Here is a 72089-nt window from a genome sequence, read left to right as displayed (position 1 = left end):
TATTTGTATCCATACAATATCCAATCCATATTTATATTCATACAATATCAACAATATGTGATTCATATCCGTTCCAAAAAGATAAAAGCATATGTGGATATGGTTTTACCACAATCTGATCCGTTTGCACCGCTAATTTTGCATGGGTCATGTTAGTAGGACACTGATTAATTTTTGTAAATATTCTAACAGAGCAGTTTTGGCTTCATGCAGCGCACAAGTCATATTAAACGCTTTTTTTATTTTATAATTTGTGTGCTGCATGAAGCCAAAACCTCTCTCTTAAAATCTTTGTTCATTAATTTGGTGAGATTTGTTTCGAAACATTAAAGAAATTTTAATTATTGTTTCCCAGAATAATTTAGGTGTGGGTTGCTGGTGTTGTTTGATTCACAAAATTAAAAAAAAATGAAAATAAAAACAGAACGCACTTGTATTCATTAATTTATTTGTTTGTTTGTTTGATATGGTCAACTAGGATTTGTACTTGAAACTTCTAAACTACTGATTTGTTACCTAAAAGCTTTAACTTCATTTAATTAATTATTCTTTTCAATTACAGAAAAAGGGGCAAATGATAAAATCACACGAAACCCTCCGATTTTTTTAAAAATACCCATTAAAAAAATTAATTTAATAAAAATAACCAGATATGAACTGAAATTTTAAAACTACCCAAATCGCGGATTTTTTCCGCGACCCCGAATTTTTATTCCGGGCCGCGGAAAATATACGCGCCCTGAATTTTTTATTCCGGGGCGCGGATTTTTTCCGTGGCCCGGATTTTTTTTTTTTTAGAGTTTGGAGAAAGAAAATATTGTTTTTTTGGCCCAACTTTGCACCTCTGGTTAACATATCAAAACACCTTAAAAAAAATAAATAAATTCGGGGTGCGGATATTTTCCGCGGCTCGGAATAAAAATTATGGGTCTCGGAAAAAATCCGTGATTTGGGTAGTTTTAAAATTTCAGTTCAGATCTGGTTATTTTTATTAAATTAATTTTTTTAATGGGTACTTTTAAAAAAATCGGCGAAACCCTAGTTGACTCAAATATGTATTATTTAAGTAGAATATCATCTAATTATCAATCTTATTTAATTTTATTCATTTTAGTTTCTAATATCTTTTGCAATATGGTAATAATCCACAATATATAAGTGTTAAGTATTAATTAGTAAAGAAAAATAAAGATTTTATTTAGTTTTACCACTGTTCCAATTATTGAGAAGTTTGTAAGTGCACAGAGGCGAAACAGTCCTTGAAAATTTTAATTTTTACAAAAAAAAAAAATACTATTGGCCTTCCTCACAAAAATATATTATACCTGTAGCTCATTTATTGAATAGTTTTAACCTCTACTTGTAAGTGAAAACATACATTGAATTGAATAGTTTTTGTTAGAATATTAAATAATTCTGATATTGCCGAAAAATTGGGCCCATTTATTGGATTAGATCTGGATGGTTACAAGGCCCAAAATCTGAATAACAGAAATAAGTTGGGCCGAAGATCTATAAATTTATTATACCTCTAGCCCATTTATTGAATTGGATTGGATGGTTACAAGGCCCAACATCCGAATAACAGAAATAAGTTGGGCCGAAGATCTATAAATTTATTATACCTCTAGCCCATTTATTGAATTGGATTGGTTACAAGGCCCAACATCCGAATAACAGAAATAAGTTGGGCCGAAGATCTATAAATTTACATATAGAAAACAATTTATCTACACCAAAATGTATCTCATGCATTAAGAATCATGCTATCTTGTAGAAGATATAGATCAATCGTTATGTGATAAAATCTAAGAGAAAACAAACAAATCTTTGTGTGAAGATGCATTCTCTCTGCAGCAACTGTACCAACAATTCATTCAAGTCGGATAATATGCAAACTGTAGTCAGATAAAGATTATGGTACCAAATAATGGTTTATAAGTAGCAGTACCAGATTATGGTACAATCTCAGATTTGCATGGATCAAATTTATTATGAGATTTGCAAATTTAGTGAATTTAGTCTTTTCCTTCAGATTTGCAAAGAAACACCATAAGAAAGAGTGAGTCTATGGTACTATGCATATCACGGGTTGGCACCGTGCTACGGCTCTATATTTGAGTTTTCAAATTCTAACGGTCGATCCGAACCGATCATCTTGTTCTCCATATTAATATGTGTTTGGAGACCAAATTTTACATTTTTTGAAATTTTTTTACTATTTTTTTACTATTTATTTTTTCAGATCAAGTGATTTTCTAAATATCTAAAAAAATAGTAAACTTTTTAAAAAAAATATAAAATTTGGTCTCCAAATACATATTAATATGAAGAACAAGATGAACGATTCGGATTGACCGTTAGAATTTGAAAACTCGAATATAGAGCCGTAGTACAGTGCCAAATCGTAATATGCATAGTACCATAGACTCACTCTTTGATATATTTATATCATGAATGATGTTCAGTGACGAAGCTAGCTTACTGCATGGTAGGCACTGGCTTACCGTTGAATTTTTATTTATTTTTATTTTTTTGGACCGGACATTTTTATAAACTTGTCTACCCCAGATTATTGGGTCTGCCTACCCCAGAGCCCAGATCAAAAAAGGAAAAATCTCTAACACTCTGCCCGCGCGAAAAGAAAAAAGAAAAAAAAAAAACACTGCGTCGCCTTCGCCTGCGCGAAGAAAAGAGTCGTCGCGCCGCGCCGCCGCCTGTTACCGCTGATCGCCGCACCGTCTGTTACCACCTCCGCCTGTGCTCGCTAATCCTAGCCGCCTCTACTGCTGTTCGGTAAATCCCCTTCTCTGAATTACGAAAGTTCTTGAAACTTTGTGAGATTTGAGATTAAATAATAAAACCAGAAGCTCAAATCTATTAAAATTGAATCATCCTTGACCTTACTGCTGTTCCAGTAGCTGGTTTTTAATTTGGAAAATACGTACTGCAATACCCTTTGAATTTTCAAAGGTGGTTGTTGTTGGTGTTATAATTTGGTTAGCATCTTGATTGGAGAATAAATAAAGGATATCAATCAAATCAAAGGAAAAAATAGCCTGTTAAGAATCTGAGATTAGTACCAAATTAGATTGATCGAGTGAGTTCTACTTTCAAGTTTCAACTGACATGTGCAATTTGGCAGTGCTGTAGTGTTTTTACTGTGTATTTAATATTTTTCATCCTGTATCCATCAAGTGCCTGTATAGTTATCTGCATTTCTACAAGTTGGTGAATATATTCCTTGTTGTATTTTGGAAAAATAATCCAAGTCGAAGGTACTATTTCTTTTCTTACAGGAGCACATGCTGCTGAGCAAACTTGTAGAATAATATTGTAAATTAAACTTGTAAGGTGTGGAGCTGGTAAAACTATTGAGAACACATGGTGTTGGCTTAAACTTTTTGTAATTTTGGATATTCTCTTTAGTAAGATTTAAAGTCCCTTTAGTATGAGATCTTTTTCAATTTGTTAGGTAACTCTAATTTTTTCTGTAAGAACTTTCTTGAAAGAGTATTTTCGACAATGAATTATGTGAAAAAACGAGTAAGGAATTCCATGGGAGATCAATCTTGAATAATTGTTTGGTTATTTACATTGAGAGTGAGTTGTTTGATGAGGTAGACGATGAACGAATTATGCAACGATGGCAAAATACGAGGACCCGTAGATCAATGCTTTCTCCATTGACTTGATTTTGTAGCATTAATATATTTCTTATTTTTTGATATGTAAAATAATATTTGTTATAAACTTTTGACTTAGTTGAAATATTAATGTTCATTTATATTATCTTGACTTCTTATTTATTTTAATTGATGATGCAATTTTATATTATGTTAATTTTTTTTTTTTTTGCAACTATATATATAGTTATGCTTAGGGGTGCACAAAAAATTCGAAAAAAATTTGATTCAAATTTGGTTCGAAATTAATTCAATTCGAATTCAACCCAGGATCGCGAATCTATCCGATATTAATCGGAACCGTCCATTTAATTTACGCCTGTTATTTCTCGCAGGCGCAGCGCTAACCTGACCTAGCCGACTTTCTCTCCTCTCTCCTCCGACTGGCGCTTCTCTCTTCTCCTTTACGCCTCTCTGTTACAAAGTCCTGTTACGCCTCTCTCTTCTCCTCCGACTGGCGCTTAAACCTAACCTAACCAAGCCCTCCGACTCGCGGAGCTCTCTCCTCCTGTTACGCCAGTGAGTTTGTAAATATAAAAACTGCTGGTTAGGTTAGGTTTTTTGTAATTTTTGAGAGGCTAATTTTATAAAATCTCTGAATTTTGTTTTACCTATCATAGATATTCAGTGTTGATTGCTTCCCAACATGAAATCCCTTCAACTCAATATGCTATGAGTATTGCTGGTAATTTCTATTTTATAAGGAATTCTCAATTTAGTATTTATTACCATGTGTATTGCATGCTGATTATTGTGCTGTACGGATATACTAGTATCAGTTTCTGTATGGTTTTCCAAATTGGTCGTCACTAGCCTTAATATAGTCGTCAAGTATATTCGGTGTTGCAAATATTGAGTATATTTGTTGTTGTCTGCACATATTACAAAATGTTTAGTCTAGTGTTTAATAAGTTACAAATTTATTTCCAAGTTGAATTTATTTCATCTCTTCAAGCTACTGTTTTGATAAAACCAGAAATAAGCTTCTAAAAATTTGTTTCAGTTTTTAATCTTAATTGAATTGATTTGAGAATATATTGTTGATCAAGATAATAACATGTGCTTTAGAGATGCTAAAAAACAGTCTAATAGATTTATATCTCTATGTGTTGTACTTCACTACTGGACAGGTGCAGTGAAAGAAAGCTCAAATCTCACATACCAGATTGCCGGATACAGGTTTTTATCTCTTTTTTTCTTACTGGTTTTTCTTGCTTTCATTTGGATTTCTACTGGGTTCGATTCAAATTAATTTCGAATTCGAATTCGAACCTGGGCAGATTCGATTCGGTTCGGTTCGTTTGCAGGCCTAGTTATGCTTGCCTACCCCTAACAAAATTCCTAGCTTCGCCACTGGCCAGTAAGGTCCAGCACTGGGATATACCAACTTAATCAAGCCATTATTGTTTGTGATGCCCCTTTTTTCCTCTTTTGTCATTGATTCAGCCTTTTCTTCCTAATCCATCTAAATATTAAATAACTTTTTTTGTGGCTAATAATTTTTTAATATTTTAGCAGGCGAGGAGCCTATTCCAATTTTAAATAGTTGCCTTCGCAATGTCTATGTAGTAATTTATGGCCATCTTAGGGTAGTATTGATCAAGTTCTATTAACAACTTTTTCTTTTATTAGAGAGATACTTCTTACAGGTACAATCAATAATTATTGATGTCGAATAAAGATGATCAGAAAGCTCAGGCGGCAGCTGATCGGATCAAGGCTGCTGCTCTTTCAGCTGCAAAAGGCCTCAGTCGGGCCCAGGCCGAGCGAGCTGCTGCCAATGCGGCCCGCAATGTCAATGCTTATGGTCAGAAAGAAGAAGGCCCGAGCAGGTGGCAGGAGAGGAAGGAACAAAAGCGCCGCATGTACCTCATGAGCACTGAAAAGGCTGTTCGGCTTGGTGAGAGGAAAGATACCAAAACTACCTCTGTGGCTGCCACCCCAGCTCAATGCCAGAAGTGCTTCCAGCCAGGCCATTGGACTTATGAATGCAAGAATGAGCGGGTCTACATTTCGCGACCATCCCGGTCACAGGTTTTGAATAACCCAAAAGTCAAAATGACTTTCTCAGTGTCATTTGAAGGTAACCCTGATGTGGAGAAAGTGAAGAGTGTGAAGAAGGAGAAAGGTAAGGATAAGAAGAAGAGTAAGAGGAAGCACCGATCTGTTAGCGATTCTGACAGGGATGACAGTGAGGCATCAGTGTTTGATACTGAGAGTGAGTCAGAGGTGACTGCTACTGATGAGTCGTCGGAGAGTAGCTCAAGTTATAGCTCTTCAGATTCAGAGGAGAGGAGGAGAAGGAAGAAGCAGAAGAGGAAGCGGCACAGGAAGAGGTACAGCTCGTCAGAATCATCAGAGTCGTCTGAGTCAGAGTCTGATTCTGACAGTGAATTGGATGACAAGACGAGTTGCAAGAAGGGTAAGCGGCACAGCCATCGGCTCTGAAATGGCTTCTCCGATCGGTTATTTGAATGGTTTGAGAGTGGATAGACCTATTGGTGTTATGTCTTGGTATGATAGATGTGGTTTGTTGAGGCTTGTATTGAGATTGCTCGTATGTTTTATTTAAGGTCAGGCAAGAGATTGTGACTTTTTTTGAGGTATCTTATGATACGTTTTGTTATCAATATTATGTTGAGAACCTAGTAATGGGGTGTTATTTTTCTTATTCTTTTTATCTTGTTTTCTTGGTGGGACCTTCAATGCATTTACCCGTTTGGGACTAAAGGCTTGGTTGTTGTTATTGTATAATTAATGAAATTTCTATGCATTTACCTGTACCAGGCTCACCTAAGCGCTTATTCATTCATCTAGATGTATTTTCAATTTCATCTTGTAATCACCAATAATAGTTGGTATCAGCTAGTAAAGCATACTGGTACCACATCATGTCTTAGTGTGGAGCCTGATCAGTGTCATGTTTGGTACTTCTGTAAGAGAATGTGGAGCTCGATTGGTGCCATGTCTGATAACTGTTATCGTGTTTGTGATTTTAAAAGTAAGAATTTATGGTGTTCACACAGCACAGTGGCCACGCGTCATAATAAAATAAAAAGCATCGACATGTAACCAACCGCCTTCCTCCTCCAGTTGCGTTCACATTTCCCACTTGGTCGGTACTAGATCCAAATTCCATCTGATTCCATCTCTTTCTTTTTCCTCTTTCGCGGAAGCATACCATACATATCCGATCCAATCTCCCCCCATCTCTTTCTTTATAAATTCATCTCTATGCTCTATGCTCTCTTCTCGCTTCACCTTTGCCCTAAACACCAATCTATGTATTTGTAGCCATTTCGTCAAACACCTCTCGTCTTACCCCACCACCAAGTCATTTTTAATCCCCACTTATTCCTTGCGCAACACCACGTGCCTCTCCCGTTCGTTGATTTCTCCTATTAATACCTCCCGCTCTTTCTCCCCTTGTTTATCATTCAGATCAGCTTCCATGGCCAGCCAGTCGATGACTTCTGTACACGATTTTACTGTCAAGGTTTGCCTCCTTTCTAATTGAAATTTCTTTTAGATTTTAATCAATTTTGTCCCTGGTAATTTTGCGATCTGATCAAATCTCTGATATCTTGTTTGGCTTTTAATCGTTGTACCAGGATGCAAAGGGGAATGATGTTGATCTAAGCATGTACAAGGGAAAGGTTTTGCTAATTGTCAATGTTGCTTCGCAGTGGTACAGCAATTGATCCTTGGTTTAACCCTTTTCTTTTTTTTGGGTCTTCCAATAACATTGTAATTAGCGTACTTCAACTAAATTAGAATTTGACCAATGATATTTAACTGAAGTAGTGCTCTTTTGGTTTGGTTTCGACTTTGGAGCAGTTTGGCTCATGTTGTCAGATTTGAGGGTCCAATAAATCCGATCGTTTATATTTTATATTTTATATTTTTAATTCCTCTGAACTTACTATAGTGTTGAGTGTCCTGTTAGCATATCTGATTGTACAATACTGAAGTCAATGCTTCATAGAGTAGTTGGCCATGTTGGCTTTCCTTTCTTTTGTTTATTTTTGTTATTAAATTGTGATTGATTTCATATGTCTAACTGCTTAATTGCTACTTTTACTTGCAGTGGATTGGCCAACTCTAACTACACAGAGCTAAGCCAGCTATACGACAAGTACAAGGACCAAGGTAGTTCATGTTACTCTAATATAGTGGCTATTGCGTGATTTGCATCGGGTGTGCATAATTATTTCCCCCCAATTTGATTTATATCGAATGACTATTGTAGGTTTTGAAATTCTGGCTTTCCCATGCAATCAGTTTGGTGGACAAGAACCAGGAACCAATGAAGAGATTGTGCAATTTGCCTGTACTCGCTTCAAGGCCGAGTACCCGATATTTGACAAGGTGATCTTGTAGTAATTGCTACCTCTAGAGGATAGCACTAGTTTTCATTTACGATGATCATTACTAAAAAAATATCTATGTACTCAGTGTAGTGCAATTTCAAGTTAAATTAGTAAATATGTTATGTAATACCAAAGAGATGACCATTTAATATATTTTCAGGTTGATGTGAATGGTGAGAAGACTGCACCAATATACAAATTTCTCAAGTCGAGCAAAGGTGGTCTCTTTGGGGACGGTATCAAGTGGAACTTCTCCAAGTTCTTGGTTGACAAGGAAGGACATGTCGTAGACCGCTACGCTCCGACCACCTCTCCTCTCAGCATCGAGAAGGACCTGAAGAAGCTGCTCGGGACTACTGCCTAATCACCTCCTCGCGCGGCTGAGCAAACCTTGCTTTTATCTTTAGCTCTCTTTGAATAAGAATCTGTACTGGTATATGGACTTTCTGTACGTATAAAAACCTTGAAATACTTTTTGTAAGTTTTGCTGCCAACTAGTTATAGTAAAGCAGATGTTGTTTGTCCTTGCTTCTGTTCTAACTTGTTTCAGTGGCTATGGGATTTGATTTGTGCATGCTGATATTAAAATTATGTCGGTTTGGTTTCCGTGTGGAATAATTTATGTTATGGATGGTTTTAAACAGGTTTGGTCCATCAATTTTACATGGAATTTACTGTGAAACATATAGTAAATTGCAGCAAAAGACAACCACGTCTCCCACTGCATTAGATTTTAGAAGATAAATTTGGAACAGGTGTAAATTTAGATGAAATCAACTCTAGATGTTATGTTAGGTGCAAATTTGAAGAGAGCGCTGCAGATTGAGGAGTGCTGAAGTGATTCCGGGTGTGGTCACCGAATTGAGAACCTGGTTTTAAGTGATGGTACCGCCAGAAGTTGAATTCTGACGGAGAATACAAACTGCTCTTGGGCCGCCATGCATGTTGTGCAAATGACATTACTTTTGAAGAAATTAATGTCGTGCGAGTGCAAGTAAATACTAATAAGTCATCAAATAAAATATATGCACATTCTTATTAATTATATATGTAGAAAAAGAAACAAGGGAAGAGGCCCGTTAACTGGGCGATTTCCATGGCGAAATTGAAAACTTCTTTACAGCAAGAAGGATGGACTACTGTCATCTCCAAGAGACACTACTGGTACCTACGTCAGGGTTATCAGGCTAGCAAAGGAGAGCAACAGGGGAGGCCTTCCCAAGGCAACGTTACAACTTACAACCATAGGTATGCAAGCCGTACCGGCAACAAAGAAACAGGTAAGTACCATCACCCCTGCAATTTTCTCCATTCACATCAACCCCATGTCACTATGCTGTGTTGTGTGAACACCATAAATCGGCCACTGTGCTTTTTATTCAGATCCAGTGCAATACCTGACTGCGTACAATGACATCAGAAGCATATTAGAAATAAACCAAATATGACCAGATTTTAATCTAGTCAATTTTATTATTCTAATTTATCACGAGTCCATATTGTAATATATCTAATCGGTCCATCAACAATAAGAAATAATTACCTGAATATTCTATACGTATTTCGGTTCATATCCTAATTAAAATACTTACAATGCCTAATTAACGTTACCACGGTATTCTGAATTTGATGACTTGCTTAGACATTATTTATGACAGTATGAAACATATAACTATATAACACGTAGTCCAAATTATAATTGTAATTTAGACGTCTCTAAATTCCAACAACAAGTTGTACTGGAATTACTATATCAAAAGCTATATATTGATCTAATAGTTGTAACTAATAATTAAATAAAAAAATCTTTCTTCTAGAAATATTCTCGTGCTTATCGATCGGTACAAGCAACATCTGAACTCAATCAACTCTATCTATTGTGTCCTAGCGGAGCAATCCGGAGATAGCAACCAATGGAGAATTTCCATGCAAATCTACATACAAGTTTGTTTCTCAAAGGAGATTGTGTACTTAATTATAAAACATGCATGACTCGGTTGTAGATCAAATAGGTTTGTTAATTTATTTTGAGTGCATGACTCAGGTTGTAGAAAGTACTGTTGCATACTTACAAATTAAACATTGATAGTTTTCACAATATATTTTGAGGGATAACTAATTAAAAGTAGCTTAATTATTTGATAGTTTTCACAATATATATTTAAACAATAAATTGAAATGCATATTTGTTATTATTAATTTAAAATACATATTTTTAGCCAACGGGTTGTGGGAAAGGAAACCATTCATAATAAGATGATACAAAAGAAATAAAAAAAATATCACTCAAACAAACCAAATCCACAATATTAATTGATCATATCTTCAAAAGCACACCATGGCATAATGATTCTTATTTTTAAAACTATTTTGTAGGATAGGAGGCATCCCTGGCGAGCCCACACAGGCCAGCAGAGCTAGAAATATCCTTTTTGATACGCATGTAACCATTTTCACCCCAGGATGTGCCCCAAGAGTTTTTTACTATCCAATACTTGGTTCCACCAATTTTGTTATAACCAACCATAGTAACTGCATGATTTAGACTTATTCCACATGGACCTGTGAAAATCCCGCCCGAGTATAACATAAAGGCTTTGCTGTTTGCATCAAGCGCTACAGACACTGGCTGGTGAGCGACAGCTTTTGCAAGAGCCGACTCATTATTTGCCGGGACACGTTGGTAACCTGTGATGGTGACCAGATGATGTCTTGCTTTGGAAGAAGAACATATACCACTGGTGTAAGGGTAGTCTTTCTTCGTTGAAATGCCTCCATTTTTAACCACCCAAGCAAAAGCAGACTCCACATTTCCTCCATCACAATTAGAACCGGTAACGCAATCAACTAATTCTTGTTCCGATAGACTTATCAGGCGGCCTGTCTTGATTTTATTTATTCCTTCAATTGAAGCCACCGCCGAGAATGCCCAAGAAGCACCTATATATATTTATGTAGTTAGATTCAATATACATTCAGCTACCTCTTTCTTATGTAGTATTTTTAGAGTTCATTGTGAAAGATTCAAAATATATATGCTTCTATTAAAGTTTTATTTTTAAGTTTTAGCTCACCACAGTGGCCTAATTGATTTTCAATGGGCGTCACAGCACCGTGAGTGCGCCAATCGATAGAAGGAGGAGTTGATGTCACACTTGCATACATGAAATCAGTTGTTTCGGATGAATTGCTTGTTTTGTATGTTGCGTATTTTTGCAGAAACTCCGGTACTGTGAAATCTGCAAAATTGTTAAGGTCTACAGTGTATGTCAGTCCAGGTTGTTTTTTCATTGATTGGACGAACTGAAAGTTGTCCGTGAATATTTGAAAGCGTCGTAGTTTTTCGGTAGCAGATCCATAAACTCGGCCATTGTCGCTAATCCATTTTTCAAAAACTGACAACAAAGAATCATCAGCTACTGTTATGGAGAAGGGACTAAAGGCAAGCAAAACAAGAAGAGTGGCAGTGCAACGATAAGAAAATGCCATAAGAGGTTTGATGTATTGAATTCTCAAATTCAATTCAATTAGAGAAAGAAGTTGAGCTTGTAATGAGATGTATTTGTTAGTTAGTGGTATTTATAGGAATGCTTGGCCTCTTTGAGTTTTGCAGATTTGGGCAAAGCAATAGAAAATATATATATAATATGCACATTATCGTTTCCCTTAGATTTTTCAAACCCGTGATTTCATATTATATTAGGTAGAATCATTTTATCCTATATTTGAATATACAACGTTAGTCTGTTCTAACAAGTAAAGAAATTGATATTCTGTTAATATTGAACGGGTATTTACGGTAATAAAAAAGTGTAAATTTATTGTGATTGGGATAAAGCTAGCTCAAGCCTCCTTTTTCATAAACTCCTTGAAACTTAAACCACGTCCACACCAAATAATTTTACTTTTGATTGATTGCATCGTTTTGGAACCCTAAATGGGGCTAAACTTTCATTAAGATGTTTTTAAGCTCACTAAGTTTTTTTGTATGAGCTTTGTTTCAAAATATGCTTTGTTTCAAAATATATCACAGATTGGTTTCAAAACGACGAACTTAAGCCATTGAAACTGATTTATGTTACGAGTAACGTGTTTATATAGAAAATTTTAAAATTAATTTAGTAGAAAGTTAAGTGGTAAAAGCTGATGAAAATTTTATGAATTAAAATTACCTTAATTACAAAAAATTTTACTATTGAATTTTATATTAAATTAATTCAAAATTTTAGAATTTTTTGCATGGAAATGTATCACTCATGAAGTAAATCGATTTCAACAATTTGAATGCATAATTTGAAGTCAATACGAATATACGATAAGTGTTGATCACTAGTTAGTTTAAGAACACTCTAATTCTACTCTCTCTTTTTTATAGCCCGTAGGCAACACACACTTCCTGCTTCAAGCAGAAATCAAACCCACGTTCTCCCGTAGGAGAATGAGATGTCATAACCAGCGACGCTAGGCAGCATTGGCCAAACTTTAACAAAGCAGTCCAAATTCCAAGGATAACTTGACAACATGGAAATAATTGCTTCATTCAGATATAAGGTAGGAATTAATTTATTATCTTTTCTATATTATATGTAACTCCAAATTATTACAAAACAGGGAAATAATTTATGATTATGAAAGACTGAAATCTCTTCTGTCAAACTTAGGATTCAAGAATTTAATGTTCAATTGCATGAGCGGTAGAAGACTGAAAGCAATTTCATGCAAATGTAGCGATGTACTTAATTATTATTATTTTTATATAGAATATCTCTGTTGTTTAAGAAACATTTAATTTTCGAACAAATACCTAAATTCAATCATATTTGATTTTTCAGGTGATTAATTAATTTCAGGTTTTCCTATTCATTTACGCATACAAAAAAAAGAGAGTAAAAGCTTTATTAATAACATAATAAACTCTATATCATAGGTATTCTATATATAGCTAAAGAAGAGGAATGGTTGAATAACTGAATTTAAAAGTACAATTTGTTTTTCATTTTTCACTAAAATGATTATAATTTTCTGAACTTAACTGCTTCCAATACAAATAAACACCTAATAAGTAATAGATAATTGTTTACTATCAAGATTTAAAAAAAAGTAATAGATAATTGTGCAATTTAATAGCCTAATTTATTTGCTAATATAATTAAGGGAATCATTTTACTTTTAGCAATATTTAATTATAAGCCCTGAAAGATTGTCAAAATTACCTACGAAAATTTCCTTTAAAACCCCTACACGGACTCATCGGCTTGATACTCCTGTCGGTAATAGTACCGTAATGGATACTCATGTCCTGTCGGTAATACTGATATACTAAAAAATAACACGTTTTTGTCAATGTATTCTTGGCAATAGTATTTTTTACTCTCGCAAATATTGTCCTATTCTTGTAGTATAGTAGAGTATCATCATCAAAATATAAATTTAACACACTAGCTATCACCTGAATAATGTCCTTGCTTAATTATAAAAGATTTTAAAGTATTCTTTTAAGATTTTATTAATAACATCTGCAACCGAATCAATAAGAAATGAGAGAGGATTTCCTTGCTTAATTATAAAAGATAGATACAAAATTATTGTTTTTATATGGCTCAGAAACTCCTGAAAAAACAATAATTTTGTACCTTTTCAAAAATAGTATAGATTTTTCAAAAAAATATAAAATCTGGTCTCTAAATATATATTAATATGAAAATCATGTTGAGTGCTTGGATCGACTATTTTGACTTTAAAAATAAAGATAACTATATGGGAACATATAAGATATAAAAGATATGAATCTTATGATGCATATCAACCCTCTCTAAATACAAATACTAATATTTCTTATAACAATCTGTTGGCTGCATGGTTGTGCCATGTCAACGCGCAACTAATGACTTGATCTTGATCGACCAAATTTTTTAATCTATATGCATGTGTCGTTGAATTGCTATTTGTATATTTTATAACAACCTGTTGGCTGGTTCTGCCACCTCAACGCAACTAATGACTTTTACTTTTAGACACACTCTGCCCAAATTACCTCAGTGATCCGAGGGCTTGAGACCTCAAATATGTTATTGTAGAAATTTAAACAAGGGGCTACAATTAGTTTTGATCATGACATAAATTTTTAGTGCCCTTCAAAATATATACACCAGCCTTTTAGATTGGAAATTTTAAACTTTTTCCAAGTTAGTTTATGAACTGAGATTAATAATAATCCCAGGACTTACAACTTAGTAGTATATTACTACTCATCTATTTTTATTCAACTAAATATTGTCTATGCTTTTGGCTTTTGTTTCGTTTGACCAGGGGCGGATTCAGAATCTTCGTCAAAGAGGGACAAAAAATATAGATAGTCGGGTTTAAATTGCTAATCGGGTTTAAACCCATTAACTAATAGAATACTCGATAAAAAAATAATGTTTAACTTATATTTTCTGAAATTCTAACATATAATTATAATTATCAATCATAATTCAAGAAATTTATTTAATTTTAACGTTAAATTTAATCTGAATTATAAATCAGAAATCCAGAGTGGAGCAAAAGTTTCAAGAGAGAGCAAAATTAGTTGGAACAGATAGATCTTCATTAAAACTCAAAAATCAAAGGAGAGATGATTGACCTTCATGTGGATCCGCCCCTGCGCGTTTGGCCATTTGCTCTCTTGGTCTCCAATATGTATGCGCATGCATATATATCGGAGAGATTAATGGGCACAAACTTTTTAATGAAGAAGTTTTGTATTTCTGCAATTATATATATATCAATACCAAATATCATATCATGATATTAAACCGTTGCTATCAGGTACATTAACTAAAATTTTGGGTATTATGCTATCCTTGATTTAAGCAACAAGTGAAGAAGAAACACAGCTAGCAGAGATTATCTGCTGGGGCAGAGGCAAAATCGATCGAGCCCGTAGCAATAGCATGAACGCATAATAATCAAGTCCTTTGGCAAATGCTCGTACTCGATCCTTATCTTTCCAGTGCTCAAAAAGATTGAATTGGTCTCACCGGTCCATGATGGCCTCCGGCGAAAAATGCAAGGAGCATGCGATTCCCCAGACCAGGGAGCGGACCTGCGGTCAGTTGCGCAGCCATGCTTCCATCACGAAGATGTATCCAGGGGATGGAAATGTCCTTTCTCTGGATACCCCTCGAAAGTGTTGGCATTGCAAAGTGCACGGATTGAATTTGAGTACAGTTCTGAAATGGCCTTGGTGATATAAAATTAAGGTCCCTGGAATATTTGTTAGGCTGAGTTCTTAAATTCTAATTGACAAAAGCAGAATGATCTTTTAGTATGTCTAACTTTGCATAAATTTACATCTCAATTGAAGAATTTCATCTCTGCACAGACAGTGGCAGACAATAAATATGCCAAAAATATTCTCAAAATTGCACCCAATCATGGAAAAAGAAATTGATCGAGATTCCCAGAAGGGGTGTTTTCTCTTCATGTACAATAACATGCACATATAAATGTGCAAATGAGAGGGCCATGCATAGCTATGAGGGTGTGGCTCATAAACATATTTACGCAAATCAACGTCACTGACGGGCAAGAAGTATGCACGGGCAAGATCCGGGTCCCACATCCGAACCCCTGCTTGGTGGGGCTGCAACATCTCAAGCTGTTCAATGAACCGACCTTCAATACTGTAGATGTTCTTGCAGGGGTTCTCCTTCCTCGTACACATAAAGCTTGAATCTTTTCTCCGTTTGTTTATAGCTCCTACAAGCCCAAATGCAGCATTTTTTTGGGTTGTTAAACACACAAAGAAAGGGCTAAATCACATAATATGCATTATGCAGGATAATAATGATTAGAATCAAAATTCCAGTGGCCAACAATATACATTAAGAGTGCGAGTAATTAGTAAATGTAAGAGGTCAAATTTATTACAGTGATGTCAAACATCATTATATGGCTTCCACTTATTTCTTGTGAAAATAAATCTGCTGCAATCCGAAACCAATCTGAATCCAACCATTGAACTTTTGAGAATGCATCTCGAAACAGCTGGTGTTTTCGTGCACACATCTCAAAACAGCTGGTGTTTTTTTTTTTAAGAAATGCAGAGCATTGCGTGCATCAAGTCGTAAATATTTTTATAATTGATCATGCAAATGCTTAACAAATAATAAATAAATAAATAATCATATAGATATGCATCTTAAACAAGGGCGGGCCAATTAAATTTCTTTAGGCATCATAATTATCCTGTCTATGTACTAATTAAAGCCCTGTTTATGAATATATTACGAGCTATTTTGCTAGGATTAAATGGTGGGCTTTTGGTCATGTCTTTTGTTGGGCCTAAATGGGCCTAGGGAAGGCAGCTGATCATTATATCAGTTTGTGAATATAAATTTCAAATTAGCTTTCATGCTTAACAGGAAATAAAAGGTGAAAATGAGGACAATAAAAACGCGAGGGTTCTCCTGGACGAGGGTGCAGACCCAGGTTGTGATGAGGCAACAGTGGGCGATATTCACGGAGTCTCGAAAGCGGGGTGGAGATGGCGTCCTCTCTGGTATATATATTTTGAAGGGCATTAAAAATTTATGTCATGATCAAAACTAATTGTAGCCCCTTGTTTGAATTTCTACAATAACAGATTTGAGGTCTCAAGCCCTCGGATCACTGAGGCAATTTGGGCAGAGTGTGTCTAAAAGCAAAAGTCATTAGTTGCGTTGAGGTGGCACAAACAGCCAACAGGTTGTTATAAAAATAATACAAAAAGCAATTCAACGACACATATAGATTAAAAAATTTGGTCAACCAAGATCAAGTCATTAGTTGCGCGTTGACCTGGCACAACCAGTCAACATGTTGTAATAAGAAATATTAGTATTTGTATTTAAAGAGGGTTGATATGCATCACAGGATTCATATCTTTTATATCTTATATATATGTTCCCCATATTGTTATCTTTATTTTCAAAGTTAAAATAGTCCATCCGAACAACTCAACATGATTTTCATATTAATATGCATTTCGAGACCATATTTTATATTTTTTGAAAAATTTGTACTATTTTTGAAAAAGATACAAAATTATTGTTTTTAAAAGTTTCTGAGCCATATAAAAACAATAATTTTGTATCTATCTTTTATAATTAAGCAAGGAAATCCTCTCTCATTTCTTATTGATTCGGTTGCAGATGTTATTAATAAAATCTTAAGCAAGGCCATTATTCAGCTGATAGCTAGTGTGTTAAATTTATATTTTGATGATGATACTCTACTATACTACCAGAATAGAACAATATTCGCGAGGGTAAAAAAATACTATTGCCAAAATACACTGACAAAAATGTGTTATTTATGAGTGTATCGGTATTACCGACAGGGCATGAGTATCCGCGACGGTACCATTACTGACAGGAGTATCAAGCTGATGAGTCTGTGTAGGGGTTTTAAAGGAAATTTTCGTAGGTAATTTTGACAATCTTTCAGGGTTTATAATTAAATATTGCTAAAAGTAAAATGATTCCCTTAATATTAGCAAATAAATTAGGCTATTAAATTGCACAATTATCTATTACTTTTTTTTTTAAATCTTGACAGTGAACAATTATCTATTACTTATTAGGTGTTTATTTGTATTGGAAGCAGTAAATTAAGTTCAGAAAATTAGAATCATTTTAGTGAAAAATGAAAAACAAATTGTACTTTTAAATTCAGTTATTCAACCATTCCTCTTCTTTAGCTATATATAGAATACCTATGATATAGAGTTTATTATGTTATTAATAAAGCTTTTACTCTTTTTTTGTATGCGTAAATGAATAAGAAAACTTGAAATTAATTAATCACCTGAAAAATCAAATATGATTGATTAGGTATTTGTTCGAAAATTAAATGTTTCTTAAACAACAGAGATATTATATATAAAAAAAAAATAATAAGTAATAGATAATTTCCCTGCATGAAATTGCTTCCAGTCTTCTACCACTCATGCAATTGAATATTAAATTCTTGAATCCTAAGTTTGACAGAAGAGATTTCTGTCTTTCAGAATCATAAATTATTTCCCTGTTTTGTAATAATTTGGAGTTACATATAGTATAGAAAAGATAAAAAATTAATTGCTACCTTATGTCTGAATGAAGCAATTATTTCCATGTTCTCAAGTTATCCTTGGAATTTGGACTGCTTTGTTAAAGTTTGGCCAACGCTGCCTAGTGCCGCTGGTTATGACATCTCATTCTCCTACGGGAGAACGTGTATTCGATTTCTGTTTGAAACAGGAAGTGTGTGTTGCCTACGGGCTATAAAATGAGAGAGAGAGAGAGAGAGTAGAATTAGAGTGTTCTTGAGCTCACTAGTGATCAACACTTATCGTATATTCGTATTGACTTCAAATTATGCATTGTTGAAATCGATTTACTTCATGAGTGATGCATTTGCATGCAAAAAAATTCTAAAATTTTGAATTAATTTAATATAAAATTCAATAGTAATTTTTTTTTGTAATTTAGTTAATTTTTAATTCATTCAATTTTCATCAGCTTTTACCACTTAAATTTCTACTAAATTATTTTTAGAGAAAAGGTAACGCCCCCCCAAGTCAAATCCCCCAAAAATCCGCGTGTATAAAAGCCTTCCCTTTTTAGCTTAGTTCTGACGCACTTTCAACTGCCACAACTGCCATAATTTCAAGTACAATATGTATGTTTACAGGATAATATGTGTATGTTTACAGGATACTATGTGTATGTTCACAAAAGGTGGTCTCCAACAACTGTCACGCGTTTTCAACAGCTGTCACGCGTTTTAAACAGCTTTCACGCGTTTTTAACAGCTGTCACGCGTTTTTATGTTGACGGGATTTGTTGAATTAGTTTACAGAATTTAGTATTGACGTTTACATGATTTAGTATTGATGTTTACAGAATTAGTTAAAAATATCCGGGGATTTTTGGAGGACTGGAGTTGGGGGACTGTTAGTTGCTTCCTTATTTTTAAATTTTCCATGTAAACACATCACTCGTGAGGTAAATCAGTTTCAACGGTTTAGGTTCGTCGTTTTCAAACCAATCTATGATATATTTTGAAACTAAGCTCATACAAAGAAACTTACTGAGCTTAAAAATTAACATCTTATTTCTGCTTCAACCTATTATATATATATATGTCTTTTGAGGCATACTAGAAGAGGACAAGGAAGTTAATTCAGGAATGAAAGTTTAGCCCCATTTAGGGTTCCAAAATGATGCAATCATTCAAAAGTAAAATTATTTGGTGTAGACGTGGTTTAAGATTCAACTCCCACCGGAGTTTATGAAAATGGAGGCTTGAGCTTTATCCCACTCACAATATAAATTTACTCTATTTTATTACCGTAAATACCCGTTCAATATTAACAGAATATTAATTTCTTTACTTGTTAGAACAGACTAACGTTGTATATTCAAATATAGGATAAAATGATTCTACCTAATATAATATGAAACCGCGGGTTTGAAAAATCTAACGGAAAGGATAATGTGCATATTATATATATATATATTTTCTATTGCTTTGCCCAAATCTGCAAAACTCAAAGAGGCCAAGCATTCCTATAAATACCACTAACTAACAAATACATCTCATTACAAGCTCAACTTCTTTCTCTAATTGAATTGAATTTGAGAATTCAATACATCAAACCTCTTATGGCATTTTCTTATCGTTGCACTGCCACTCTTCTTGTTTTGCTTGCCTTTAGTCCCTTCTCCATAACAGTAGCTGATGATTCTTTGTTGTCAGTTTTTGAAAAATGGATTAGCGACAATGGCCGAGTTTATGGATCTGCTACCGAAAAACTACGACGCTTTCAAATATTCACGGACAACTTTCAGTTCGTCCAATCAATGAAAAAACAACCTGGACTGACATACACTGTAGACCTTAACAATTTTGCAGATTTCACAGTACCGGAGTTTCTGCAAAAATACGCAACATACAAAACAAGCAATTCATCCGAAACAACTGATTTCATGTATGCAAGTGTGACATCAACTCCTTCTATCGATTGGCGCACTCACGGTGCTGTGACGCCCATTAAAAATCAAGGCAACTGTGGTGAGTTAGAACTTAAAAATAAAACTTTAATAGAATCATATATATTTTGAATCTTTCACAATGAACTCTAAAAATACTACATAAGAAAGAGGTAGCTGAATGTATATTGAATCTAACTACATAAATATATATAGGTTCTTGTTGGGCATTCTCGGCTGTGGCTTCAATTGAAGGAATAAATAAAATCAAGACAGGCCGCCTGACAAGTCTATCGGAACAAGAATTAGTTGATTGCGTCACCGGTTCTAATTGTGGTGGAGGAAATATGCAGTCTGCTTTTGGTTGGGTGGTTAAAAACAGAGGCATTACAACAGAGAACGACTACCGTTACACCAGTGGTGCCACAGGCATCAATGGTATATGTTCTTCTTCCAAAACAAGACATCATGCGGCCACCATCACAGGTTACCAACGTGTCCCGGCAAATAATGAGTTGGCTCTTGCAAATGCTGTCTCTCACCAGCCAGTGTCTGTAGCGCTTGATGCAAACAGCAAAGCCTTTATGTTATACTCGGGCGGGATTTTCACAGGTCCATGTGGAACAAGTCTAAATCATGCAGTTACTATGGTTGGTTATAACAAAATTGGTAGAACCAAGTATTGGATAGTAAAAAACTCTTGGGGCACATCCTGGGGTGAATCTGGTTACATGCGTATCAAAAAGGATATTTCTAGCTCTGCTGGCCTGTGTGGGCTCGCCAGCTATGCCTCCTATCCTACAAAATAGTTTTAAAAATAAGAATCATTATGCCATGGTGTGCTTTTGAAGATATGATCGATTAATATTGTGGATTTGGCTTGTTTGATTGATATTTTGTATTTCTTTTGTATCATCTTATTATTAATGGCTTGCTTTAATTTCCCACTACCCATTGGCTAGAAATATGTATTTTAAATAATAACAAATATGCATTTGAATTGATTGTTTAAATATATATTGTGAAAACTATCAAATAATTAAGCTACTTTTAATTAGTTATCCCTCAAAATATATTGTGAAAACTATCAATGTTTAATTTGTAAGTATGCAACAGTACCTTCTACAACCTGAGTCATGCACTCAAAATAAATTAACAAACCTATTTGATCTACAACCGAGTCATGCATGTTTTATAATTAAGTACACATGAATCTCCTTTGAGAAACAAACTTGTATGTAGATTTGCATGGAAATTCTCCATTGGTTGCCATCTCCAGATTGCTCCGCTAGGACACGATAGATAGAGTTGATTGAGTTCAGATGTTGCTTGTACCGATAAGCACGAGAATATTTCTGGAAGAAAGATTTTTTATTTAATTATTAGTTACAACTATTATAATAGTAATTCCACAACTTAGATTCTTTCAGAAAAAGACAACTTCAACTCTCCTGGTGATGTAGTCACGCGTTCCGCGTACGGACGTACCCCATTTGAATAAACATTGAATTCTTCTCATTCGATGAGCATTGTATAAATTAATATATATATTGTCCCTCGTAAAAGTCGATGTACGCAAGGGCCAATTAATTTAACGCGTGGAATTATCATAAAAGATTTCCAAAATAGTGTTTGACTAGCTAACAGAATTTATGCTTGACCTCGTTCTATAAATTAGAAAAGAAACAAACAGTTATTATAATAGTTGTTATATCTTGAAAATATCCGTCCTTTCATATTTATGCAACAGAAGTAAGAGATCAATTTAACCACCTAAGGTAGCTCAAATTGTATGACGAGATCAACCTCGTCATCTATTATGAATTATCGAGGGAGGATTCGAAAGAGCAATTTCGATCCGATAATTAATATTAGAGAGATCGTAGTAGTTAGTTACAACGTTTGTATTGACTAAACTTGAAATATACAAGAGTGATAATGTTATCACTCAACCCACATTTGTTTGTATGAACTAAACTTGAAATATTTTATACGCCAAATAGCGTGTAAACAAGAAGAACGATTAAACTTTGTATCTAGATAGCATTGAGATCCATAATTGATTGACACAAGTGTAATGAAAAACGTGAAAGAGAAGATTTAAAAGCTTTATTTGCATTTCTCTATGTCTTCGAGTTTAGCTCATTATCAACTCGAGTTGACTCGCAACTTGTTTATATCTCGTTCGACAAGTCAATTTTCTTAATTATAATTATATACTAGTAAGAGTTTATATAAACAAAAATAATTCAAATGATTTAGTAAGAGTTTATCTAAATACAAACAATTCAAACATAATTAATAAGACAATTAATAAAATAAATCCAAACAATAGCTTAAGAGTTATTTAGAAGGGCATGAGATTTATTGTGACAACTTTTGTGTAACTCGAGTTGGGATATGCTCAAACTCAGCTTCTTTATTAAACGAGTCAGCCAACTCGAGTTGTGGATGAGCAAGTTAAAATGAGCAATTAGCGAGCAAGTTATGAGCGAGTTACGAATTTGAGCTATTTTGTACTACCCTAATTGGGTATGATTAGGGGAGGCAGCTGCCAAAATTTCCTATGTAATATATATTTTAAGAAAAGTTGTACTATGTGTTTAAAGTTAAAATATTTAAATTTTTTTGTCATATCTTAAATGATTGCCTACTTTATGTAATATTAGTTCGACATTTGAGGACTTATATATAAAAAAAGGAAAATACATAGATTATTCCTATTAATTTTTATTATTGTTTTAAAGTTCTAATTTCATAATAAGGTGAATATAATAATCATGTAAATTACGTACCTTTTTTTTTTTATCTATGAGTTTTAATTTTACAAAAATGTGAAATTTAAAGGTTAGTGGCTTTAAATGTCAAGTAATAATTTCATTGATAAAAAACGTATTTACAACGAGTCAAATGACTCTAATTTCTAAATCTAAACTTTTTATTCTCATTAATTTATCTAAACTACTCTCACCATCTAATTCTAATTATTTACACTCCTAAACACCCTAATATATTATTCTCTAATTCTCTCTACAATTGGATTTGTTTTTGGCCAATAACCGTCGCACTCCGACGGTCCTATGTACTCACCACCGCTCTTTGACAATTGTCGTCACATTCAACGGTCCGATCTACTCACCACGGCGCTCCGACGGCCGAATCTACTCACCGTCGCACTCCAATGGCCGGATCTATTCACCGCCACGCTCCGACGGTCGGATCTATCACTGCCGCACTCTGACGGTTCGATCTACTCATCACGACGCTTGGACGGCCGAATCTACTCACCACCATGCTCTAACAGTCGGATCTCCTCATCGCGGTGCTTTGACGGCCGGATCAACTCACCGCCTCACTCCAAACTCACCGGATCAATGGTGGGCTTTTGGTCATGTCTTTTGTTGGGCCTAAATGGGCCTAGGGAAGGCAGCTGATCATTATATCAGTTTGTGAATATAAATTTCAAATTAGCTTTCATGCTTAACAGGAAATAAAAGGTGAAAATGAGGACAATAAAAACGCGAGGGTTCTCCTGGACGAGGGTGCAGACCCAGGTTGTGATGAGGCAACAGTGGGCGATATTCACGGAGTCTCGAAAGCGGGGTGGAGATGGCGTCCTCTCTGGTATATATATTTTGAAGGGCATTAAAAATTTATGTCATGATCAAAACTAATTGTAGCCCCTTGTTTGAATTTCTACAATAACAGATTTGAGGTCTCAAGCCCTCGGATCACTGAGGCAATTTGGGCAGAGTGTGTCTAAAAGCAAAAGTCATTAGTTGCGTTGAGGTGGCACAAACAGCCAACAGGTTGTTATAAAAATAATACAAAAAGCAATTCAACGACACATATAGATTAAAAAATTTGGTCAACCAAGATCAAGTCATTAGTTGCGCGTTGACCTGGCACAACCAGTCAACAGGTTGTAATAAGAAATATTAGTATTTGTATTTAAAGAGGGTTGATATGCATCACAGGATTCATATCTTTTATATCTTATATATATGTTCCCCATATTGTTATCTTTATTTTCAAAGTTAAAATAGTCCATCCGAACAACTCAACATGATTTTCATATTAATATGCATTTCGAGACCATATTTTATATTTTTTGAAAAATTTGTACTATTTTTGAAAAAGATACAAAATTATTGTTTTTAAAAGTTTCTGAGCCATATAAAAACAATAATTTTGTATCTATCTTTTATAATTAAGCAAGGAAATCCTCTCTCATTTCTTATTGATTCGGTTGCAGATGTTATTAATAAAATCTTAAGCAAGGCCATTATTCAGCTGATAGCTAGTGTGTTAAATTTATATTTTGATGATGATACTCTACTATACTACCAGAATAGAACAATATTCGCGAGGGTAAAAAAATACTATTGCCAAAATACACTGACAAAAATGTGTTATTTATGAGTGTATCGGTATTACCGACAGGGCATGAGTATCCGCGACGGTACCATTACTGACAGGAGTATCAAGCTGATGAGTCTGTGTAGGGGTTTTAAAGGAAATTTTCGTAGGTAATTTTGACAATCTTTCAGGGTTTATAATTAAATATTGCTAAAAGTAAAATGATTCCCTTAATATTAGCAAATAAATTAGGCTATTAAATTGCACAATTATCTATTACTTTTTTTTTTAAATCTTGACAGTGAACAATTATCTATTACTTATTAGGTGTTTATTTGTATTGGAAGCAGTAAATTAAGTTCAGAAAATTAGAATCATTTTAGTGAAAAATGAAAAACAAATTGTACTTTTAAATTCAGTTATTCAACCATTCCTCTTCTTTAGCTATATATAGAATACCTATGATATAGAGTTTATTATGTTATTAATAAAGCTTTTACTCTTTTTTTGTATGCGTAAATGAATAAGAAAACTTGAAATTAATTAATCACCTGAAAAATCAAATATGATTGATTAGGTATTTGTTCGAAAATTAAATGTTTCTTAAACAACAGAGATATTATATATAAAAAAAAAATAATAAGTAATAGATAATTTCCCTGCATGAAATTGCTTCCAGTCTTCTACCACTCATGCAATTGAATATTAAATTCTTGAATCCTAAGTTTGACAGAAGAGATTTCTGTCTTTCAGAATCATAAATTATTTCCCTGTTTTGTAATAATTTGGAGTTACATATAGTATAGAAAAGATAAAAAATTAATTGCTACCTTATGTCTGAATGAAGCAATTATTTCCATGTTCTCCTTGGAATTTGGACTGCTTTGTTAAAGTTTGGCCAACGCTGCCTAGTGCCGCTGGTTATGACATCTCATTCTCCTACGGGAGAACGTGTATTCGATTTCTGTTTGAAACAGGAAGTGTGTGTTGCCTACGGGCTATAAAATGAGAGAGAGAGAGAGAGAGTAGAATTAGAGTGTTCTTGAGCTCACTAGTGATCAACACTTATCGTATATTCGTATTGACTTCAAATTATGCATTGTTGAAATCGATTTACTTCATGAGTGATGCATTTGCATGCAAAAAAATTCTAAAATTTTGAATTAATTTAATATAAAATTCAATAGTAATTTTTTTTTGTAATTTAGTTAATTTTTAATTCATTCAATTTTCATCAGCTTTTACCACTTAAATTTCTACTAAATTATTTTTAGAGAAAAGGTAACGCCCCCCCAAGTCAAATCCCCCAAAAATCCGCGTGTATAAAAGCCTTCCCTTTTTAGCTTAGTTCTGACGCACTTTCAACTGCCACAACTGCCATAATTTCAAGTACAATATGTATGTTTACAGGATAATATGTGTATGTTTACAGGATACTATGTGTATGTTCACAAAAGGTGGTCTCCAACAACTGTCACGCGTTTTCAACAGCTGTCACGCGTTTTAAACAGCTTTCACGCGTTTTTAACAGCTGTCACGCGTTTTTATGTTGACGGGATTTGTTGAATTAGTTTACAGAATTTAGTATTGACGTTTACATGATTTAGTATTGATGTTTACAGAATTAGTTAAAAATATCCGGGGATTTTTGGAGGACTGGAGTTGGGGGACTGTTAGTTGCTTCCTTATTTTTAAATTTTCCATGTAAACACATCACTCGTGAGGTAAATCAGTTTCAACGGTTTAGGTTCGTCGTTTTCAAACCAATCTATGATATATTTTGAAACTAAGCTCATACAAAGAAACTTACTGAGCTTAAAAATTAACATCTTATTTCTGCTTCAACCTATTATATATATATATGTCTTTTGAGGCATACTAGAAGAGGACAAGGAAGTTAATTCAGGAATGAAAGTTTAGCCCCATTTAGGGTTCCAAAATGATGCAATCATTCAAAAGTAAAATTATTTGGTGTAGACGTGGTTTAAGATTCAACTCCCACCGGAGTTTATGAAAATGGAGGCTTGAGCTTTATCCCACTCACAATATAAATTTACTCTATTTTATTACCGTAAATACCCGTTCAATATTAACAGAATATTAATTTCTTTACTTGTTAGAACAGACTAACGTTGTATATTCAAATATAGGATAAAATGATTCTACCTAATATAATATGAAACCGCGGGTTTGAAAAATCTAACGGAAAGGATAATGTGCATATTATATATATATATATTTTCTATTGCTTTGCCCAAATCTGCAAAACTCAAAGAGGCCAAGCATTCCTATAAATACCACTAACTAACAAATACATCTCATTACAAGCTCAACTTCTTTCTCTAATTGAATTGAATTTGAGAATTCAATACATCAAACCTCTTATGGCATTTTCTTATCGTTGCACTGCCACTCTTCTTGTTTTGCTTGCCTTTAGTCCCTTCTCCATAACAGTAGCTGATGATTCTTTGTTGTCAGTTTTTGAAAAATGGATTAGCGACAATGGCCGAGTTTATGGATCTGCTACCGAAAAACTACGACGCTTTCAAATATTCACGGACAACTTTCAGTTCGTCCAATCAATGAAAAAACAACCTGGACTGACATACACTGTAGACCTTAACAATTTTGCAGATTTCACAGTACCGGAGTTTCTGCAAAAATACGCAACATACAAAACAAGCAATTCATCCGAAACAACTGATTTCATGTATGCAAGTGTGACATCAACTCCTTCTATCGATTGGCGCACTCACGGTGCTGTGACGCCCATTAAAAATCAAGGCAACTGTGGTGAGTTAGAACTTAAAAATAAAACTTTAATAGAATCATATATATTTTGAATCTTTCACAATGAACTCTAAAAATACTACATAAGAAAGAGGTAGCTGAATGTATATTGAATCTAACTACATAAATATATATAGGTTCTTGTTGGGCATTCTCGGCTGTGGCTTCAATTGAAGGAATAAATAAAATCAAGACAGGCCGCCTGACAAGTCTATCGGAACAAGAATTAGTTGATTGCGTCACCGGTTCTAATTGTGGTGGAGGAAATATGCAGTCTGCTTTTGGTTGGGTGGTTAAAAACAGAGGCATTACAACAGAGAACGACTACCGTTACACCAGTGGTGCCACAGGCATCAATGGTATATGTTCTTCTTCCAAAACAAGACATCATGCGGCCACCATCACAGGTTACCAACGTGTCCCGGCAAATAATGAGTTGGCTCTTGCAAATGCTGTCTCTCACCAGCCAGTGTCTGTAGCGCTTGATGCAAACAGCAAAGCCTTTATGTTATACTCGGGCGGGATTTTCACAGGTCCATGTGGAACAAGTCTAAATCATGCAGTTACTATGGTTGGTTATAACAAAATTGGTAGAACCAAGTATTGGATAGTAAAAAACTCTTGGGGCACATCCTGGGGTGAATCTGGTTACATGCGTATCAAAAAGGATATTTCTAGCTCTGCTGGCCTGTGTGGGCTCGCCAGCTATGCCTCCTATCCTACAAAATAGTTTTAAAAATAAGAATCATTATGCCATGGTGTGCTTTTGAAGATATGATCGATTAATATTGTGGATTTGGCTTGTTTGATTGATATTTTGTATTTCTTTTGTATCATCTTATTATTAATGGCTTGCTTTAATTTCCCACTACCCATTGGCTAGAAATATGTATTTTAAATAATAACAAATATGCATTTGAATTGATTGTTTAAATATATATTGTGAAAACTATCAAATAATTAAGCTACTTTTAATTAGTTATCCCTCAAAATATATTGTGAAAACTATCAATGTTTAATTTGTAAGTATGCAACAGTACCTTCTACAACCTGAGTCATGCACTCAAAATAAATTAACAAACCTATTTGATCTACAACCGAGTCATGCATGTTTTATAATTAAGTACACATGAATCTCCTTTGAGAAACAAACTTGTATGTAGATTTGCATGGAAATTCTCCATTGGTTGCCATCTCCAGATTGCTCCGCTAGGACACGATAGATAGAGTTGATTGAGTTCAGATGTTGCTTGTACCGATAAGCACGAGAATATTTCTGGAAGAAAGATTTTTTATTTAATTATTAGTTACAACTATTATAATAGTAATTCCACAACTTAGATTCTTTCAGAAAAAGACAACTTCAACTCTCCTGGTGATGTAGTCACGCGTTCCGCGTACGGACGTACCCCATTTGAATAAACATTGAATTCTTCTCATTCGATGAGCATTGTATAAATTAATATATATATTGTCCCTCGTAAAAGTCGATGTACGCAAGGGCCAATTAATTTAACGCGTGGAATTATCATAAAAGATTTCCAAAATAGTGTTTGACTAGCTAACAGAATTTATGCTTGACCTCGTTCTATAAATTAGAAAAGAAACAAACAGTTATTATAATAGTTGTTATATCTTGAAAATATCCGTCCTTTCATATTTATGCAACAGAAGTAAGAGATCAATTTAACCACCTAAGGTAGCTCAAATTGTATGACGAGATCAACCTCGTCATCTATTATGAATTATCGAGGGAGGATTCGAAAGAGCAATTTCGATCCGATAATTAATATTAGAGAGATCGTAGTAGTTAGTTACAACGTTTGTATTGACTAAACTTGAAATATACAAGAGTGATAATGTTATCACTCAACCCACATTTGTTTGTATGAACTAAACTTGAAATATTTTATACGCCAAATAGCGTGTAAACAAGAAGAACGATTAAACTTTGTATCTAGATAGCATTGAGATCCATAATTGATTGACACAAGTGTAATGAAAAACGTGAAAGAGAAGATTTAAAAGCTTTATTTGCATTTCTCTATGTCTTCGAGTTTAGCTCATTATCAACTCGAGTTGACTCGCAACTTGTTTATATCTCGTTCGACAAGTCAATTTTCTTAATTATAATTATATACTAGTAAGAGTTTATATAAACAAAAATAATTCAAATGATTTAGTAAGAGTTTATCTAAATACAAACAATTCAAACATAATTAATAAGACAATTAATAAAATAAATCCAAACAATAGCTTAAGAGTTATTTAGAAGGGCATGAGATTTATTGTGACAACTTTTGTGTAACTCGAGTTGGGATATGCTCAAACTCAGCTTCTTTATTAAACGAGTCAGCCAACTCGAGTTGTGGATGAGCAAGTTAAAATGAGCAATTAGCGAGCAAGTTATGAGCGAGTTACGAATTTGAGCTATTTTGTACTACCCTAATTGGGTATGATTAGGGGAGGCAGCTGCCAAAATTTCCTATGTAATATATATTTTAAGAAAAGTTGTACTATGTGTTTAAAGTTAAAATATTTAAATTTTTTTGTCATATCTTAAATGATTGCCTACTTTATGTAATATTAGTTCGACATTTGAGGACTTATATATAAAAAAAGGAAAATACATAGATTATTCCTATTAATTTTTATTATTGTTTTAAAGTTCTAATTTCATAATAAGGTGAATATAATAATCATGTAAATTACGTACCTTTTTTTTTTTATCTATGAGTTTTAATTTTACAAAAATGTGAAATTTAAAGGTTAGTGGCTTTAAATGTCAAGTAATAATTTCATTGATAAAAAACGTATTTACAACGAGTCAAATGACTCTAATTTCTAAATCTAAACTTTTTATTCTCATTAATTTATCTAAACTACTCTCACCATCTAATTCTAATTATTTACACTCCTAAACACCCTAATATATTATTCTCTAATTCTCTCTACAATTGGATTTGTTTTTGGCCAATAACCGTCGCACTCCGACGGTCCTATGTACTCACCACCGCTCTTTGACAATTGTCGTCACATTCAACGGTCCGATCTACTCACCACGGCGCTCCGACGGCCGAATCTACTCACCGTCGCACTCCAATGGCCGGATCTATTCACCGCCACGCTCCGACGGTCGGATCTATCACTGCCGCACTCTGACGGTTCGATCTACTCATCACGACGCTTGGACGGCCGAATCTACTCACCACCATGCTCTAACAGTCGGATCTCCTCATCGCGGTGCTTTGATGGCCGGATCAACTCACCGCCTCACTCCAAACTCACCGGATCAATGGTGGGCTTTTGGTCATGTCTTTTGTTGGGCCTAAATGGGCCTAGGGAAGGCAGCTGATCATTATATCAGTTTGTGAATATAAATTTCAAATTAGCTTTCATGCTTAACAGGAAATAAAAGGTGAAAATGAGGACAATAAAAACGCGAGGGTTCTCCTGGACGAGGGTGCAGACCCAGGTTGTGATGAGGCAACAGTGGGCGATATTCACGGAGTCTCGAAAGCGGGGTGGAGATGGCGTCCTCTCTGGTATATATATTTTGAAGGGCATTAAAAATTTATGTCATGATCAAAACTAATTGTAGCCCCTTGTTTGAATTTCTACAATAACAGATTTGAGGTCTCAAGCCCTCGGATCACTGAGGCAATTTGGGCAGAGTGTGTCTAAAAGCAAAAGTCATTAGTTGCGTTGAGGTGGCACAAACAGCCAACAGGTTGTTATAAAAATAATACAAAAAGCAATTCAACGACACATATAGATTAAAAAATTTGGTCAACCAAGATCAAGTCATTAGTTGCGCGTTGACCTGGCACAACCAGTCAACAGGTTGTAATAAGAAATATTAGTATTTGTATTTAAAGAGGGTTGATATGCATCACAGGATTCATATCTTTTATATCTTATATATATGTTCCCCATATTGTTATCTTTATTTTCAAAGTTAAAATAGTCCATCCGAACAACTCAACATGATTTTCATATTAATATGCATTTCGAGACCATATTTTATATTTTTTGAAAAATTTGTACTATTTTTGAAAAAGATACAAAATTATTGTTTTTAAAAGTTTCTGAGCCATATAAAAACAATAATTTTGTATCTATCTTTTATAATTAAGCAAGGAAATCCTCTCTCATTTCTTATTGATTCGGTTGCAGATGTTATTAATAAAATCTTAAGCAAGGCCATTATTCAGCTGATAGCTAGTGTGTTAAATTTATATTTTGATGATGATACTCTACTATACTACCAGAATAGAACAATATTCGCGAGGGTAAAAAAATACTATTGCCAAAATACACTGACAAAAATGTGTTATTTATGAGTGTATCGGTATTACCGACAGGGCATGAGTATCCGCGACGGTACCATTACTGACAGGAGTATCAAGCTGATGAGTCTGTGTAGGGGTTTTAAAGGAAATTTTCGTAGGTAATTTTGACAATCTTTCAGGGTTTATAATTAAATATTGCTAAAAGTAAAATGATTCCCTTAATATTAGCAAATAAATTAGGCTATTAAATTGCACAATTATCTATTACTTTTTTTTTTAAATCTTGACAGTGAACAATTATCTATTACTTATTAGGTGTTTATTTGTATTGGAAGCAGTAAATTAAGTTCAGAAAATTAGAATCATTTTAGTGAAAAATGAAAAACAAATTGTACTTTTAAATTCAGTTATTCAACCATTCCTCTTCTTTAGCTATATATAGAATACCTATGATATAGAGTTTATTATGTTATTAATAAAGCTTTTACTCTTTTTTTGTATGCGTAAATGAATAAGAAAACTTGAAATTAATTAATCACCTGAAAAATCAAATATGATTGATTAGGTATTTGTTCGAAAATTAAATGTTTCTTAAACAACAGAGATATTATATATAAAAAAATAAATAATAAGTAATAGATAATTTCCCTGCATGAAATTGCTTCCAGTCTTCTACCACTCATGCAATTGAATATTAAATTCTTGAATCCTAAGTTTGACAGAAGAGATTTCTGTCTTTCAGAATCATAAATTATTTCCCTGTTTTGTAATAATTTGGAGTTACATATAGTATAGAAAAGATAAAAAATTAATTGCTACCTTATGTCTGAATGAAGCAATTATTTCCATGTTCTCCTTGGAATTTGGACTGCTTTGTTAAAGTTTGGCCAACGCTGCCTAGTGCCGCTGGTTATGACATCTCATTCTCCTACGGGAGAACGTGTATTCGATTTCTGTTTGAAACAGGAAGTGTGTGTTGCCTACGGGCTATAAAATGAGAGAGAGAGAGAGAGAGAGTAGAATTAGAGTGTTCTTGAGCTCACTAGTGATCAACACTTATCGTATATTCGTATTGACTTCAAATTATGCATTGTTGAAATCGATTTACTTCATGAGTGATGCATTTGCATGCAAAAAAATTCTAAAATTTTGAATTAATTTAATATAAAATTCAATAGTAATTTTTTTTTGTAATTTAGTTAATTTTTAATTCATTCAATTTTCATCAGCTTTTACCACTTAAATTTCTACTAAATTATTTTTAGAGAAAAGGTAACGCCCCCCCAAGTCAAATCCCCCAAAAATCCGCGTGTATAAAAGCCTTCCCTTTTTAGCTTAGTTCTGACGCACTTTCAACTGCCACAACTGCCATAATTTCAAGTACAATATGTATGTTTACAGGATAATATGTGTATGTTTACAGGATACTATGTGTATGTTCACAAAAGGTGGTCTCCAACAACTGTCACGCGTTTTCAACAGCTGTCACGCGTTTTAAACAGCTTTCACGCGTTTTTAACAGCTGTCACGCGTTTTTATGTTGACGGGATTTGTTGAATTAGTTTACAGAATTTAGTATTGACGTTTACATGATTTAGTATTGATGTTTACAGAATTAGTTAAAAATATCCGGGGATTTTTGGAGGACTGGAGTTGGGGGACTGTTAGTTGCTTCCTTATTTTTAAATTTTCCATGTAAACACATCACTCGTGAGGTAAATCAGTTTCAACGGTTTAGGTTCGTCGTTTTCAAACCAATCTATGATATATTTTGAAACTAAGCTCATACAAAGAAACTTACTGAGCTTAAAAATTAACATCTTATTTCTGCTTCAACCTATTATATATATATATGTCTTTTGAGGCATACTAGAAGAGGACAAGGAAGTTAATTCAGGAATGAAAGTTTAGCCCCATTTAGGGTTCCAAAATGATGCAATCATTCAAAAGTAAAATTATTTGGTGTAGACGTGGTTTAAGATTCAACTCCCACCGGAGTTTATGAAAATGGAGGCTTGAGCTTTATCCCACTCACAATATAAATTTACTCTATTTTATTACCGTAAATACCCGTTCAATATTAACAGAATATTAATTTCTTTACTTGTTAGAACAGACTAACGTTGTATATTCAAATATAGGATAAAATGATTCTACCTAATATAATATGAAACCGCGGGTTTGAAAAATCTAACGGAAAGGATAATGTGCATATTATATATATATATATTTTCTATTGCTTTGCCCAAATCTGCAAAACTCAAAGAGGCCAAGCATTCCTATAAATACCACTAACTAACAAATACATCTCATTACAAGCTCAACTTCTTTCTCTAATTGAATTGAATTTGAGAATTCAATACATCAAACCTCTTATGGCATTTTCTTATCGTTGCACTGCCACTCTTCTTGTTTTGCTTGCCTTTAGTCCCTTCTCCATAACAGTAGCTGATGATTCTTTGTTGTCAGTTTTTGAAAAATGGATTAGCGACAATGGCCGAGTTTATGGATCTGCTACCGAAAAACTACGACGCTTTCAAATATTCACGGACAACTTTCAGTTCGTCCAATCAATGAAAAAACAACCTGGACTGACATACACTGTAGACCTTAACAATTTTGCAGATTTCACAGTACCGGAGTTTCTGCAAAAATACGCAACATACAAAACAAGCAATTCATCCGAAACAACTGATTTCATGTATGCAAGTGTGACATCAACTCCTTCTATCGATTGGCGCACTCACGGTGCTGTGACGCCCATTAAAAATCAAGGCAACTGTGGTGAGTTAGAACTTAAAAATAAAACTTTAATAGAATCATATATATTTTGAATCTTTCACAATGAACTCTAAAAATACTACATAAGAAAGAGGTAGCTGAATGTATATTGAATCTAACTACATAAATATATATAGGTTCTTGTTGGGCATTCTCGGCTGTGGCTTCAATTGAAGGAATAAATAAAATCAAGACAGGCCGCCTGACAAGTCTATCGGAACAAGAATTAGTTGATTGCGTCACCGGTTCTAATTGTGGTGGAGGAAATATGCAGTCTGCTTTTGGTTGGGTGGTTAAAAACAGAGGCATTACAACAGAGAACGACTACCGTTACACCAGTGGTGCCACAGGCATCAATGGTATATGTTCTTCTTCCAAAACAAGACATCATGCGGCCACCATCACAGGTTACCAACGTGTCCCGGCAAATAATGAGTTGGCTCTTGCAAATGCTGTCTCTCACCAGCCAGTGTCTGTAGCGCTTGATGCAAACAGCAAAGCCTTTATGTTATACTCGGGCGGGATTTTCACAGGTCCATGTGGAACAAGTCTAAATCATGCAGTTACTATGGTTGGTTATAACAAAATTGGTAGAACCAAGTATTGGATAGTAAAAAACTCTTGGGGCACATCCTGGGGTGAATCTGGTTACATGCGTATCAAAAAGGATATTTCTAGCTCTGCTGGCCTGTGTGGGCTCGCCAGCTATGCCTCCTATCCTACAAAATAGTTTTAAAAATAAGAATCATTATGCCATGGTGTGCTTTTGAAGATATGATCGATTAATATTGTGGATTTGGCTTGTTTGATTGATATTTTGTATTTCTTTTGTATCATCTTATTATTAATGGCTTGCTTTAATTTCCCACTACCCATTGGCTAGAAATATGTATTTTAAATAATAACAAATATGCATTTGAATTGATTGTTTAAATATATATTGTGAAAACTATCAAATAATTAAGCTACTTTTAATTAGTTATCCCTCAAAATATATTGTGAAAACTATCAATGTTTAATTTGTAAGTATGCAACAGTACCTTCTACAACCTGAGTCATGCACTCAAAATAAATTAACAAACCTATTTGATCTACAACCGAGTCATGCATGTTTTATAATTAAGTACACATGAATCTCCTTTGAGAAACAAACTTGTATGTAGATTTGCATGGAAATTCTCCATTGGTTGCCATCTCCAGATTGCTCCGCTAGGACACGATAGATAGAGTTGATTGAGTTCAGATGTTGCTTGTACCGATAAGCACGAGAATATTTCTGGAAGAAAGATTTTTTATTTAATTATTAGTTACAACTATTATAATAGTAATTCCACAACTTAGATTCTTTCAGAAAAAGACAACTTATAATTATTAGTTACAACTATTATAATAGTAATTCATCTCTATGCTCTATGCTCTCTTCTCGCTTCACCTTTGCCCTAAACACCAATCTATGTATTTGTAGCCATTTCGTCAAACACCTCTCGTCTTACCCCACCACCAAGTCATTTTTAATCCCCACTTATTCCTTGCGCAACACCACGTGCCTCTCCCGTTCGTTGATTTCTCCTATTAATACCTCCCGCTCTTTCTCCCCTTGTTTATCATTCAGATCAGCTTCCATGGCCAGCCAGTCGATGACTTCTGTACACGATTTTACTGTCAAGGTTTGCCTCCTTTCTAATTGAAATTTCTTTTAGATTTTAATCAATTTTGTCCCTGGTAATTTTGCGATCTGATCAAATCTCTGATATCTTGTTTGGCTTTTAATCGTTGTACCAGGATGCAAAGGGGAATGATGTTGATCTAAGCATGTACAAGGGAAAGGTTTTGCTAATTGTCAATGTTGCTTCGCAGTGGTACAGCAATTGATCCTTGGTTTAACCCTTTTCTTTTTTTTGGGTCTTCCAATAACATTGTAATTAGCGTACTTCAACTAAATTAGAATTTGACCAATGATATTTAACTGAAGTAGTGCTCTTTTGGTTTGGTTTCGACTTTGGAGCAGTTTGGCTCATGTTGTCAGATTTGAGGGTCCAATAAATCCGATCGTTTATATTTTATATTTTATATTTTTAATTCCTCTGAACTTACTATAGTGTTGAGTGTCCTGTTAGCATATCTGATTGTACAATACTGAAGTCAATGCTTCATAGAGTAGTTGGCCATGTTGGCTTTCCTTTCTTTTGTTTATTTTTGTTATTAAATTGTGATTGATTTCATATGTCTAACTGCTTAATTGCTACTTTTACTTGCAGTGGATTGGCCAACTCTAACTACACAGAGCTAAGCCAGCTATACGACAAGTACAAGGACCAAGGTAGTTCATGTTACTCTAATATAGTGGCTATTGCGTGATTTGCATCGGGTGTGCATAATTATTTCCCCCCAATTTGATTTATATCGAATGACTATTGTAGGTTTTGAAATTCTGGCTTTCCCATGCAATCAGTTTGGTGGACAAGAACCAGGAACCAATGAAGAGATTGTGCAATTTGCCTGTACTCGCTTCAAGGCCGAGTACCCGATATTTGACAAGGTGATCTTGTAGTAATTGCTACCTCTAGAGGATAGCACTAGTTTTCATTTACGATGATCATTACTAAAAAAATATCTATGTACTCAGTGTAGTGCAATTTCAAGTTAAATTAGTAAATATGTTATGTAATACCAAAGAGATGACCATTTAATATATTTTCAGGTTGATGTGAATGGTGAGAAGACTGCACCAATATACAAATTTCTCAAGTCGAGCAAAGGTGGTCTCTTTGGGGACGGTATCAAGTGGAACTTCTCCAAGTTCTTGGTTGACAAGGAAGGACATGTCGTAGACCGCTACGCTCCGACCACCTCTCCTCTCAGCATCGAGAAGGACCTGAAGAAGCTGCTCGGGACTACTGCCTAATCACCTCCTCGCGCGGCTGAGCAAACCTTGCTTTTATCTTTAGCTCTCTTTGAATAAGAATCTGTACTGGTATATGGACTTTCTGTACGTATAAAAACCTTGAAATACTTTTTGTAAGTTTTGCTGCCAACTAGTTATAGTAAAGCAGATGTTGTTTGTCCTTGCTTCTGTTCTAACTTGTTTCAGTGGCTATGGGATTTGATTTGTGCATGCTGATATTAAAATTATGTCGGTTTGGTTTCCGTGTGGAATAATTTATGTTATGGATGGTTTTAAACAGGTTTGGTCCATCAATTTTACATGGAATTTACTGTGAAACATATAGTAAATTGCAGCAAAAGACAACCACGTCTCCCACTGCATTAGATTTTAGAAGATAAATTTGGAACAGGTGTAAATTTAGATGAAATCAACTCTAGATGTTATGTTAGGTGCAAATTTGAAGAGAGCGCTGCAGATTGAGGAGTGCTGAAGTGATTCCGGGTGTGGTCACCGAATTGAGAACCTGGTTTTAAGTGATGGTACCGCCAGAAGTTGAATTCTGACGGAGAATACAAACTGCTCTTGGGCCGCCATGCATGTTGTGCAAATGACATTACTTTTGAAGAAATTAATGTCGTGCGAGTGCAAGTAAATACTAATAAGTCATCAAATAAAATATATGCACATTCTTATTAATTATATATGTAGAAAAAGAAACAAGGGAAGAGGCCCGTTAACTGGGCGATTTCCATGGCGAAATTGAAAACTTCTTTACAGCAAGAAGGATGGACTACTGTCATCTCCAAGAGACACTACTGGTACCTACGTCAGGGTTATCAGGCTAGCAAAGGAGAGCAACAGGGGAGGCCTTCCCAAGGCAACGTTACAACTTACAACCATAGGTATGCAAGCCGTACCGGCAACAAAGAAACAGGTAAGTACCATCACCCCTGCAATTTTCTCCATTCACATCAACCCCATGTCACTATGCTGTGTTGTGTGAACACCATAAATCGGCCACTGTGCTTTTTATTCAGATCCAGTGCAATACCTGACTGCGTACAATGACATCAGAAGCATATTAGAAATAAACCAAATATGACCAGATTTTAATCTAGTCAATTTTATTATTCTAATTTATCACGAGTCCATATTGTAATATATCTAATCGGTCCATCAACAATAAGAAATAATTACCTGAATATTCTATACGTATTTCGGTTCATATCCTAATTAAAATACTTACAATGCCTAATTAACGTTACCACGGTATTCTGAATTTGATGACTTGCTTAGACATTATTTATGACAGTATGAAACATATAACTATATAACACGTAGTCCAAATTATAATTGTAATTTAGACGTCTCTAAATTCCAACAACAAGTTGTACTGGAATTACTATATCAAAAGCTATATATTGATCTAATAGTTGTAACTAATAATTAAATAAAAAAATCTTTCTTCTAGAAATATTCTCGTGCTTATCGATCGGTACAAGCAACATCTGAACTCAATCAACTCTATCTATTGTGTCCTAGCGGAGCAATCCGGAGATAGCAACCAATGGAGAATTTCCATGCAAATCTACATACAAGTTTGTTTCTCAAAGGAGATTGTGTACTTAATTATAAAACATGCATGACTCGGTTGTAGATCAAATAGGTTTGTTAATTTATTTTGAGTGCATGACTCAGGTTGTAGAAAGTACTGTTGCATACTTACAAATTAAACATTGATAGTTTTCACAATATATTTTGAGGGATAACTAATTAAAAGTAGCTTAATTATTTGATAGTTTTCACAATATATATTTAAACAATAAATTGAAATGCATATTTGTTATTATTAATTTAAAATACATATTTTTAGCCAACGGGTTGTGGGAAAGGAAACCATTCATAATAAGATGATACAAAAGAAATAAAAAAAATATCACTCAAACAAACCAAATCCACAATATTAATTGATCATATCTTCAAAAGCACACCATGGCATAATGATTCTTATTTTTAAAACTATTTTGTAGGATAGGAGGCATCCCTGGCGAGCCCACACAGGCCAGCAGAGCTAGAAATATCCTTTTTGATACGCATGTAACCATTTTCACCCCAGGATGTGCCCCAAGAGTTTTTTACTATCCAATACTTGGTTCCACCAATTTTGTTATAACCAACCATAGTAACTGCATGATTTAGACTTATTCCACATGGACCTGTGAAAATCCCGCCCGAGTATAACATAAAGGCTTTGCTGTTTGCATCAAGCGCTACAGACACTGGCTGGTGAGCGACAGCTTTTGCAAGAGCCGACTCATTATTTGCCGGGACACGTTGGTAACCTGTGATGGTGACCAGATGATGTCTTGCTTTGGAAGAAGAACATATACCACTGGTGTAAGGGTAGTCTTTCTTCGTTGAAATGCCTCCATTTTTAACCACCCAAGCAAAAGCAGACTCCACATTTCCTCCATCACAATTAGAACCGGTAACGCAATCAACTAATTCTTGTTCCGATAGACTTATCAGGCGGCCTGTCTTGATTTTATTTATTCCTTCAATTGAAGCCACCGCCGAGAATGCCCAAGAAGCACCTATATATATTTATGTAGTTAGATTCAATATACATTCAGCTACCTCTTTCTTATGTAGTATTTTTAGAGTTCATTGTGAAAGATTCAAAATATATATGCTTCTATTAAAGTTTTATTTTTAAGTTTTAGCTCACCACAGTGGCCTAATTGATTTTCAATGGGCGTCACAGCACCGTGAGTGCGCCAATCGATAGAAGGAGGAGTTGATGTCACACTTGCATACATGAAATCAGTTGTTTCGGATGAACTGCTTGTTTTGTATGTTGCGTATTTTTGCAGAAACTCCGGTACTGTGAAATCTGCAAAATTGTTAAGGTCTACAGTGTATGTCAGTCCAGGTTGTTTTTTCATTGATTGGACGAACTGAAAGTTGTCCGTGAATATTTGAAAGCGTCGTAGTTTTTCGGTAGCAGATCCATAAACTCGGCCATTGTCGCTAATCCATTTTTCAAAAACTGACAACAAAGAATCATCAGCTACTGTTATGGAGAAGGGACTAAAGGCAAGCAAAACAAGAAGAGTGGCAGTGCAACGATAAGAAAATGCCATAAGAGGTTTGATGTATTGAATTCTCAAATTCAATTCAATTAGAGAAAGAAGTTGAGCTTGTAATGAGATGTATTTGTTAGTTAGTGGTATTTATAGGAATGCTTGGCCTCTTTGAGTTTTGCAGATTTGGGCAAAGCAATAGAAAATATATATATAATATGCACATTATCGTTTCCCTTAGATTTTTCAAACCCGTGATTTCATATTATATTAGGTAGAATCATTTTATCCTATATTTGAATATACAACGTTAGTCTGTTCTAACAAGTAAAGAAATTGATATTCTGTTAATATTGAACGGGTATTTACGGTAATAAAAAAGTGTAAATTTATTGTGATTGGGATAAAGCTAGCTCAAGCCTCCTTTTTCATAAACTCCTTGAAACTTAAACCACGTCCACACCAAATAATTTTACTTTTGATTGATTGCATCGTTTTGGAACCCTAAATGGGGCTAAACTTTCATTAAGATGTTTTTAAGCTCACTAAGTTTTTTTGTATGAGCTTTGTTTCAAAATATGCTTTGTTTCAAAATATATCACAGATTGGTTTCAAAACGACGAACTTAAGCCATTGAAACTGATTTATGTTACGAGTAACGTGTTTATATAGAAAATTTTAAAATTAATTTAGTAGAAAGTTAAGTGGTAAAAGCTGATGAAAATTTTATGAATTAAAATTACCTTAATTACAAAAAATTTTACTATTGAATTTTATATTAAATTAATTCAAAATTTTAGAATTTTTTGCATGGAAATGTATCACTCATGAAGTAAATCGATTTCAACAATTTGAATGCATAATTTGAAGTCAATACGAATATACGATAAGTGTTGATCACTAGTTAGTTTAAGAACACTCTAATTCTACTCTCTCTTTTTTATAGCCCGTAGGCAACACACACTTCCTGCTTCAAGCAGAAATCAAACCCACGTTCTCCCGTAGGAGAATGAGATGTCATAACCAGCGACGCTAGGCAGCATTGGCCAAACTTTAACAAAGCAGTCCAAATTCCAAGGATAACTTGACAACATGGAAATAATTGCTTCATTCAGATATAAGGTAGGAATTAATTTATTATCTTTTCTATATTATATGTAACTCCAAATTATTACAAAACAGGGAAATAATTTATGATTATGAAAGACTGAAATCTCTTCTGTCAAACTTAGGATTCAAGAATTTAATGTTCAATTGCATGAGCGGTAGAAGACTGAAAGCAATTTCATGCAAATGTAGCGATGTACTTAATTATTATTATTTTTATATAGAATATCTCTGTTGTTTAAGAAACATTTAATTTTCGAACAAATACCTAAATTCAATCATATTTGATTTTTCAGGTGATTAATTAATTTCAGGTTTTCCTATTCATTTACGCATACAAAAAAAAGAGAGTAAAAGCTTTATTAATAACATAATAAACTCTATATCATAGGTATTCTATATATAGCTAAAGAAGAGGAATGGTTGAATAACTGAATTTAAAAGTACAATTTGTTTTTCATTTTTCACTAAAATGATTATAATTTTCTGAACTTAACTGCTTCCAATACAAATAAACACCTAATAAGTAATAGATAATTGTTTACTATCAAGATTTAAAAAAAAGTAATAGATAATTGTGCAATTTAATAGCCTAATTTATTTGCTAATATAATTAAGGGAATCATTTTACTTTTAGCAATATTTAATTATAAGCCCTGAAAGATTGTCAAAATTACCTACGAAAATTTCCTTTAAAACCCCTACACGGACTCATCGGCTTGATACTCCTGTCGGTAATAGTACCGTAATGGATACTCATGTCCTGTCGGTAATACTGATATACTAAAAAATAACACGTTTTTGTCAATGTATTCTTGGCAATAGTATTTTTTACTCTCGCAAATATTGTCCTATTCTTGTAGTATAGTAGAGTATCATCATCAAAATATAAATTTAACACACTAGCTATCACCTGAATAATGTCCTTGCTTAATTATAAAAGATTTTAAAGTATTCTTTTAAGATTTTATTAATAACATCTGCAACCGAATCAATAAGAAATGAGAGAGGATTTCCTTGCTTAATTATAAAAGATAGATACAAAATTATTGTTTTTATATGGCTCAGAAACTCCTGAAAAAACAATAATTTTGTACCTTTTCAAAAATAGTATAGATTTTTCAAAAAAATATAAAATCTGGTCTCTAAATATATATTAATATGAAAATCATGTTGAGTGCTTGGATCGACTATTTTGACTTTAAAAATAAAGATAACTATATGGGAACATATAAGATATAAAAGATATGAATCTTATGATGCATATCAACCCTCTCTAAATACAAATACTAATATTTCTTATAACAATCTGTTGGCTGCATGGTTGTGCCATGTCAACGCGCAACTAATGACTTGATCTTGATCGACCAAATTTTTTAATCTATATGCATGTGTCGTTGAATTGCTATTTGTATATTTTATAACAACCTGTTGGCTGGTTCTGCCACCTCAACGCAACTAATGACTTTTACTTTTAGACACACTCTGCCCAAATTACCTCAGTGATCCGAGGGCTTGAGACCTCAAATCTGTTATTGTAGAAATTTAAACAAGGGGCTACAATTAGTTTTGATCATGACATAAATTTTTAGTGCCCTTCAAAATATATACACCAGCCTTTTAGATTGGAAATTTTAAACTTTTTCCAAGTTAGTTTATGAACTGAGATTAATAATAATCCCAGGACTTACAACTTAGTAGTATATTACTACTCATCTATTTTTATTCAACTAAATATTGTCTATGCTTTTGGCTTTTGTTTCGTTTGACCAGGGGCGGATTCAGAATCTTCGTCAAAGAGGGACAAAAAATATAGATAGTCGGGTTTAAATTGCTAATCGGGTTTAAACCCATTAACTAATAGAATACTCGATAAAAAAATAATGTTTAACTTATATTTTCTGAAATTCTAACATATAATTATAATTATCAATCATAATTCAAGAAATTTATTTAATTTTAACGTTAAATTTAATCTGAATTATAAATCAGAAATCCAGAGTGGAGCAAAAGTTTCAAGAGAGAGCAAAATTAGTTGGAACAGATAGATCTTCATTAAAACTCAAAAATCAAAGGAGAGATGATTGACCTTCATGTGGATCCGCCCCTGCGCGTTTGGCCATTTGCTCTCTTGGTCTCCAATATGTATGCGCATGCATATATATCGGAGAGATTAATGGGCACAAACTTTTTAATGAAGAAGTTTTGTATTTCTGCAATTATATATATATCAATACCAAATATCATATCATGATATTAAACCGTTGCTATCAGGTACATTAACTAAAATTTTGGGTATTATGCTATCCTTGATTTAAGCAACAAGTGAAGAAGAAACACAGCTAGCAGAGATTATCTGCTGGGGCAGAGGCAAAATCGATCGAGCCCGTAGCAATAGCATGAACGCATAATAATCAAGTCCTTTGGCAAATGCTCGTACTCGATCCTTATCTTTCCAGTGCTCAAAAAGATTGAATTGGTCTCACCGGTCCATGATGGCCTCCGGCGAAAAATGCAAGGAGCATGCGATTCCCCAGACCAGGGAGCGGACCTGCGGTCAGTTGCGCAGCCATGCTTCCATCACGAAGATGTATCCAGGGGATGGAAATGTCCTTTCTCTGGATACCCCTCGAAAGTGTTGGCATTGCAAAGTGCACGGATTGAATTTGAGTACAGTTCTGAAATGGCCTTGGTGATATAAAATTAAGGTCCCTGGAATATTTGTTAGGCTGAGTTCTTAAATTCTAATTGACAAAAGCAGAATGATCTTTTAGTATGTCTAACTTTGCATAAATTTACATCTCAATTGAAGAATTTCATCTCTGCACAGACAGTGGCAGACAATAAATATGCCAAAAATATTCTCAAAATTGCACCCAATCATGGAAAAAGAAATTGATCGAGATTCCCAGAAGGGGTGTTTTCTCTTCATGTACAATAACATGCACATATAAATGTGCAAATGAGAGGGCCATGCATAGCTATGAGGGTGTGGCTCATAAACATATTTACGCAAATCAACGTCACTGACGGGCAAGAAGTATGCACGGGCAAGATCCGGGTCCCACATCCGAACCCCTGCTTGGTGGGGCTGCAACATCTCAAGCTGTTCAATGAACCGACCTTCAATACTGTAGATGTTCTTGCAGGGGTTCTCCTTCCTCGTACACATAAAGCTTGAATCTTTTCTCCGTTTGTTTATAGCTCCTACAAGCCCAAATGCAGCATTTTTTTGGGTTGTTAAACACACAAAGAAAGGGCTAAATCACATAATATGCATTATGCAGGATAATAATGATTAGAATCAAAATTCCAGTGGCCAACAATATACATTAAGAGTGCGAGTAATTAGTAAATGTAAGAGGTCAAATTTATTACAGTGATGTCAAACATCATTATATGGCTTCCACTTATTTCTTGTGAAAATAAATCTGCTGCAATCCGAAACCAATCTGAATCCAACCATTGAACTTTTGAGAATGCATCTCGAAACAGCTGGTGTTTTCGTGCACACATCTCAAAACAGCTGGTGTTTTTTTTTTTAAGAAATGCAGAGCATTGCGTGCATCAAGTCGTAAATATTTTTATAATTGATCATGCAAATGCTTAACAAATAATAAATAAATAAATAATCATATAGATATGCATCTTAAACAAGGGCGGGCCAATTAAATTTCTTTAGGCATCATAATTATCCTGTCTATGTACTAATTAAAGCCCTGTTTATGAATATATTACGAGCTATTTTGCTAGGATTAAATGGTGGGCTTTTGGTCATGTCTTTTGTTGGGCCTAAATGGGCCTAGGGAAGGCAGCTGATCATTATATCAGTTTGTGAATATAAATTTCAAATTAGCTTTCATGCTTAACAGGAAATAAAAGGTGAAAATGAGGACAATAAAAACGCGAGGGTTCTCCTGGACGAGGGTGCAGACCCAGGTTGTGATGAGGCAACAGTGGGCGATATTCACGGAGTCTCGAAAGCGGGGTGGAGATGGCGTCCTCTCTGGTATATATATTTTGAAGGGCATTAAAAATTTATGTCATGATCAAAACTAATTGTAGCCCCTTGTTTGAATTTCTACAATAACAGATTTGAGGTCTCAAGCCCTCGGATCACTGAGGCAATTTGGGCAGAGTGTGTCTAAAAGCAAAAGTCATTAGTTGCGTTGAGGTGGCACAAACAGCCAACAGGTTGTTATAAAAATAATACAAAAAGCAATTCAACGACACATATAGATTAAAAAATTTGGTCAACCAAGATCAAGTCATTAGTTGCGCGTTGACCTGGCACAACCAGTCAACATGTTGTAATAAGAAATATTAGTATTTGTATTTAAAGAGGGTTGATATGCATCACAGGATTCATATCTTTTATATCTTATATATATGTTCCCCATATTGTTATCTTTATTTTCAAAGTTAAAATAGTCCATCCGAACAACTCAACATGATTTTCATATTAATATGCATTTCGAGACCATATTTTATATTTTTTGAAAAATTTGTACTATTTTTGAAAAAGATACAAAATTATTGTTTTTAAAAGTTTCTGAGCCATATAAAAACAATAATTTTGTATCTATCTTTTATAATTAAGCAAGGAAATCCTCTCTCATTTCTTATTGATTCGGTTGCAGATGTTATTAATAAAATCTTAAGCAAGGCCATTATTCAGCTGATAGCTAGTGTGTTAAATTTATATTTTGATGATGATACTCTACTATACTACCAGAATAGAACAATATTCGCGAGGGTAAAAAAATACTATTGCCAAAATACACTGACAAAAATGTGTTATTTATGAGTGTATCGGTATTACCGACAGGGCATGAGTATCCGCGACGGTACCATTACTGACAGGAGTATCAAGCTGATGAGTCTGTGTAGGGGTTTTAAAGGAAATTTTCGTAGGTAATTTTGACAATCTTTCAGGGTTTATAATTAAATATTGCTAAAAGTAAAATGATTCCCTTAATATTAGCAAATAAATTAGGCTATTAAATTGCACAATTATCTATTACTTTTTTTTTAAAATCTTGACAGTGAACAATTATCTATTACTTATTAGGTGTTTATTTGTATTGGAAGCAGTAAATTAAGTTCAGAAAATTAGAATCATTTTAGTGAAAAATGAAAAACAAATTGTACTTTTAAATTCAGTTATTCAACCATTCCTCTTCTTTAGCTATATATAGAATACCTATGATATAGAGTTTATTATGTTATTAATAAAGCTTTTACTCTTTTTTTGTATGCGTAAATGAATAAGAAAACTTGAAATTAATTAATCACCTGAAAAATCAAATATGATTGATTAGGTATTTGTTCGAAAATTAAATGTTTCTTAAACAACAGAGATATTATATATAAAAAAATAAATAATAAGTAATAGATAATTTCCCTGCATGAAATTGCTTCCAGTCTTCTACCACTCATGCAATTGAATATTAAATTCTTGAATCCTAAGTTTGACAGAAGAGATTTCTGTCTTTCAGAATCATAAATTATTTCCCTGTTTTGTAATAATTTGGAGTTACATATAGTATAGAAAAGATAAAAAATTAATTGCTACCTTATGTCTGAATGAAGCAATTATTTCCATGTTCTCCTTGGAATTTGGACTGCTTTGTTAAAGTTTGGCCAACGCTGCCTAGTGCCGCTGGTTATGACATCTCATTCTCCTACGGGAGAACGTGTATTCGATTTCTGTTTGAAACAGGAAGTGTGTGTTGCCTACGGGCTATAAAATGAGAGAGAGAGAGAGAGAGTAGAATTAGAGTGTTCTTGAGCTCACTAGTGATCAACACTTATCGTATATTCGTATTGACTTCAAATTATGCATTGTTGAAATCGATTTACTTCATGAGTGATGCATTTGCATGCAAAAAAATTCTAAAATTTTGAATTAATTTAATATAAAATTCAATAGTAATTTTTTTTTGTAATTTAGTTAATTTTTAATTCATTCAATTTTCATCAGCTTTTACCACTTAAATTTCTACTAAATTATTTTTAGAGAAAAGGTAACGCCCCCCCAAGTCAAATCCCCCAAAAATCCGCGTGTATAAAAGCCTTCCCTTTTTAGCTTAGTTCTGACGCACTTTCAACTGCCACAACTGCCATAATTTCAAGTACAATATGTATGTTTACAGGATAATATGTGTATGTTTACAGGATACTATGTGTATGTTCACAAAAGGTGGTCTCCAACAACTGTCACGCGTTTTCAACAGCTGTCACGCGTTTTAAACAGCTTTCACGCGTTTTTAACAGCTGTCACGCGTTTTTATGTTGACGGGATTTGTTGAATTAGTTTACAGAATTTAGTATTGACGTTTACATGATTTAGTATTGATGTTTACAGAATTAGTTAAAAATATCCGGGGATTTTTGGAGGACTGGAGTTGGGGGACTGTTAGTTGCTTCCTTATTTTTAAATTTTCCATGTAAACACATCACTCGTGAGGTAAATCAGTTTCAACGGTTTAGGTTCGTCGTTTTCAAACCAATCTATGATATATTTTGAAACTAAGCTCATACAAAGAAACTTACTGAGCTTAAAAATTAACATCTTATTTCTGCTTCAACCTATTATATATATATATGTCTTTTGAGGCATACTAGAAGAGGACAAGGAAGTTAATTCAGGAATGAAAGTTTAGCCCCATTTAGGGTTCCAAAATGATGCAATCATTCAAAAGTAAAATTATTTGGTGTAGACGTGGTTTAAGATTCAACTCCCACCGGAGTTTATGAAAATGGAGGCTTGAGCTTTATCCCACTCACAATATAAATTTACTCTATTTTATTACCGTAAATACCCGTTCAATATTAACAGAATATTAATTTCTTTACTTGTTAGAACAGACTAACGTTGTATATTCAAATATAGGATAAAATGATTCTACCTAATATAATATGAAACCGCGGGTTTGAAAAATCTAACGGAAAGGATAATGTGCATATTATATATATATATATTTTCTATTGCTTTGCCCAAATCTGCAAAACTCAAAGAGGCCAAGCATTCCTATAAATACCACTAACTAACAAATACATCTCATTACAAGCTCAACTTCTTTCTCTAATTGAATTGAATTTGAGAATTCAATACATCAAACCTCTTATGGCATTTTCTTATCGTTGCACTGCCACTCTTCTTGTTTTGCTTGCCTTTAGTCCCTTCTCCATAACAGTAGCTGATGATTCTTTGTTGTCAGTTTTTGAAAAATGGATTAGCGACAATGGCCGAGTTTATGGATCTGCTACCGAAAAACTACGACGCTTTCAAATATTCACGGACAACTTTCAGTTCGTCCAATCAATGAAAAAACAACCTGGACTGACATACACTGTAGACCTTAACAATTTTGCAGATTTCACAGTACCGGAGTTTCTGCAAAAATACGCAACATACAAAACAAGCAATTCATCCGAAACAACTGATTTCATGTATGCAAGTGTGACATCAACTCCTTCTATCGATTGGCGCACTCACGGTGCTGTGACGCCCATTAAAAATCAAGGCAACTGTGGTGAGTTAGAACTTAAAAATAAAACTTTAATAGAATCATATATATTTTGAATCTTTCACAATGAACTCTAAAAATACTACATAAGAAAGAGGTAGCTGAATGTATATTGAATCTAACTACATAAATATATATAGGTTCTTGTTGGGCATTCTCGGCTGTGGCTTCAATTGAAGGAATAAATAAAATCAAGACAGGCCGCCTGACAAGTCTATCGGAACAAGAATTAGTTGATTGCGTCACCGGTTCTAATTGTGGTGGAGGAAATATGCAGTCTGCTTTTGGTTGGGTGGTTAAAAACAGAGGCATTACAACAGAGAACGACTACCGTTACACCAGTGGTGCCACAGGCATCAATGGTATATGTTCTTCTTCCAAAACAAGACATCATGCGGCCACCATCACAGGTTACCAACGTGTCCCGGCAAATAATGAGTTGGCTCTTGCAAATGCTGTCTCTCACCAGCCAGTGTCTGTAGCGCTTGATGCAAACAGCAAAGCCTTTATGTTATACTCGGGCGGGATTTTCACAGGTCCATGTGGAACAAGTCTAAATCATGCAGTTACTATGGTTGGTTATAACAAAATTGGTAGAACCAAGTATTGGATAGTAAAAAACTCTTGGGGCACATCCTGGGGTGAATCTGGTTACATGCGTATCAAAAAGGATATTTCTAGCTCTGCTGGCCTGTGTGGGCTCGCCAGCTATGCCTCCTATCCTACAAAATAGTTTTAAAAATAAGAATCATTATGCCATGGTGTGCTTTTGAAGATATGATCGATTAATATTGTGGATTTGGCTTGTTTGATTGATATTTTGTATTTCTTTTGTATCATCTTATTATTAATGGCTTGCTTTAATTTCCCACTACCCATTGGCTAGAAATATGTATTTTAAATAATAACAAATATGCATTTGAATTGATTGTTTAAATATATATTGTGAAAACTATCAAATAATTAAGCTACTTTTAATTAGTTATCCCTCAAAATATATTGTGAAAACTATCAATGTTTAATTTGTAAGTATGCAACAGTACCTTCTACAACCTGAGTCATGCACTCAAAATAAATTAACAAACCTATTTGATCTACAACCGAGTCATGCATGTTTTATAATTAAGTACACATGAATCTCCTTTGAGAAACAAACTTGTATGTAGATTTGCATGGAAATTCTCCATTGGTTGCCATCTCCAGATTGCTCCGCTAGGACACGATAGATAGAGTTGATTGAGTTCAGATGTTGCTTGTACCGATAAGCACGAGAATATTTCTGGAAGAAAGATTTTTTATTTAATTATTAGTTACAACTATTATAATAGTAATTCCACAACTTAGATTCTTTCAGAAAAAGACAACTTCAACTCTCCTGGTGATGTAGTCACGCGTTCCGCGTACGGACGTACCCCATTTGAATAAACATTGAATTCTTCTCATTCGATGAGCATTGTATAAATTAATATATATATTGTCCCTCGTAAAAGTCGATGTACGCAAGGGCCAATTAATTTAACGCGTGGAATTATCATAAAAGATTTCCAAAATAGTGTTTGACTAGCTAACAGAATTTATGCTTGACCTCGTTCTATAAATTAGAAAAGAAACAAACAGTTATTATAATAGTTGTTATATCTTGAAAATATCCGTCCTTTCATATTTATGCAACAGAAGTAAGAGATCAATTTAACCACCTAAGGTAGCTCAAATTGTATGACGAGATCAACCTCGTCATCTATTATGAATTATCGAGGGAGGATTCGAAAGAGCAATTTCGATCCGATAATTAATATTAGAGAGATCGTAGTAGTTAGTTACAACGTTTGTATTGACTAAACTTGAAATATACAAGAGTGATAATGTTATCACTCAACCCACATTTGTTTGTATGAACTAAACTTGAAATATTTTATACGCCAAATAGCGTGTAAACAAGAAGAACGATTAAACTTTGTATCTAGATAGCATTGAGATCCATAATTGATTGACACAAGTGTAATGAAAAACGTGAAAGAGAAGATTTAAAAGCTTTATTTGCATTTCTCTATGTCTTCGAGTTTAGCTCATTATCAACTCGAGTTGACTCGCAACTTGTTTATATCTCGTTCGACAAGTCAATTTTCTTAATTATAATTATATACTAGTAAGAGTTTATATAAACAAAAATAATTCAAATGATTTAGTAAGAGTTTATCTAAATACAAACAATTCAAACATAATTAATAAGACAATTAATAAAATAAATCCAAACAATAGCTTAAGAGTTATTTAGAAGGGCATGAGATTTATTGTGACAACTTTTGTGTAACTCGAGTTGGGATATGCTCAAACTCAGCTTCTTTATTAAACGAGTCAGCCAACTCGAGTTGTGGATGAGCAAGTTAAAATGAGCAATTAGCGAGCAAGTTATGAGCGAGTTACGAATTTGAGCTATTTTGTACTACCCTAATTGGGTATGATTAGGGGAGGCAGCTGCCAAAATTTCCTATGTAATATATATTTTAAGAAAAGTTGTACTATGTGTTTAAAGTTAAAATATTTAAATTTTTTTGTCATATCTTAAATGATTGCCTACTTTATGTAATATTAGTTCGACATTTGAGGACTTATATATAAAAAAAGGAAAATACATAGATTATTCCTATTAATTTTTATTATTGTTTTAAAGTTCTAATTTCATAATAAGGTGAATATAATAATCATGTAAATTACGTACCTTTTTTTTTTTATCTATGAGTTTTAATTTTACAAAAATGTGAAATTTAAAGGTTAGTGGCTTTAAATGTCAAGTAATAATTTCATTGATAAAAAACGTATTTACAACGAGTCAAATGACTCTAATTTCTAAATCTAAACTTTTTATTCTCATTAATTTATCTAAACTACTCTCACCATCTAATTCTAATTATTTACACTCCTAAACACCCTAATATATTATTCTCTAATTCTCTCTACAATTGGATTTGTTTTTGGCCAATAACCGTCGCACTCCGACGGTCCTATGTACTCACCACCGCTCTTTGACAATTGTCGTCACATTCAACGGTCCGATCTACTCACCACGGCGCTCCGACGGCCGAATCTACTCACCGTCGCACTCCAATGGCCGGATCTATTCACCGCCACGCTCCGACGGTCGGATCTATCACTGCCGCACTCTGACGGTTCGATCTACTCATCACGACGCTTGGACGGCCGAATCTACTCACCACCATGCTCTAACAGTCGGATCTCCTCATCGCGGTGCTTTGACGGCCGGATCAACTCACCGCCTCACTCCAAACTCACCGGATCAATGGTGGGCTTTTGGTCATGTCTTTTGTTGGGCCTAAATGGGCCTAGGGAAGGCAGCTGATCATTATATCAGTTTGTGAATATAAATTTCAAATTAGCTTTCATGCTTAACAGGAAATAAAAGGTGAAAATGAGGACAATAAAAACGCGAGGGTTCTCCTGGACGAGGGTGCAGACCCAGGTTGTGATGAGGCAACAGTGGGCGATATTCACGGAGTCTCGAAAGCGGGGTGGAGATGGCGTCCTCTCTGGTATATATATTTTGAAGGGCATTAAAAATTTATGTCATGATCAAAACTAATTGTAGCCCCTTGTTTGAATTTCTACAATAACAGAATTTGAGGTCTCAAGCCCTCGGATCACTGAGGCAATTTGGGCAGAGTGTGTCTAAAAGCAAAAGTCATTAGTTGCGTTGAGGTGGCACAAACAGCCAACAGGTTGTTATAAAAATAATACAAAAAGCAATTCAACGACACATATAGATTAAAAAATTTGGTCAACCAAGATCAAGTCATTAGTTGCGCGTTGACCTGGCACAACCAGTCAACAGGTTGTAATAAGAAATATTAGTATTTGTATTTAAAGAGGGTTGATATGCATCACAGGATTCATATCTTTTATATCTTATATATATGTTCCCCATATTGTTATCTTTATTTTCAAAGTTAAAATAGTCCATCCGAACAACTCAACATGATTTTCATATTAATATGCATTTCGAGACCATATTTTATATTTTTTGAAAAATTTGTACTATTTTTGAAAAAGATACAAAATTATTGTTTTTAAAAGTTTCTGAGCCATATAAAAACAATAATTTTGTATCTATCTTTTATAATTAAGCAAGGAAATCCTCTCTCATTTCTTATTGATTCGGTTGCAGATGTTATTAATAAAATCTTAAGCAAGGCCATTATTCAGCTGATAGCTAGTGTGTTAAATTTATATTTTGATGATGATACTCTACTATACTACCAGAATAGAACAATATTCGCGAGGGTAAAAAAATACTATTGCCAAAATACACTGACAAAAATGTGTTATTTATGAGTGTATCGGTATTACCGACAGGGCATGAGTATCCGCGACGGTACCATTACTGACAGGAGTATCAAGCTGATGAGTCTGTGTAGGGGTTTTAAAGGAAATTTTCGTAGGTAATTTTGACAATCTTTCAGGGTTTATAATTAAATATTGCTAAAAGTAAAATGATTCCCTTAATATTAGCAAATAAATTAGGCTATTAAATTGCACAATTATCTATTACTTTTTTTTTTAAATCTTGACAGTGAACAATTATCTATTACTTATTAGGTGTTTATTTGTATTGGAAGCAGTAAATTAAGTTCAGAAAATTAGAATCATTTTAGTGAAAAATGAAAAACAAATTGTACTTTTAAATTCAGTTATTCAACCATTCCTCTTCTTTAGCTATATATAGAATACCTATGATATAGAGTTTATTATGTTATTAATAAAGCTTTTACTCTTTTTTTGTATGCGTAAATGAATAAGAAAACTTGAAATTAATTAATCACCTGAAAAATCAAATATGATTGATTAGGTATTTGTTCGAAAATTAAATGTTTCTTAAACAACAGAGATATTATATATAAAAAAATAAATAATAAGTAATAGATAATTTCCCTGCATGAAATTGCTTCCAGTCTTCTACCACTCATGCAATTGAATATTAAATTCTTGAATCCTAAGTTTGACAGAAGAGATTTCTGTCTTTCAGAATCATAAATTATTTCCCTGTTTTGTAATAATTTGGAGTTACATATAGTATAGAAAAGATAAAAAATTAATTGCTACCTTATGTCTGAATGAAGCAATTATTTCCATGTTCTCCTTGGAATTTGGACTGCTTTGTTAAAGTTTGGCCAACGCTGCCTAGTGCCGCTGGTTATGACATCTCATTCTCCTACGGGAGAACGTGTATTCGATTTCTGTTTGAAACAGGAAGTGTGTGTTGCCTACGGGCTATAAAATGAGAGAGAGAGAGAGAGAGTAGAATTAGAGTGTTCTTGAGCTCACTAGTGATCAACACTTATCGTATATTCGTATTGACTTCAAATTATGCATTGTTGAAATCGATTTACTTCATGAGTGATGCATTTGCATGCAAAAAAATTCTAAAATTTTGAATTAATTTAATATAAAATTCAATAGTAATTTTTTTTTGTAATTTAGTTAATTTTTAATTCATTCAATTTTCATCAGCTTTTACCACTTAAATTTCTACTAAATTATTTTTAGAGAAAAGGTAACGCCCCCCCAAGTCAAATCCCCCAAAAATCCGCGTGTATAAAAGCCTTCCCTTTTTAGCTTAGTTCTGACGCACTTTCAACTGCCACAACTGCCATAATTTCAAGTACAATATGTATGTTTACAGGATAATATGTGTATGTTTACAGGATACTATGTGTATGTTCACAAAAGGTGGTCTCCAACAACTGTCACGCGTTTTCAACAGCTGTCACGCGTTTTAAACAGCTTTCACGCGTTTTTAACAGCTGTCACGCGTTTTTATGTTGACGGGATTTGTTGAATTAGTTTACAGAATTTAGTATTGACGTTTACATGATTTAGTATTGATGTTTACAGAATTAGTTAAAAATATCCGGGGATTTTTGGAGGACTGGAGTTGGGGGACTGTTAGTTGCTTCCTTATTTTTAAATTTTCCATGTAAACACATCACTCGTGAGGTAAATCAGTTTCAACGGTTTAGGTTCGTCGTTTTCAAACCAATCTATGATATATTTTGAAACTAAGCTCATACAAAGAAACTTACTGAGCTTAAAAATTAACATCTTATTTCTGCTTCAACCTATTATATATATATATGTCTTTTGAGGCATACTAGAAGAGGACAAGGAAGTTAATTCAGGAATGAAAGTTTAGCCCCATTTAGGGTTCCAAAATGATGCAATCATTCAAAAGTAAAATTATTTGGTGTAGACGTGGTTTAAGATTCAACTCCCACCGGAGTTTATGAAAATGGAGGCTTGAGCTTTATCCCACTCACAATATAAATTTACTCTATTTTATTACCGTAAATACCCGTTCAATATTAACAGAATATTAATTTCTTTACTTGTTAGAACAGACTAACGTTGTATATTCAAATATAGGATAAAATGATTCTACCTAATATAATATGAAACCGCGGGTTTGAAAAATCTAACGGAAAGGATAATGTGCATATTATATATATATATATTTTCTATTGCTTTGCCCAAATCTGCAAAACTCAAAGAGGCCAAGCATTCCTATAAATACCACTAACTAACAAATACATCTCATTACAAGCTCAACTTCTTTCTCTAATTGAATTGAATTTGAGAATTCAATACATCAAACCTCTTATGGCATTTTCTTATCGTTGCACTGCCACTCTTCTTGTTTTGCTTGCCTTTAGTCCCTTCTCCATAACAGTAGCTGATGATTCTTTGTTGTCAGTTTTTGAAAAATGGATTAGCGACAATGGCCGAGTTTATGGATCTGCTACCGAAAAACTACGACGCTTTCAAATATTCACGGACAACTTTCAGTTCGTCCAATCAATGAAAAAACAACCTGGACTGACATACACTGTAGACCTTAACAATTTTGCAGATTTCACAGTACCGGAGTTTCTGCAAAAATACGCAACATACAAAACAAGCAATTCATCCGAAACAACTGATTTCATGTATGCAAGTGTGACATCAACTCCTTCTATCGATTGGCGCACTCACGGTGCTGTGACGCCCATTAAAAATCAAGGCAACTGTGGTGAGTTAGAACTTAAAAATAAAACTTTAATAGAATCATATATATTTTGAATCTTTCACAATGAACTCTAAAAATACTACATAAGAAAGAGGTAGCTGAATGTATATTGAATCTAACTACATAAATATATATAGGTTCTTGTTGGGCATTCTCGGCTGTGGCTTCAATTGAAGGAATAAATAAAATCAAGACAGGCCGCCTGACAAGTCTATCGGAACAAGAATTAGTTGATTGCGTCACCGGTTCTAATTGTGGTGGAGGAAATATGCAGTCTGCTTTTGGTTGGGTGGTTAAAAACAGAGGCATTACAACAGAGAACGACTACCGTTACACCAGTGGTGCCACAGGCATCAATGGTATATGTTCTTCTTCCAAAACAAGACATCATGCGGCCACCATCACAGGTTACCAACGTGTCCCGGCAAATAATGAGTTGGCTCTTGCAAATGCTGTCTCTCACCAGCCAGTGTCTGTAGCGCTTGATGCAAACAGCAAAGCCTTTATGTTATACTCGGGCGGGATTTTCACAGGTCCATGTGGAACAAGTCTAAATCATGCAGTTACTATGGTTGGTTATAACAAAATTGGTAGAACCAAGTATTGGATAGTAAAAAACTCTTGGGGCACATCCTGGGGTGAATCTGGTTACATGCGTATCAAAAAGGATATTTCTAGCTCTGCTGGCCTGTGTGGGCTCGCCAGCTATGCCTCCTATCCTACAAAATAGTTTTAAAAATAAGAATCATTATGCCATGGTGTGCTTTTGAAGATATGATCGATTAATATTGTGGATTTGGCTTGTTTGATTGATATTTTGTATTTCTTTTGTATCATCTTATTATTAATGGCTTGCTTTAATTTCCCACTACCCATTGGCTAGAAATATGTATTTTAAATAATAACAAATATGCATTTGAATTGATTGTTTAAATATATATTGTGAAAACTATCAAATAATTAAGCTACTTTTAATTAGTTATCCCTCAAAATATATTGTGAAAACTATCAATGTTTAATTTGTAAGTATGCAACAGTACCTTCTACAACCTGAGTCATGCACTCAAAATAAATTAACAAACCTATTTGATCTACAACCGAGTCATGCATGTTTTATAATTAAGTACACATGAATCTCCTTTGAGAAACAAACTTGTATGTAGATTTGCATGGAAATTCTCCATTGGTTGCCATCTCCAGATTGCTCCGCTAGGACACGATAGATAGAGTTGATTGAGTTCAGATGTTGCTTGTACCGATAAGCACGAGAATATTTCTGGAAGAAAGATTTTTTATTTAATTATTAGTTACAACTATTATAATAGTAATTCCACAACTTAGATTCTTTCAGAAAAAGACAACTTCAACTCTCCTGGTGATGTAGTCACGCGTTCCGCGTACGGACGTACCCCATTTGAATAAACATTGAATTCTTCTCATTCGATGAGCATTGTATAAATTAATATATATATTGTCCCTCGTAAAAGTCGATGTACGCAAGGGCCAATTAATTTAACGCGTGGAATTATCATAAAAGATTTCCAAAATAGTGTTTGACTAGCTAACAGAATTTATGCTTGACCTCGTTCTATAAATTAGAAAAGAAACAAACAGTTATTATAATAGTTGTTATATCTTGAAAATATCCGTCCTTTCATATTTATGCAACAGAAGTAAGAGATCAATTTAACCACCTAAGGTAGCTCAAATTGTATGACGAGATCAACCTCGTCATCTATTATGAATTATCGAGGGAGGATTCGAAAGAGCAATTTCGATCCGATAATTAATATTAGAGAGATCGTAGTAGTTAGTTACAACGTTTGTATTGACTAAACTTGAAATATACAAGAGTGATAATGTTATCACTCAACCCACATTTGTTTGTATGAACTAAACTTGAAATATTTTATACGCCAAATAGCGTGTAAACAAGAAGAACGATTAAACTTTGTATCTAGATAGCATTGAGATCCATAATTGATTGACACAAGTGTAATGAAAAACGTGAAAGAGAAGATTTAAAAGCTTTATTTGCATTTCTCTATGTCTTCGAGTTTAGCTCATTATCAACTCGAGTTGACTCGCAACTTGTTTATATCTCGTTCGACAAGTCAATTTTCTTAATTATAATTATATACTAGTAAGAGTTTATATAAACAAAAATAATTCAAATGATTTAGTAAGAGTTTATCTAAATACAAACAATTCAAACATAATTAATAAGACAATTAATAAAATAAATCCAAACAATAGCTTAAGAGTTATTTAGAAGGGCATGAGATTTATTGTGACAACTTTTGTGTAACTCGAGTTGGGATATGCTCAAACTCAGCTTCTTTATTAAACGAGTCAGCCAACTCGAGTTGTGGATGAGCAAGTTAAAATGAGCAATTAGCGAGCAAGTTATGAGCGAGTTACGAATTTGAGCTATTTTGTACTACCCTAATTGGGTATGATTAGGGGAGGCAGCTGCCAAAATTTCCTATGTAATATATATTTTAAGAAAAGTTGTACTATGTGTTTAAAGTTAAAATATTTAAATTTTTTTGTCATATCTTAAATGATTGCCTACTTTATGTAATATTAGTTCGACATTTGAGGACTTATATATAAAAAAAGGAAAATACATAGATTATTCCTATTAATTTTTATTATTGTTTTAAAGTTCTAATTTCATAATAAGGTGAATATAATAATCATGTAAATTACGTACCTTTTTTTTTTTATCTATGAGTTTTAATTTTACAAAAATGTGAAATTTAAAGGTTAGTGGCTTTAAATGTCAAGTAATAATTTCATTGATAAAAAACGTATTTACAACGAGTCAAATGACTCTAATTTCTAAATCTAAACTTTTTATTCTCATTAATTTATCTAAACTACTCTCACCATCTAATTCTAATTATTTACACTCCTAAACACCCTAATATATTATTCTCTAATTCTCTCTACAATTGGATTTGTTTTTGGCCAATAACCGTCGCACTCCGACGGTCCTATGTACTCACCACCGCTCTTTGACAATTGTCGTCACATTCAACGGTCCGATCTACTCACCACGGCGCTCCGACGGCCGAATCTACTCACCGTCGCACTCCAATGGCCGGATCTATTCACCGCCACGCTCCGACGGTCGGATCTATCACTGCCGCACTCTGACGGTTCGATCTACTCATCACGACGCTTGGACGGCCGAATCTACTCACCACCATGCTCTAACAGTCGGATCTCCTCATCGCGGTGCTTTGACGGCCGGATCAACTCACCGCCTCACTCCAAACTCACCGGATCAATGGTGGGCTTTTGGTCATGTCTTTTGTTGGGCCTAAATGGGCCTAGGGAAGGCAGCTGATCATTATATCAGTTTGTGAATATAAATTTCAAATTAGCTTTCATGCTTAACAGGAAATAAAAGGTGAAAATGAGGACAATAAAAACGCGAGGGTTCTCCTGGACGAGGGTGCAGACCCAGGTTGTGATGAGGCAACAGTGGGCGATATTCACGGAGTCTCGAAAGCGGGGTGGAGATGGCGTCCTCTCTGGTATATATATTTTGAAGGGCATTAAAAATTTATGTCATGATCAAAACTAATTGTAGCCCCTTGTTTGAATTTCTACAATAACAGAATTTGAGGTCTCAAGCCCTCGGATCACTGAGGCAATTTGGGCAGAGTGTGTCTAAAAGCAAAAGTCATTAGTTGCGTTGAGGTGGCACAAACAGCCAACAGGTTGTTATAAAAATAATACAAAAAGCAATTCAACGACACATATAGATTAAAAAATTTGGTCAACCAAGATCAAGTCATTAGTTGCGCGTTGACCTGGCACAACCAGTCAACAGGTTGTAATAAGAAATATTAGTATTTGTATTTAAAGAGGGTTGATATGCATCACAGGATTCATATCTTTTATATCTTATATATATGTTCCCCATATTGTTATCTTTATTTTCAAAGTTAAAATAGTCCATCCGAACAACTCAACATGATTTTCATATTAATATGCATTTCGAGACCATATTTTATATTTTTTGAAAAATTTGTACTATTTTTGAAAAAGATACAAAATTATTGTTTTTAAAAGTTTCTGAGCCATATAAAAACAATAATTTTGTATCTATCTTTTATAATTAAGCAAGGAAATCCTCTCTCATTTCTTATTGATTCGGTTGCAGATGTTATTAATAAAATCTTAAGCAAGGCCATTATTCAGCTGATAGCTAGTGTGTTAAATTTATATTTTGATGATGATACTCTACTATACTACCAGAATAGAACAATATTCGCGAGGGTAAAAAAATACTATTGCCAAAATACACTGACAAAAATGTGTTATTTATGAGTGTATCGGTATTACCGACAGGGCATGAGTATCCGCGACGGTACCATTACTGACAGGAGTATCAAGCTGATGAGTCTGTGTAGGGGTTTTAAAGGAAATTTTCGTAGGTAATTTTGACAATCTTTCAGGGTTTATAATTAAATATTGCTAAAAGTAAAATGATTCCCTTAATATTAGCAAATAAATTAGGCTATTAAATTGCACAATTATCTATTACTTTTTTTTTTAAATCTTGACAGTGAACAATTATCTATTACTTATTAGGTGTTTATTTGTATTGGAAGCAGTAAATTAAGTTCAGAAAATTAGAATCATTTTAGTGAAAAATGAAAAACAAATTGTACTTTTAAATTCAGTTATTCAACCATTCCTCTTCTTTAGCTATATATAGAATACCTATGATATAGAGTTTATTATGTTATTAATAAAGCTTTTACTCTTTTTTTGTATGCGTAAATGAATAAGAAAACTTGAAATTAATTAATCACCTGAAAAATCAAATATGATTGATTAGGTATTTGTTCGAAAATTAAATGTTTCTTAAACAACAGAGATATTATATATAAAAAAATAAATAATAAGTAATAGATAATTTCCCTGCATGAAATTGCTTCCAGTCTTCTACCACTCATGCAATTGAATATTAAATTCTTGAATCCTAAGTTTGACAGAAGAGATTTCTGTCTTTCAGAATCATAAATTATTTCCCTGTTTTGTAATAATTTGGAGTTACATATAGTATAGAAAAGATAAAAAATTAATTGCTACCTTATGTCTGAATGAAGCAATTATTTCCATGTTCTCCTTGGAATTTGGACTGCTTTGTTAAAGTTTGGCCAACGCTGCCTAGTGCCGCTGGTTATGACATCTCATTCTCCTACGGGAGAACGTGTATTCGATTTCTGTTTGAAACAGGAAGTGTGTGTTGCCTACGGGCTATAAAATGAGAGAGAGAGAGAGAGTAGAATTAGAGTGTTCTTGAGCTCACTAGTGATCAACACTTATCGTATATTCGTATTGACTTCAAATTATGCATTGTTGAAATCGATTTACTTCATGAGTGATGCATTTGCATGCAAAAAAATTCTAAAATTTTGAATTAATTTAATATAAAATTCAATAGTAATTTTTTTTTGTAATTTAGTTAATTTTTAATTCATTCAATTTTCATCAGCTTTTACCACTTAAATTTCTACTAAATTATTTTTAGAGAAAAGGTAACGCCCCCCCAAGTCAAATCCCCCAAAAATCCGCGTGTATAAAAGCCTTCCCTTTTTAGCTTAGTTCTGACGCACTTTCAACTGCCACAACTGCCATAATTTCAAGTACAATATGTATGTTTACAGGATAATATGTGTATGTTTACAGGATACTATGTGTATGTTCACAAAAGGTGGTCTCCAACAACTGTCACGCGTTTTCAACAGCTGTCACGCGTTTTAAACAGCTTTCACGCGTTTTTAACAGCTGTCACGCGTTTTTATGTTGACGGGATTTGTTGAATTAGTTTACAGAATTTAGTATTGACGTTTACATGATTTAGTATTGATGTTTACAGAATTAGTTAAAAATATCCGGGGATTTTTGGAGGACTGGAGTTGGGGGACTGTTAGTTGCTTCCTTATTTTTAAATTTTCCATGTAAACACATCACTCGTGAGGTAAATCAGTTTCAACGGTTTAGGTTCGTCGTTTTCAAACCAATCTATGATATATTTTGAAACTAAGCTCATACAAAGAAACTTACTGAGCTTAAAAATTAACATCTTATTTCTGCTTCAACCTATTATATATATATATGTCTTTTGAGGCATACTAGAAGAGGACAAGGAAGTTAATTCAGGAATGAAAGTTTAGCCCCATTTAGGGTTCCAAAATGATGCAATCATTCAAAAGTAAAATTATTTGGTGTAGACGTGGTTTAAGATTCAACTCCCACCGGAGTTTATGAAAATGGAGGCTTGAGCTTTATCCCACTCACAATATAAATTTACTCTATTTTATTACCGTAAATACCCGTTCAATATTAACAGAATATTAATTTCTTTACTTGTTAGAACAGACTAACGTTGTATATTCAAATATAGGATAAAATGATTCTACCTAATATAATATGAAACCGCGGGTTTGAAAAATCTAACGGAAAGGATAATGTGCATATTATATATATATATATTTTCTATTGCTTTGCCCAAATCTGCAAAACTCAAAGAGGCCAAGCATTCCTATAAATACCACTAACTAACAAATACATCTCATTACAAGCTCAACTTCTTTCTCTAATTGAATTGAATTTGAGAATTCAATACATCAAACCTCTTATGGCATTTTCTTATCGTTGCACTGCCACTCTTCTTGTTTTGCTTGCCTTTAGTCCCTTCTCCATAACAGTAGCTGATGATTCTTTGTTGTCAGTTTTTGAAAAATGGATTAGCGACAATGGCCGAGTTTATGGATCTGCTACCGAAAAACTACGACGCTTTCAAATATTCACGGACAACTTTCAGTTCGTCCAATCAATGAAAAAACAACCTGGACTGACATACACTGTAGACCTTAACAATTTTGCAGATTTCACAGTACCGGAGTTTCTGCAAAAATACGCAACATACAAAACAAGCAATTCATCCGAAACAACTGATTTCATGTATGCAAGTGTGACATCAACTCCTTCTATCGATTGGCGCACTCACGGTGCTGTGACGCCCATTAAAAATCAAGGCAACTGTGGTGAGTTAGAACTTAAAAATAAAACTTTAATAGAATCATATATATTTTGAATCTTTCACAATGAACTCTAAAAATACTACATAAGAAAGAGGTAGCTGAATGTATATTGAATCTAACTACATAAATATATATAGGTTCTTGTTGGGCATTCTCGGCTGTGGCTTCAATTGAAGGAATAAATAAAATCAAGACAGGCCGCCTGACAAGTCTATCGGAACAAGAATTAGTTGATTGCGTCACCGGTTCTAATTGTGGTGGAGGAAATATGCAGTCTGCTTTTGGTTGGGTGGTTAAAAACAGAGGCATTACAACAGAGAACGACTACCGTTACACCAGTGGTGCCACAGGCATCAATGGTATATGTTCTTCTTCCAAAACAAGACATCATGCGGCCACCATCACAGGTTACCAACGTGTCCCGGCAAATAATGAGTTGGCTCTTGCAAATGCTGTCTCTCACCAGCCAGTGTCTGTAGCGCTTGATGCAAACAGCAAAGCCTTTATGTTATACTCGGGCGGGATTTTCACAGGTCCATGTGGAACAAGTCTAAATCATGCAGTTACTATGGTTGGTTATAACAAAATTGGTAGAACCAAGTATTGGATAGTAAAAAACTCTTGGGGCACATCCTGGGGTGAATCTGGTTACATGCGTATCAAAAAGGATATTTCTAGCTCTGCTGGCCTGTGTGGGCTCGCCAGCTATGCCTCCTATCCTACAAAATAGTTTTAAAAATAAGAATCATTATGCCATGGTGTGCTTTTGAAGATATGATCGATTAATATTGTGGATTTGGCTTGTTTGATTGATATTTTGTATTTCTTTTGTATCATCTTATTATTAATGGCTTGCTTTAATTTCCCACTACCCATTGGCTAGAAATATGTATTTTAAATAATAACAAATATGCATTTGAATTGATTGTTTAAATATATATTGTGAAAACTATCAAATAATTAAGCTACTTTTAATTAGTTATCCCTCAAAATATATTGTGAAAACTATCAATGTTTAATTTGTAAGTATGCAACAGTACCTTCTACAACCTGAGTCATGCACTCAAAATAAATTAACAAACCTATTTGATCTACAACCGAGTCATGCATGTTTTATAATTAAGTACACATGAATCTCCTTTGAGAAACAAACTTGTATGTAGATTTGCATGGAAATTCTCCATTGGTTGCCATCTCCAGATTGCTCCGCTAGGACACGATAGATAGAGTTGATTGAGTTCAGATGTTGCTTGTACCGATAAGCACGAGAATATTTCTGGAAGAAAGATTTTTTATTTAATTATTAGTTACAACTATTATAATAGTAATTCCACAACTTAGATTCTTTCAGAAAAAGACAACTTCAACTCTCCTGGTGATGTAGTCACGCGTTCCGCGTACGGACGTACCCCATTTGAATAAACATTGAATTCTTCTCATTCGATGAGCATTGTATAAATTAATATATATATTGTCCCTCGTAAAAGTCGATGTACGCAAGGGCCAATTAATTTAACGCGTGGAATTATCATAAAAGATTTCCAAAATAGTGTTTGACTAGCTAACAGAATTTATGCTTGACCTCGTTCTATAAATTAGAAAAGAAACAAACAGTTATTATAATAGTTGTTATATCTTGAAAATATCCGTCCTTTCATATTTATGCAACAGAAGTAAGAGATCAATTTAACCACCTAAGGTAGCTCAAATTGTATGACGAGATCAACCTCGTCATCTATTATGAATTATCGAGGGAGGATTCGAAAGAGCAATTTCGATCCGATAATTAATATTAGAGAGATCGTAGTAGTTAGTTACAACGTTTGTATTGACTAAACTTGAAATATACAAGAGTGATAATGTTATCACTCAACCCACATTTGTTTGTATGAACTAAACTTGAAATATTTTATACGCCAAATAGCGTGTAAACAAGAAGAACGATTAAACTTTGTATCTAGATAGCATTGAGATCCATAATTGATTGACACAAGTGTAATGAAAAACGTGAAAGAGAAGATTTAAAAGCTTTATTTGCATTTCTCTATGTCTTCGAGTTTAGCTCATTATCAACTCGAGTTGACTCGCAACTTGTTTATATCTCGTTCGACAAGTCAATTTTCTTAATTATAATTATATACTAGTAAGAGTTTATATAAACAAAAATAATTCAAATGATTTAGTAAGAGTTTATCTAAATACAAACAATTCAAACATAATTAATAAGACAATTAATAAAATAAATCCAAACAATAGCTTAAGAGTTATTTAGAAGGGCATGAGATTTATTGTGACAACTTTTGTGTAACTCGAGTTGGGATATGCTCAAACTCAGCTTCTTTATTAAACGAGTCAGCCAACTCGAGTTGTGGATGAGCAAGTTAAAATGAGCAATTAGCGAGCAAGTTATGAGCGAGTTACGAATTTGAGCTATTTTGTACTACCCTAATTGGGTATGATTAGGGGAGGCAGCTGCCAAAATTTCCTATGTAATATATATTTTAAGAAAAGTTGTACTATGTGTTTAAAGTTAAAATATTTAAATTTTTTTGTCATATCTTAAATGATTGCCTACTTTATGTAATATTAGTTCGACATTTGAGGACTTATATATAAAAAAAGGAAAATACATAGATTATTCCTATTAATTTTTATTATTGTTTTAAAGTTCTAATTTCATAATAAGGTGAATATAATAATCATGTAAATTACGTACCTTTTTTTTTTTTATCTATGAGTTTTAATTTTAGAAAAATGTGAAATTTAAAGGTTAGTGGCTTTAAATGTCAAGTAATAATTTCATTGATAAAAAACGTATTTACAACGAGTCAAATGACTCTAATTTCTAAATCTAAACTTTTTATTCTCATTAATTTATCTAAACTACTCTCACCATCTAATTCTAATTATTTACACTCCTAAACACCCTAATATATTATTCTCTAATTCTCTCTACAATTGGATTTGTTTTTGGCCAATAACCGTCGCACTCCGACGGTCCTATGTACTCACCACCGCTCTTTGACAATTGTCGTCACATTCAACGGTCCGATCTACTCACCACGGCGCTCCGACGGCCGAATCTACTCACCGTCGCACTCCAATGGCCGGATCTATTCACCGCCACGCTCCGACGGTCGGATCTATCACTGCCGCACTCTGACGGTTCGATCTACTCATCACGACGCTTGGACGGCCGAATCTACTCACCACCATGCTCTAACAGTCGGATCTCCTCATCGCGGTGCTTTGACGGCCGGATCAACTCACCGCCTCACTCCAAACTCACCGGATCAATGGTGGGCTTTTGGTCATGTCTTTTGTTGGGCCTAAATGGGCCTAGGGAAGGCAGCTGATCATTATATCAGTTTGTGAATATAAATTTCAAATTAGCTTTCATGCTTAACAGGAAATAAAAGGTGAAAATGAGGACAATAAAAACGCGAGGGTTCTCCTGGACGAGGGTGCAGACCCAGGTTGTGATGAGGCAACAGTGGGCGATATTCACGGAGTCTCGAAAGCGGGGTGGAGATGGCGTCCTCTCTGGTATATATATTTTGAAGGGCATTAAAAATTTATGTCATGATCAAAACTAATTGTAGCCCCTTGTTTGAATTTCTACAATAACAGAATTTGAGGTCTCAAGCCCTCGGATCACTGAGGCAATTTGGGCAGAGTGTGTCTAAAAGCAAAAGTCATTAGTTGCGTTGAGGTGGCACAAACAGCCAACAGGTTGTTATAAAAATAATACAAAAAGCAATTCAACGACACATATAGATTAAAAAATTTGGTCAACCAAGATCAAGTCATTAGTTGCGCGTTGACCTGGCACAACCAGTCAACAGGTTGTAATAAGAAATATTAGTATTTGTATTTAAAGAGGGTTGATATGCATCACAGGATTCATATCTTTTATATCTTATATATATGTTCCCCATATTGTTATCTTTATTTTCAAAGTTAAAATAGTCCATCCGAACAACTCAACATGATTTTCATATTAATATGCATTTCGAGACCATATTTTATATTTTTTGAAAAATTTGTACTATTTTTGAAAAAGATACAAAATTATTGTTTTTAAAAGTTTCTGAGCCATATAAAAACAATAATTTTGTATCTATCTTTTATAATTAAGCAAGGAAATCCTCTCTCATTTCTTATTGATTCGGTTGCAGATGTTATTAATAAAATCTTAAGCAAGGCCATTATTCAGCTGATAGCTAGTGTGTTAAATTTATATTTTGATGATGATACTCTACTATACTACCAGAATAGAACAATATTCGCGAGGGTAAAAAAATACTATTGCCAAAATACACTGACAAAAATGTGTTATTTATGAGTGTATCGGTATTACCGACAGGGCATGAGTATCCGCGACGGTACCATTACTGACAGGAGTATCAAGCTGATGAGTCTGTGTAGGGGTTTTAAAGGAAATTTTCGTAGGTAATTTTGACAATCTTTCAGGGTTTATAATTAAATATTGCTAAAAGTAAAATGATTCCCTTAATATTAGCAAATAAATTAGGCTATTAAATTGCACAATTATCTATTACTTTTTTTTTTAAATCTTGACAGTGAACAATTATCTATTACTTATTAGGTGTTTATTTGTATTGGAAGCAGTAAATTAAGTTCAGAAAATTAGAATCATTTTAGTGAAAAATGAAAAACAAATTGTACTTTTAAATTCAGTTATTCAACCATTCCTCTTCTTTAGCTATATATAGAATACCTATGATATAGAGTTTATTATGTTATTAATAAAGCTTTTACTCTTTTTTTGTATGCGTAAATGAATAAGAAAACTTGAAATTAATTAATCACCTGAAAAATCAAATATGATTGATTAGGTATTTGTTCGAAAATTAAATGTTTCTTAAACAACAGAGATATTATATATAAAAAAATAAATAATAAGTAATAGATAATTTCCCTGCATGAAATTGCTTCCAGTCTTCTACCACTCATGCAATTGAATATTAAATTCTTGAATCCTAAGTTTGACAGAAGAGATTTCTGTCTTTCAGAATCATAAATTATTTCCCTGTTTTGTAATAATTTGGAGTTACATATAGTATAGAAAAGATAAAAAATTAATTGCTACCTTATGTCTGAATGAAGCAATTATTTCCATGTTCTCCTTGGAATTTGGACTGCTTTGTTAAAGTTTGGCCAACGCTGCCTAGTGCCGCTGGTTATGACATCTCATTCTCCTACGGGAGAACGTGTATTCGATTTCTGTTTGAAACAGGAAGTGTGTGTTGCCTACGGGCTATAAAATGAGAGAGAGAGAGAGAGTAGAATTAGAGTGTTCTTGAGCTCACTAGTGATCAACACTTATCGTATATTCGTATTGACTTCAAATTATGCATTGTTGAAATCGATTTACTTCATGAGTGATGCATTTGCATGCAAAAAAATTCTAAAATTTTGAATTAATTTAATATAAAATTCAATAGTAATTTTTTTTTGTAATTTAGTTAATTTTTAATTCATTCAATTTTCATCAGCTTTTACCACTTAAATTTCTACTAAATTATTTTTAGAGAAAAGGTAACGCCCCCCCAAGTCAAATCCCCCAAAAATCCGCGTGTATAAAAGCCTTCCCTTTTTAGCTTAGTTCTGACGCACTTTCAACTGCCACAACTGCCATAATTTCAAGTACAATATGTATGTTTACAGGATAATATGTGTATGTTTACAGGATACTATGTGTATGTTCACAAAAGGTGGTCTCCAACAACTGTCACGCGTTTTCAACAGCTGTCACGCGTTTTAAACAGCTTTCACGCGTTTTTAACAGCTGTCACGCGTTTTTATGTTGACGGGATTTGTTGAATTAGTTTACAGAATTTAGTATTGACGTTTACATGATTTAGTATTGATGTTTACAGAATTAGTTAAAAATATCCGGGGATTTTTGGAGGACTGGAGTTGGGGGACTGTTAGTTGCTTCCTTATTTTTAAATTTTCCATGTAAACACATCACTCGTGAGGTAAATCAGTTTCAACGGTTTAGGTTCGTCGTTTTCAAACCAATCTATGATATATTTTGAAACTAAGCTCATACAAAGAAACTTACTGAGCTTAAAAATTAACATCTTATTTCTGCTTCAACCTATTATATATATATATGTCTTTTGAGGCATACTAGAAGAGGACAAGGAAGTTAATTCAGGAATGAAAGTTTAGCCCCATTTAGGGTTCCAAAATGATGCAATCATTCAAAAGTAAAATTATTTGGTGTAGACGTGGTTTAAGATTCAACTCCCACCGGAGTTTATGAAAATGGAGGCTTGAGCTTTATCCCACTCACAATATAAATTTACTCTATTTTATTACCGTAAATACCCGTTCAATATTAACAGAATATTAATTTCTTTACTTGTTAGAACAGACTAACGTTGTATATTCAAATATAGGATAAAATGATTCTACCTAATATAATATGAAACCGCGGGTTTGAAAAATCTAACGGAAAGGATAATGTGCATATTATATATATATATATTTTCTATTGCTTTGCCCAAATCTGCAAAACTCAAAGAGGCCAAGCATTCCTATAAATACCACTAACTAACAAATACATCTCATTACAAGCTCAACTTCTTTCTCTAATTGAATTGAATTTGAGAATTCAATACATCAAACCTCTTATGGCATTTTCTTATCGTTGCACTGCCACTCTTCTTGTTTTGCTTGCCTTTAGTCCCTTCTCCATAACAGTAGCTGATGATTCTTTGTTGTCAGTTTTTGAAAAATGGATTAGCGACAATGGCCGAGTTTATGGATCTGCTACCGAAAAACTACGACGCTTTCAAATATTCACGGACAACTTTCAGTTCGTCCAATCAATGAAAAAACAACCTGGACTGACATACACTGTAGACCTTAACAATTTTGCAGATTTCACAGTACCGGAGTTTCTGCAAAAATACGCAACATACAAAACAAGCAATTCATCCGAAACAACTGATTTCATGTATGCAAGTGTGACATCAACTCCTTCTATCGATTGGCGCACTCACGGTGCTGTGACGCCCATTAAAAATCAAGGCAACTGTGGTGAGTTAGAACTTAAAAATAAAACTTTAATAGAATCATATATATTTTGAATCTTTCACAATGAACTCTAAAAATACTACATAAGAAAGAGGTAGCTGAATGTATATTGAATCTAACTACATAAATATATATAGGTTCTTGTTGGGCATTCTCGGCTGTGGCTTCAATTGAAGGAATAAATAAAATCAAGACAGGCCGCCTGACAAGTCTATCGGAACAAGAATTAGTTGATTGCGTCACCGGTTCTAATTGTGGTGGAGGAAATATGCAGTCTGCTTTTGGTTGGGTGGTTAAAAACAGAGGCATTACAACAGAGAACGACTACCGTTACACCAGTGGTGCCACAGGCATCAATGGTATATGTTCTTCTTCCAAAACAAGACATCATGCGGCCACCATCACAGGTTACCAACGTGTCCCGGCAAATAATGAGTTGGCTCTTGCAAATGCTGTCTCTCACCAGCCAGTGTCTGTAGCGCTTGATGCAAACAGCAAAGCCTTTATGTTATACTCGGGCGGGATTTTCACAGGTCCATGTGGAACAAGTCTAAATCATGCAGTTACTATGGTTGGTTATAACAAAATTGGTAGAACCAAGTATTGGATAGTAAAAAACTCTTGGGGCACATCCTGGGGTGAATCTGGTTACATGCGTATCAAAAAGGATATTTCTAGCTCTGCTGGCCTGTGTGGGCTCGCCAGCTATGCCTCCTATCCTACAAAATAGTTTTAAAAATAAGAATCATTATGCCATGGTGTGCTTTTGAAGATATGATCGATTAATATTGTGGATTTGGCTTGTTTGATTGATATTTTGTATTTCTTTTGTATCATCTTATTATTAATGGCTTGCTTTAATTTCCCACTACCCATTGGCTAGAAATATGTATTTTAAATAATAACAAATATGCATTTGAATTGATTGTTTAAATATATATTGTGAAAACTATCAAATAATTAAGCTACTTTTAATTAGTTATCCCTCAAAATATATTGTGAAAACTATCAATGTTTAATTTGTAAGTATGCAACAGTACCTTCTACAACCTGAGTCATGCACTCAAAATAAATTAACAAACCTATTTGATCTACAACCGAGTCATGCATGTTTTATAATTAAGTACACATGAATCTCCTTTGAGAAACAAACTTGTATGTAGATTTGCATGGAAATTCTCCATTGGTTGCCATCTCCAGATTGCTCCGCTAGGACACGATAGATAGAGTTGATTGAGTTCAGATGTTGCTTGTACCGATAAGCACGAGAATATTTCTGGAAGAAAGATTTTTTATTTAATTATTAGTTACAACTATTATAATAGTAATTCCACAACTTAGATTCTTTCAGAAAAAGACAACTTCAACTCTCCTGGTGATGTAGTCACGCGTTCCGCGTACGGACGTACCCCATTTGAATAAACATTGAATTCTTCTCATTCGATGAGCATTGTATAAATTAATATATATATTGTCCCTCGTAAAAGTCGATGTACGCAAGGGCCAATTAATTTAACGCGTGGAATTATCATAAAAGATTTCCAAAATAGTGTTTGACTAGCTAACAGAATTTATGCTTGACCTCGTTCTATAAATTAGAAAAGAAACAAACAGTTATTATAATAGTTGTTATATCTTGAAAATATCCGTCCTTTCATATTTATGCAACAGAAGTAAGAGATCAATTTAACCACCTAAGGTAGCTCAAATTGTATGACGAGATCAACCTCGTCATCTATTATGAATTATCGAGGGAGGATTCGAAAGAGCAATTTCGATCCGATAATTAATATTAGAGAGATCGTAGTAGTTAGTTACAACGTTTGTATTGACTAAACTTGAAATATACAAGAGTGATAATGTTATCACTCAACCCACATTTGTTTGTATGAACTAAACTTGAAATATTTTATACGCCAAATAGCGTGTAAACAAGAAGAACGATTAAACTTTGTATCTAGATAGCATTGAGATCCATAATTGATTG

General features: G+C 33.9%; 3 protein-coding genes and 9 pseudogenes across 5 annotated transcripts; 10 read left to right on the top strand and 2 right to left on the bottom strand.

Annotated features, from left to right (window-relative positions):
- The first annotated feature begins 2604 nt into the window (after nt 1-2604).
- Nucleotides 2605-6392, top strand: LOC144556961 (uncharacterized). 3 transcript variants are annotated; one of them, XM_078305473.1, is made up of 5 exons: nt 2605-2796; nt 4022-4205; nt 4307-4371; nt 4817-4865; nt 5319-6392. In XM_078305473.1, exon 5 carries the CDS (start codon nt 5355-5357, stop codon nt 6132-6134), a length of 780 nt encoding a protein of 259 aa, XP_078161599.1. In that variant the 5' UTR covers nt 2605-2796; nt 4022-4205; nt 4307-4371; nt 4817-4865; nt 5319-5354; the 3' UTR covers nt 6135-6392. The 3 variants fall into 3 exon arrangements, with proteins under 3 accessions (XP_078161599.1, XP_078161598.1, XP_078161600.1); XM_078305472.1 differs by lacking the exons at nt 4022-4205; nt 4307-4371; nt 4817-4865 and having other exon boundaries at nt 5000-6392; XM_078305474.1 differs by lacking the exons at nt 4022-4205; nt 4307-4371; nt 4817-4865 and having other exon boundaries at nt 2606-2796; nt 5321-6392.
- A 413-nt stretch (nt 6393-6805) lies between these two features.
- Nucleotides 6806-8629, top strand: LOC144556517 (putative phospholipid hydroperoxide glutathione peroxidase). The gene is made up of 5 exons (XM_078304897.1): nt 6806-7182; nt 7298-7374; nt 7774-7835; nt 7936-8054; nt 8217-8629. Exons 1-5 carry the CDS (start codon nt 6928-6930, stop codon nt 8418-8420), a joined length of 717 nt encoding a protein of 238 aa, XP_078161023.1. The 5' UTR covers nt 6806-6927; the 3' UTR covers nt 8421-8629.
- A 1664-nt stretch (nt 8630-10293) lies between these two features.
- Nucleotides 10294-11545, bottom strand: LOC144557083 (putative cysteine protease RD21C pseudogene; annotated as a pseudogene).
- Nucleotides 11546-19728: 8183 nt separating this feature from the next.
- Nucleotides 19729-20864, top strand: LOC144557082 (putative cysteine protease RD21C pseudogene; annotated as a pseudogene).
- A 5934-nt stretch (nt 20865-26798) lies between these two features.
- LOC144557081 (putative cysteine protease RD21C pseudogene) lies at nt 26799-27934 on the top strand (annotated as a pseudogene).
- Nucleotides 27935-33871: 5937 nt separating this feature from the next.
- Nucleotides 33872-35007, top strand: LOC144557080 (putative cysteine protease RD21C pseudogene; annotated as a pseudogene).
- A 665-nt stretch (nt 35008-35672) lies between these two features.
- On the top strand, nt 35673-37391 carry LOC144556527 (putative phospholipid hydroperoxide glutathione peroxidase). The gene is made up of 5 exons (XM_078304906.1): nt 35673-35944; nt 36060-36136; nt 36536-36597; nt 36698-36816; nt 36979-37391. The coding sequence occupies exons 1-5, from the start codon at nt 35690-35692 to the stop codon at nt 37180-37182; spliced, it is 717 nt and encodes a 238-aa protein (XP_078161032.1). The 5' UTR covers nt 35673-35689; the 3' UTR covers nt 37183-37391.
- A 1664-nt stretch (nt 37392-39055) lies between these two features.
- LOC144557079 (putative cysteine protease RD21C pseudogene) lies at nt 39056-40307 on the bottom strand (annotated as a pseudogene).
- An 8176-nt stretch (nt 40308-48483) lies between these two features.
- Nucleotides 48484-49619, top strand: LOC144557078 (putative cysteine protease RD21C pseudogene; annotated as a pseudogene).
- A 5936-nt stretch (nt 49620-55555) lies between these two features.
- Nucleotides 55556-56691, top strand: LOC144557077 (putative cysteine protease RD21C pseudogene; annotated as a pseudogene).
- Nucleotides 56692-62625: 5934 nt separating this feature from the next.
- Nucleotides 62626-63761, top strand: LOC144557075 (putative cysteine protease RD21C pseudogene; annotated as a pseudogene).
- Nucleotides 63762-69696: 5935 nt separating this feature from the next.
- Nucleotides 69697-70832, top strand: LOC144557074 (putative cysteine protease RD21C pseudogene; annotated as a pseudogene).
- Nucleotides 70833-72089: the final 1257 nt, after the last annotated feature.

The sequence above is a fragment of the Carex rostrata genome, chromosome 7 (genome assembly GCF_964058835.1).
Source record: "Carex rostrata chromosome 7, lpCarRost1.2, whole genome shotgun sequence".
Lineage (NCBI taxonomy): Eukaryota > Viridiplantae > Streptophyta > Magnoliopsida > Poales > Cyperaceae > Carex > Carex rostrata.
Note: the sequence above shows the minus strand (reverse complement) of the source record. Positions and strands in the feature narration are given on the sequence as shown.

What these genes read in the sequence shown, in the direction of transcription:
- LOC144556961 (XM_078305472.1), top strand. Translation starts at nt 5,355, where the DNA reads ATGTCGAATAAAGATGATCAGAAAGCTCAGGCGGCAGCTGATCGGATC.
- LOC144556517 (XM_078304897.1), top strand. Translation starts at nt 6,928, where the DNA reads ATGCTCTCTTCTCGCTTCACCTTTGCCCTAAACACCAATCTATGTATT. An exon ending in CGACAAGTACAAGGACCAAG is followed by an intron (nt 7,836 to 7,935) that starts GTAGTTCATGTT and finishes TGACTATTGTAG; the next exon opens with GTTTTGAAATTCTGGCTTTC. An exon ending in AGTACCCGATATTTGACAAG is followed by an intron (nt 8,055 to 8,216) that starts GTGATCTTGTAG and finishes ATATATTTTCAG; the next exon opens with GTTGATGTGAATGGTGAGAA.
- LOC144556527 (XM_078304906.1), top strand. Translation starts at nt 35,690, where the DNA reads ATGCTCTCTTCTCGCTTCACCTTTGCCCTAAACACCAATCTATGTATT. An exon ending in GTCAATGTTGCTTCGCAGTG is followed by an intron (nt 36,137 to 36,535) that starts GTACAGCAATTG and finishes TTTTACTTGCAG; the next exon opens with TGGATTGGCCAACTCTAACT. An exon ending in AGTACCCGATATTTGACAAG is followed by an intron (nt 36,817 to 36,978) that starts GTGATCTTGTAG and finishes ATATATTTTCAG; the next exon opens with GTTGATGTGAATGGTGAGAA.